The sequence below is a fragment of the Budorcas taxicolor genome, chromosome X (assembly GCF_023091745.1).
Source record: "Budorcas taxicolor isolate Tak-1 chromosome X, Takin1.1, whole genome shotgun sequence".
Lineage (NCBI taxonomy): Eukaryota > Metazoa > Chordata > Mammalia > Artiodactyla > Bovidae > Budorcas > Budorcas taxicolor.
The window spans coordinates 39,448,737-39,520,825 of record NC_068935.1 but is presented as its reverse complement, the minus strand read 5'-3'; the positions used below and the strand labels follow the sequence as shown (position 1 = coordinate 39,520,825).

General features: G+C 42.8%; 1 protein-coding gene across 1 annotated transcript; it reads right to left on the bottom strand.

Annotated features, from left to right (window-relative positions):
• Window positions 1–37,492: 37,492 nt before the first annotated feature.
• Window positions 37,493–68,811, bottom strand: ARHGAP36 (Rho GTPase activating protein 36). Its single transcript, XM_052663362.1, has 12 exons — window positions 68,754–68,811; window positions 45,465–45,623; window positions 44,130–44,195; window positions 43,349–43,587; window positions 42,920–43,112; window positions 42,654–42,709; window positions 42,258–42,408; window positions 41,658–41,806; window positions 41,303–41,479; window positions 40,963–41,060; window positions 40,720–40,826; window positions 37,493–38,632 (listed from the first exon to the last, which is right to left on the bottom strand). Exons 1-12 carry the CDS (start codon window positions 68,809–68,811, stop codon window positions 38,475–38,477), a joined length of 1,611 nt encoding a protein of 536 aa, XP_052519322.1. The 3' UTR covers window positions 37,493–38,474.
• Window positions 68,812–72,089: the final 3,278 nt, after the last annotated feature.

Below are 72,089 nucleotides of genomic sequence, written 5' to 3'. Positions count from 1 at the left end.
GCAGCACTTTCACAGCATCATCTTTGAGGATTTGAAACAGCTCAACTGGAATGCCATCACCTCCACTAGCTTTGTTCGTAGTGATGCTTTCTAAGGCCCACTTGACTTCATATTCCAGGATGTCTGGCTCTAGATGAGTGATCAAACCATCGTGATTATCTGGGTCGTGAAGATCTTTTTTGTACAGTTCTTCTGTGTATTCTTGCCACTTCTTATTAATATCTTGTGCTTCTGTTAGATCCATACCATTTCTGGCCTTTATTGAGCCCATCTTTCATGAAATGTTCCCTTGGTATCTCTAATTTTCTTGAAGAGATCTCTAGTCTTTCCCATTCTGTTCTTTTCCTCTATTTCTTTGCATTGATCGCTGAGGCAGGCTTTCTTATCTCTCCTTGCTATTCTTTGGAACTCTGCATTCAGGTGCTCATATCTTTCCTTTTCCCCTTTGCTTTTCACTTCTCTTCTTTTCACAGCTATTTGGAAGGCCTCCCCAGACAGCCATTTTGCTTTTTTGCATTTCTTTTCCATGGGGATGGTCTTGATCCCTGTCTCCTGTACAATGTCACAAACTTCCGTCCATAGTTCATCAGGCACTCTATCTATCAGATCTAGTCCCTTAAATCTATTTCTCACTTCCACTGTATAATCATAAAGGATTTGATTTAGGTCATACATGAATGTTCTAGTGGTTTTCCCTACTTCCTTCAATTTAAGTCTGAATTTGGCAATAAAGAGTTCATGATCTGAGCCACAGTCAGCTCCCAGTCTTGTTTTTGCTGACTGTATAGAACTTCTCCATCTTTGGCTGCAAAGAATATAATCAATCTGATTTCAGTGTTGACCATTTGGTGATGTCCATGTGTAGAGTCTTCTCTTGTGTTGTTGGAGGAGGGTGTTTGCTATGACCAGTGCAATCTCTTGGCAAAACTCTATTAGCCTTTGCCCTGCTTCATTCTGTATTCCAAGGCCAAATTTGCCTGTTACTCCAGGTGTTTCTTGACTTCCTACTTTTGCATTCCAGTCCCCTAGAATGAAAAGGACATCTTTTTTGGGTGTTAGTTCTAAAAGGTCTTGTAGGTCTTCATAGAACCATTCAACTTCAGCTTCTTCAGTGTTACTGGTTGGGGCATACACTTGGATTACTGTGATATTGAATGGTTTGCCTTGGAAACGAACAGAGATCATTCTGTCGTTTTTGAGATTGCATCCAAGTACTGCATTTTGGACTCTTTTGTTGACCATGATGGCTACTCCATTTCTTCTAAGGGACTCCTGCCCACAGTAGTAGATGTAATGGTCATCAGAGTTAAAGTCACCCATTCCAGTCCATTTTAGTTCACTGATTCCTAGAATGTCGACATTCACTTTTGCCATCACCTGTTTGATCACTTCCAATTTGCCTTGATTCATGGACCTGCCATTCCAGGTTCCTATGCAATATTGCTCTTTACAGCATCGTACCTTGCTTCTATCACCAGTCACATCCACAGCTGGGTATTGTTTTTGCTTTGGCTCCATCTCTTCATTCTTTCTGGAGTTATTTCTCCATTGATCTCCAGTAGCATATTGGGCATCTACCAACCTGGGGATTTCTTCTTTCAGTATCCTATCATTTTGCCTTTTCATACTGTTCATGGGGTTCTCAAAGCAAGAATACTGAAGTGGTGCCATTCCCTTCTGAAGTAAGGAGGCACAAAGTCATCTGGCTTCCAAGTCGGGGGCACTGATGACGAGAGACCAATAACAAGGTTTGATCTCTGGAGCAGAGGAAGGTAGTGGTTCCAGTAGGCATGAGAGGCTGGCAGCTAGCCCCCATCTGCTAAGTAAACTTGGTAAGAGCTCAAGGAAAGTGGTAGGGTAGGTGAGGAAAGCAGGAAAGAGATTTCACGTTCTCATTTTTTCACTGACAGCATTAGATATTGTGAGATAGGTCATTAACTTATAGATTTGCCTCCTTTCCTTTTTTTCCCCCTTTTAAATGTGTGTGTGTGTGTGTGTACTTGTGGATAGGAGGAAGTTAGGTGTCGCTGTTTGAGTCTAACTGAGTATGAAATGTATTTATGGACTGTGGTGGTGGTTTAGTCACTAAGTTGTGTCCAACTCTTGTGACCCCATGGACTGTAGCCCACCAGGCTCCTCTGTCCATGGGATTTCCCAGGCAAGAATACTGGAGTAGGTTGCCATTTCCTTCTCCAAAGAATCTTCCCCACCCAGAGATGGAACCTGCGTCTCCTGCATTGCAGGCATATTCTTTACCACTAGCCACCAGGGAAACGCTTATGGACTGTGGATGGCATTATTTTGTGTGTGTGTTGGCTACAAACTGCCTCTTCTCATTCTGCACTTCCCGAGCACCCTGCTCACTAAAGCCACAAGTGTGAAAAATGTTAGTCATACAGTTGTGTCCAACTCTGGAATTCCATGGACTGTAGCTTGCCAGGCTCCTCTGTCCATGGAATTCTCCAGGCAAGAATACAGGAGTGAGTACCAATTTCCTTCTCCTGGGTATTTTCCCAACCCAGGGATTGAACCCAGGTCTCCCGCATTGCAGGTAGATTCTTTACATCTGAGCCACCAGGGAAGCAAAGCCACAAGGAGCCTCCCAAAGAGAACATCTCCAGATCGTCCTTCCCCAGAATGTGTCAGGGTTTCAAGAAAAAAAAAAAGGCCATAAATCCTAGATCTTGGCAAGGATTCATAAGAAAATGCCACCACTGACATCTGATTTGAGTCTGAGAATATCTTGGAGGAGTCATTCATCATAGTACCCTGGGATGGAACAACAGAACTGATTCCAAATAGGGAAAGGAGTACGTCAAGGCTGTATATTGTCACCTTGCTTATTTAACTTATATGCAGAGTACATCATGTGAAATGCCAGGCTGGATGAAGCACAAGCAGGAATCAAGATTACCAGGAGAAATATCAATAACGTCAGATATGCAGTTGACATCACCCTTATGGCAGAGAGTGAAGAACTAAAGAGCCTCTTGGTGAAAGTGAAAGAGGAGAGTGAAAAAGTTGGGTTAAAGCTCAACATTCAGAAAACTAAGATCATGGCATCCGATCCCATCACTTCATGGTAATAGATGAGGAAACAATGAAAACAGTGACAGAGTTCATTTTTGGGTCTCCAAAATCAGTGCAGATGGTGATTGCAACCATGAAATTAAAACACACTTGCTCTCTGGAAGAAAAGCTATGACCAACCTAGACAGCATATTAAAAAGCAGAGTCATTACTTTGCCAACAAAGGTCTGTCTAGTCAAAGCTTTGACTTTTCAGTAATCGTGTGTGGATGTGTGGTTTGGACTATAAAGAAAGCTGAGCACTGAAGAATTGATGCTTTTGAAATGTGGCGTTGGAGAAGACTCTTGAGAGTCCCTTGGACTGCAAGGAGATCCAACCAGTCCATCCTAAAGGAAATCAGTCCTGAATGTTCATTCGAAGGACTGATGCTGAAGGTGAAACTCCAATACTTTGGCCACCTGATGCAAAGAAATGACTATTTTGAAAAGACCATGATGCTGGGAAAGATTGAAGGCAAGAGGGGAAGGGGACGACAGAAGATGAGATGGTTGGATGGCATCACCAACTCAATGGACATGAGTTTGAGCAAGCTTCAGGAGTTGGTAATGGGCAGGGAAGCCTGGCATGCTGCAGTCCATGGGGTCGCAAAGAGTCAAACACAACTGAGCGACTGAACTGAACTGAACTGAACTGAACTCTAAGAAGAAGCTTTAAGACAGAAGAGAAATAATGGAAGGACTGGGTCCACTGATGTTAAAAACTTATAGAATAAAATCCCTTTCACAGGTGGTAAAGAATCCACCTGCAATGAAGGAGACCCCAGTTCAATTCCTGGGTGGCGAAGATCTGCTGGAGAAGGGATGGGCTACCCACTCCAGTATTCTTAAGCTTCCCTTATGGCTCAGCTGGTAAAGAATCTGTGTGCAATGTGGGAGACCTAGGTTCAATCCCTGGATTAGGAAGATCCCCTGGAGAAGGGAAAGGCTACCCACTTCAGTATTCTGGCTTGGAGAATTCCATGGACTGTATAGTCCATGGGATCACAAAGAGTAGGACACGACTGAGTGACTTTCACTTTCACTTTCACTTTCTATAGGAAGAAGCAGCTTCTTATCAGAATCCTTTAGTTGAGAAGCAGAATATAAGCTGGGGATCGGCACCTTTATGACCTCCTGGGCCACGCACTCTTACGCAGAGAACAGCCTATACAGTTTTGTAATGGACTCGATTCCCACAAAGCCTCACTTACATTGCACAGAATTCAGCCATATTTCTGATTATGATGTCCTTGCATACTCTGTTATCTCAGCCAAGAATGACCTTTTTCCTCTCCTCAACCTTAAGCTCTGATTTGTCAATCAAGCCTTGGCTCAGAGAACTCAGTATGGAGCTGTGTGAGGACCTAGAGGGCTGGGATGGTGGGTGAGGCAGGTGGGAAGCTCAAAAGGAAGGGGAGATATGTATACTTATAGCTGATTCACATTGTTTTATAGCAGAAACCAACATAACACAGTAAAGCAATTAAAAATGCAATGTTTAACTTGTTTTAAACCAATTTAAAATAAATTTTTAAAAAATCCAACCTTTGTTCAAAGGTACTCTCCTTTGTGATGCCATCTCCAGGCAGCTGAACAGCTTCTTATTCCTTTGGAGTCCCATGATACTGTTTGGACTTCTGCCCTAGCACGTTTACACTGCTTTTAATCAAAGTTCTGTTTGCCTTGCTGGATCTCAAGCTCCTCAAAGAAAGGTGCCATAGCTAACTCAACATTGTGTCTTGTCTTGGCCCTCAATCTCACTTCCCCAATCCCACAACTACTTTAACCACACAGAGCCTGGCACACTGCAGGTACTCAGCAAATAAGGAACATTGAACAAATATGAAACAATGTGAGGAATAGCAAGTGCCAAGTAATAGAATACAAAAAAAGGAAAACTCGGCTATATCAAGCTGATACCTCCTCTGGTTGATGAAGTCAAATTCTCACAAGCTCCAGAAGAGGCCATTTCAGTCAGAACTGAACAATTTCTTCAATTTGACTTTTGACCAAGCTCTGTACACTATTTCTTGACATTCAAAGCCCGATTGCCATATTCCCTCTTGGCCCATAGTTAACGAGCACATTTCCTCCCCTGAAAGTGGAGCCAATCTGCAGGCCTTGTAATGGTTGGGGATTTTTTTTAAATTTATTTATTGCAATTGGAGGATAATTATAATATTGTGATGGTTTCTACCATACAGTAACATGAATCAGCCATAGGCATACATAGGTCCCCTCCTTCCTGAACCCCCCTCCCACCTCCCTCTACAGTGGTGCTTTCTGTAGATGCTTTCTGGAGGTCACCTTGGGAATAACCTCCATTCCTGCAACATTCTAAGCTTATTGCTGTGTAGGTAGAATCAGTCCTGAGGACCTCAGGATCTCTGGGAGGCTGGACATAGCAGGAAAATGACTGACCTCTCTGTGCTCCAGCCCCTTCTTTTCAGGTCCATTGTCCATTCACAGTCAACAAATGGATGTCGGAGTAACAATTTTACCTACTCATGATGGCCAAGTTACCTTTTCCAGTATATTAATCTCTTTCTTTGCCTGCTGTTCTATTGGAATGAGAACCCCCAAATTACCAGGTGGCAGCTGTATCTTTAGGCTTATTAGGAATGATACAGTGTCCCCTGGGAGATGCATCTACCTTCCAGAAACCAGGCCATCTAGAATGACAGAACTTAAAGTTTCCAAGTGAGTCATTAGGAATGATGGTGAGTGGGGCCATTCCTTCCACTGTTTCCCACATATCTACGTAGTCTACCTGTTGGACAGAAAGCAGCATATAATGATTCAAGACATAGACTGCTTCATTAAAGAACAGAGTACCCAAATCATAGGCATCATATTTAAGATGTTACTTTCTCTGATCCTTCAAGTGACTATGGCAGCACTCTTTTAGGCTGGCAGCTTCTGGGTAATGTGGCACATGATAGAACTAGTGGATTACATAGTGACACACCCATTGTCATTCCCTTGTTACGATGAGTGAATTCATTAATACAGGGTACTATTATTCAGGACCTCGTGTTGGTAAATCAGACTTCTTTGGAAACTCAGATGGTAGAGTTGGCTGATGCACTGCAGGCAGGAAAGGAAACTCCTTACTCAGAGTACAAGTAAGTCATAGGTAAAATAAATCATTGCTCCTTACAGGGCAGGAAGTAATCAACTTGCCACCAAATGCCTGGTTTGTCTTTTCAAGTTAAAGTACCAAACTGAGGTTTTATCATTGGCCTCTGGTACTGAAAGATCAAAAAGATACTCCAGATGCCAAATGGTTGTAGCTAATAAGTCTTGGCAAGGGAGCACCCATGTTGTTGATCCAATATATAGTTTCTATATCTGATATCATGATTACTCCATTCATAGGTGCATTGTGCAAGTGCTGGTATGCCAAACAGAGAGGCTGGCTGATATCTACTGAACAAGTCATCCTGTTGACTTGCTTAGTGTTTCTTCTTTTTCAGTGGATGTCCTCTTGTGGGCATTGCTGTGAGACAAAGATCCTCACACTGTGTGCACACCTTAAGTTCCATCCTCATGCCTCCCTTTTTGCCTTGACCTTCCAGTCCTGCTTCTTCCAACAACTTGGCCAACCAGTCAAACTATTGGCCACTGCTCAGAAGTCCATACATATGCTTACTTATGTCTTCACCCAAAGAGGATGATTGATCAGCTCTGTGGACCAGAAGCACGTGTCCTTACTACTGTATTTCAGAGTTGCCTGTGAGTGGGGCTGTAGTACAGCTGCCATTCATTTTTGGTTCACATCAACACAGGAACCAAACCCACGCATTTTCTTCCTCTGTCAACCAGGTATAGAGAATGCCTCATGAGGCCATAAATGTGATCCAAAAGAGAGGCCTTATTACAACAATAAGGACTGAGGCACTGGTTCTGTGACTTACTCATGCTCCCTGGCCATAGATGTAATTCCGAATACATTACTTCTACCGTACTATGGATTGCTCCTGTGATGGCCCAGTCTTATGGCCTGGTAAGTCTGACAGAACCCAGTTCATGAGGGCTGCATAGTCGATTAATGTCCCATGGACAAACACTCATTCATTCTCTATCAGAATGGAATGGCATGTATGCAGCTTCTTTCTGAATAGTCTGTGGCAGACAGAGTGGACTTACTTCAGGATCCTAGGGATTTGTGCTTCACCTTCACTGTTCAGGTTCACCAAAGATTCTACCTAGCATCTTAATCTACCACAAACATCTCTGACACCATGGGATCTGCTGGGTGGATTATCCCAAAAGACAGTGCCCCCCTTACTACAGGCAGAACTTCCTCAATGCCTCTTCTTGCCTTTAGCACCACTTAACATGTCAAAGTCATCACTTGGATGGGTCAGGCCAGTATTCCCAATTACAGTACATGTAATCTCCAAAATCCAAAAAGACCTACCAAGTGCTGTAGTACTTTCTCAGTAGTAAGAGATGCAAGGTACAATAGCATGTCCTTTTCAAGGAAGATGCATGCCTATGTGGCCCAGATAACTTGATCCTTTAAAAATTCACCAATGTGTCCCTGTGAATTCAACAAGTCCCTGTGTCCTTATGAGATTTATCTACCACCCTCTGGAGTCATGAATCCAGAACATTTGCCACTTCCTTTTTATCAGAGCCAAGGAAATGGATTATCAATATTAGTGGACTAGCATGAGATCCTATAGACATTCCAGACTATCAAACTCTCTTGAGAATATTCTTACAAAGAGCTGAAGAGTTCAAATAGACCTTAATGAAGACTATTATTAATATAGGCTGCTGTCTATCCAGGTGAATGAGAATAACTTCTCATCCTTCTTTCTGATGAATATTGAAACAAATCCTTTAGTTTTATTAAAAAAAAAAGTCACATACGAAATATCAGAGGATATATTCAAAATGATTCATTAGAGTAAGAATACCATATCTGGTAGAGAAGCATGAGTAAGGGTTATTTCTTGTTAATTTTATATTAGCTTATCCTCATCTGGCAAGATGCATATGATTTTTGCCAGGTAAATTAAATGGAATCATAAAATAGATTACCATTCCTACATGTTTTTGTGTGGACATAGCTTTTCAAACCAGGGCTTCTTGAAGAAATGGCTGCTCCTAACCTTGGCACAAGAATTATACAAGATTTGTTTTGAAGTATCTTGCAATGCCAGAAATTTTTTTTTAAATGCTAAAAAAAATAAAATAAAATGAGATAGTGTGGAAATCATATAGGAGCTAACTGAAATACCTCTCAATAATCTAAGCTAGAACAATGCAAGCAGCAAAATAGTATAAGCTTGTAATCTAAAAGCATAAAACTTTTGATATAAATAAATACTGACATAAATTACTAAATAAACAAGAATAATAGGCAAATCTCAGGTGCAGAAGATTTCCAAATAACTTACACAGACGCTTCACCCTTAAGGAGGTAAAGCCCGACTTCACAGTCCTTAAGTGTGGGCTGTGCCTAGTGACTTTGTTCCAAAAGAGACAGTATGGAAAGAGAGGGGAAAGGGGTAACTTTGCAGAGGAGAACTTGGCAAACATTACTTCAAACCAGATAATCAAGGTTCACGTATATTGATTACCTTTGATAGGATGTGGTGAGAACGGCACTTTATCTCTGAGGTATTCCATCCAAATATGTCACTCTAGTCTAGTTATGAAAAAAATAAGAAAATTATGAAATCCATCACACAAAATGCCTGACCAGTAGTCGTTAAAATTGTCATCAAAAACAAGGGAAGTCTGAAAAGTTATCACAAGCCAGAGGAGCCAGCCCTGGTTTGAAAAGCTATGTCCACACAAAAACATGTAGGAATGGTAATCTATTTTATGATTCCATTTAATTTACCTGGCAAAAATCATATGGGGGCCCATCAAGTCTGGCCCCAAAATAAGCAGGGTTGGGACTCAGATAAGCTGAGTGAAGATATTTCCTGGGTGAAATATCACGGAACAGAAAGGAGACATCAGCGAAAAACAGAGGAAATATGAACAAAGTAGGAACTTTAATAATTATGTATCAAAATTGGATCACTAATTGTGAAAAATGTGCCATACTATTGTAAGATGTTAATAATAGGAGAAACTGGCTGTTCAGTAGACAAAATCTCTGTGCTACCTTTGCAATGACTCTGTGAATCTAAACTGTCCTAACACAAAAACATTTATTTAAATAGGTATATAGTCGAAGAGAGATACTCAATGTAAATATCTTACAATGTGATAAAGCTACAACCGAATTATATTCTTGAAGCTTTGTGTGAGCACAAAAGGAGGGAGAGATTGAATTTGCAGAGGGACAGAAGTGTCACAGAGGATTCCATGGATGAAGTGGCTTTTGAAGTGGATTCATTTTATCCTTCTTTTCCTAATTGCTGGAAATACAACAGTGAGCAACATAGACATGATGCCTGCTCTCTCGGGGCTTCTACTCTAGTAAGGTGTGACTCAAACATAACTAAAACATTTTAAAGTTGCCTTTAATTATAAGAGAGGAGGGGATGGTGAAAACAAAGCAAACGCTGCAAAGGCACAGAGATGTAAAGTCGCATTGTGTGTTTGGGGGCTTAGAGCCCATCAAGTGTGGCTCCAAGATAAGCAGGGTTGGGACTCAGATAAGCTGAGTGAAGTACCCAGGATACAAAAATTTAAAGAGGCATTCACTCTTACGTTCCTATCTTAGACACCTCACTCTAGTCCCAGCTTTGAGCACAGGGTTTGTAGTGAGGAGTTGGAGGAAGTTAGATCAAGACACCAGACTAGAGCCATATTGTGAAGGGTCTTGTATGCTTTACTAAGAAATTGGAGCTTCAGCGTGTAGGTAGTGGGGAATCATATCTGTGCTTTAGAAAGGTCATTTTACAAACTGTGGGGAAAGGAGTAGGGGCAGTGTGTGACAGGAATCAGATGGCCATTGAAAGGACAATTGCTTTTCTCTATATGTGAAACTCACGGCTGGTTTGGAGGGCTGCGAGGAAGGAAAGAGACAGTGCATTCAAGAACGGAAATGAGTGAGCTTCATGAGGGGAGGAATAGTTACTCTTTTATTCTCAGTTGCAAATCCTAGTACCTTGGACAGTGACTGGAGCATAGGAATAGTTTAACAACTATTTATGAATAAATACATAAGTAGGTGGAAAATATAGCAGCAAGATCCCTCAGGATCTTGGAGAGAAGAGATTTTCAGAGTAGGAATTTGTCTTATAAAGGAGAGGGACACCCTTTCTTGGGAGGAGAGACTAACACAAAGGTGATAATTCTCTGCCAGGAGACTTCCACTGTAATGACAGATGTGATGCCAATTGTCTTCTTAGCAGATGTGGGAATAATGAAATTGAGGATTGGAAGACAGTGAGACAAGATATGCATGGCCTTGGGTCAGTGGTAGGGTGACATGAGTGACAAAGTCTCCAAGGGCTTTCCATGGGCCAGGGAAGCTCCCAAGCTATTGAATAGTTCTGATTTTCACAGACACTATAGAAGAGGTATATAAAAATGAATATCTCCACCTTTCTGTCTCTTTTTCTTTCTTTCTCTCTCTCTCTCTTTCTGTTTCACACACAAAAATGCCCACACAAGAGAACCAGAGTCCTCTTATGATGATTGGGAATGTTTTCCCCTAAAAATTATTTATGCCAACTTTGAAGGAAAGCAGCTGAGTAGTGCAACTCAAAAAATTTCTCATTCTGGGAGAAAATAATAGCGAATGAAACAATTGACAAAGAATTAACCTCCAGAATATACAAGCAGCTCATGCAGCTCAATACCAGAAAAATAAATGACCCAATCAAAAAGTAGGCCAAAGAACTAAACAGACATTTCTCCAAAGAAGACATACAGATGGCTAACAAACACATGAAAAGATGCTCAACATCACTCATTATCAGAGAAATGCAAATCAAACAACAATGAGGTACCATTTCACACCAGTCAGAATGGCTGTGATCCAAAAGTCTACAAGCAATAAATGCTGGAGAGGGTGTGGAGAAAAGGGAACCCTCTTACACTGTTGGTGGGAATGCAAATGAGTACAGCCACTATGGAGAACAGTGTGGAGATTCCTTAAAAAACTGGAGATAGAACTGCCATATGACCCAGCAATCCCACCACTGGGCATATACACTGAGGAAACCAGAATTGAAAGAGACACGTGTACCCCAATGTTCATTGCAGCACTGTTTATAATAGCCAGGGCGTGGAAGCAACCTAGATGTTCATCAGCAGACAAATGGATAAGGAAGTTGTGGTACATATACACAATGGAATATTACTCAGCTATTAAAAAGAATGCATTTGAGTCATTTCGAATGAGGTGGATGAAAATGGAGCTTATTATACAGAGCAAAGTAAGTCAGAAAGAGAAACACCAATACAGTATCTTAATGCATATATATGGAATTTAGAAAGACAGTAACATTGACCCTATATGCAAGATAGCAAAAGAGACACAGATGTAAAGAACAGACTTTTGGACTATGTGGGAGAAAGTGAGGGTGGGATGATTTGAGAGAATAGCATTGAAACATGTATATTACCATATGTAAAACAGATGACCAGTGCAAGTCCAATGCATGAAGCAAGGGACTCAAAGCTGGTGCTCTGAGACAACCCAGAGGAATGGAGCAAGGAGGGAGGTGAAAGGGGGGTTCAGGATGGGGGGACACATGTACACCCGTGGCTGATTCATGTTGATGTGTGGCAAAACCCACCACAATATTGTAAAGTAATTAGCCTTCAATTAAAATTTTAAAATTAATTTAATAAAAATAAATAAATAAAGTTTCTCATTCTACCCAGGGAAAAATAATCAAACAGAACTAATGAGCTACAGTGGGACTGACAATTTAAAAACAAAAACAAAAACGTTTTTATGGGAAGAAGAAACAGGATGGATCACCTGGTATTCCCAACAGAAGCATTGTTGTGTAAAGTCAGCTGCTGCTGCTGCTAAGTCACTTCAGTTGTGTCGGACTCTGTGCGACCTCATGGACAGCAGCCCGCCAGGTGGGTACTCAAATAATCAGGGATGAAACAACACTGGAGAGACCACAAGTTAGACCAAGGAGTTGATCCTTGGATGCCATAGTGTGTTAAGAAGTTGTTGAGGTCATTTGGAAGACACCCTCAGCTTTCAAGAGAATTTCAGGGCTAACCCAAGCCCTGCTTGCTCTTTATAACTGTCCTACATTGGACAGAGTTCAGTTGATCATTTATGAGTCATTTTATACACTGTGCCCAAAAAACACCATTCAGCAAGACTTTAAAGGATATGCCGTGAACAATAAGTTCTCTGGTCCAGTAAGTGTGGGAAATACTGGGCTATATACAATTAATATGTATGCTTTACTGCCGTATGTTTCAAAATCTTTAATATAGTAAACGGATACTATATACAACAAGAAGATAAAGTTTGCAGCTTCCCCAGTTATTTAACCCAGAATACCTGACTAGCGTTTTACATACTATCTCTTGGGAAACCTTGTCCTGAAGCATCATTCCTGGAAGGCTATTGTTAAAATGCAAATAGAACACTTTGGGGTAGTAGTAGTGTTAGTCACTCAGTGGTGTCCGACTCTTTGCGATCCCAAGAATACTGGAATGGACTGCTATTCCCTTCTCCAGAACTTTCGAGTAAGTAATACACTATTAGCACCCACTTTCATATTTGAGGACAATGTGTTTGTAGAGGAATAGAGTATCAGAAATATACACTGTTCTCAGGAAGTTTACAGCCTATTGATGACAGAGAAGAATGAAGTATACAAGAAATATTATGGTAAGGAATTACATGGGCTTTCCCTGTGGCATTAGTGGTAAAGAACCCACCTAATGCAGGACACGTAAGAAATGTGGGTTTGATCCCTGGGTCAGGAAGATCCCCTGGAGGAGGGCATGGCAACCCACTCCAGTATTTGTGCCTGGAGAATCCCATGGACAGAGGAGCATGGTGGGTTATGGTCCATAGGGAACTTAGCATGCATGCACAAGGAATTACACATGCTGTAAGATGGTGGTGTCTTGGATGAGGGTGATGGCAGTGAAAAGGGGAGGAAATTGACAGATGTGGGAACTATTTTAGAGGTAAGATCCATAGGACTTAGTAATGGATTGAAGAATGTAGGGTGAAACAAAGGAGTAAGTGAAAAACTGACCATAACAGGTGTGATTTTGCAACCATGTGAATGATGATTCTACTCACTGTGATGGAGAGTGGAAAAGGAGAGAGGGTTGTGGGGAGATGATGAGTTTAACCTGTGGGAATTCTAAAGGCAGTTATTCTCAGGATCACCTACATGACTGTTATTACTCTCTCTGCTCTGCTACATGGTAAAATGAACCCATTCTCATGAGAGATGTCACATTAAAGATTCTGTCTAAGTCATTTATCCTCTTGTTATTTCTATGGTAGCTTAACTGATTAACTGAAATACCAGACATAGCCTACAGCAGTTAGGGCTTCACAGACAAAACAGAGCTATTCACAGAATAACATTGTTTCTGATCAAATATAGAAGATAATCAGATTAATGGATTAAAATGAACACAAACTTTTTCACATTAAATCGGTGAAAATACAGCAAATCACATACAGTTCTTTACATTTCTATTTACTCAATTAACTGATATTTACTGTGTGTCCAGTAACTGTCAAGTTCAGTACTGACTTACACAAATATAAACCAGTCAAAATTCTTGCTATTGAGTTGTTCAGAGTCTTGGGGTAGATGGGTGTCACAGATTTGTAAAATTAAATGAGATGAAGTTTTAGAAGTTTTGTGATAGAAGGCTAGACTGGACTTAGTAATGGAACAGTGGTGGAAATATGCCATCCCAGTTGAGGATGGGCAAAGAAATTGACAAACTCATTCTTGCAAAATAGAAAAGCTGTTTTCCAAGTGGACAAAATCATGAGATGGAATACAATAATGATGCTCTGGGAAAAAAGAACATTATCACAAAGACTTAGATGTCTAAATTGTACCTTGCAGGTAATAAGCTATTTAAGGATTTTAAGTAGAGAAGTAATAAATCAGATTTATGATTTATAAGGATAACCTTGGCAATTATATGGAGAGCAAATAAGAGAAAATAAGACTCTTCCTAAGGGCAAGAAAGCCAACTAAAATGTTCTGAAAGAGTTCAAACAGGAGATAATGGAGGAGTATCTGTGGATATGGAGAGGAGATAGATCAGAGAGATGTCAAAAATGTAGAACTTATTGACTTTCTGCATGTGCTATGGACATCAAGAATGGAGTTTAAAGTTAATGCTCTTATTTTTTTCTACCTGAAAAATTTAACTGATAATACTTCTTTCAGTAAGATGGGAAGATTGATAGGGTGAAGTTTGAGGTGGAAGATGATTTCAATTTTAACATGAATGTGAAGTATCAGAGAGATGTAAAGATACTCATTACACATTTAGATATGTTAACTTGGATTCAGATGAAAAGTCTAGCTGGAAATATATTTAAGAGTTGACAGTGTGTATGTGGTGTCTGATAAAAAAGAATGAAGGGACTTCTACTTCCTAGTGGGATAGACAAGCAGTCTTGACAAAAACACTACATAAAAAATGGATGAAACATTAACACACATACCCGGGTGGCCCAGTGGTAAAGAATCCACTTGCCAATGTAGGAGACACAAGAGATGTGGGTTCAATCCCTAGGTCAGGAAGATCCCCTGGAGTAGGAAATGGCAACCCACTCCAGTATTCTTGCCTGGAAAATTCCAAGGACAGTGGAGTCTGATGGGTTACCGTTCATGGGGTTGCAAAGAATCGGACACGACTGAATAATTGAGCACACACACGCACAAATGAGTAAAGACAAAGAAAGTGTGATCAACATAATGAAACGTGACCTTTTTGTTATACATAGAACAACTCCAACCAAAAATGGCAGAATTTATTTTCTTTTAATGGGTATAGGGAGCATTTAATAAAATTTCACAACATAGAAAACCTCAACACGTTTATAAAGATGGAAATCATTTGAAGCATCTTCTTGACATCAGTGGAAATAGCTTAGAAACCAACAACAAAACAATAAGTAGAATATATTATATAATGCCTTATTAAATAATCAATGGATCAAAGGTGAAATCATAAGTAAAAGTATAAAATATTTCAAGATGAAATAGAATAAATACAATGAATATGTAAAAATTTTTGGTATATAGCTTTAATAGAAATTAGTGGAATATGTGTGTATATACATATATATGTATTCTCATATTAGAATCAAGGAAACACTGAAAATCATATTTTAAACTTACAAGAAGTTAGAAAAATAACAGTAAAGTTTAACCTTAGAATATTACAAGGAAGAAAATAAAGATCAGGTTATAAATAATTGAGCTTTAAAAATATAAATAGAAAAACAAAAGAAGCAAAATTGTGTTCTTTGAAAAGCTGAAGAAAACTGATAAATGTCTAAGAAGATTGGTTAAGGAAAAAAGGAAACAGAAATTACTAATATAAGGAAAAGAGGCGTATTGCAAGAGATACTAAAGATATTTAAAAACTAATGAGGTTATTATGAACAAATATATACAATTAAATTTAAAATTTAGAGAGAAAAAGAAATTGCTTGAAAACGTAATTTACCAAAGCAGAAAAAATAATGCATAGACAATTTTAATAGTCCAATATCTATAAAGAAACTTACTTCATTACTTAAAACTTTCCCATAACAAAAATCCCAGATCCAGCATTTAAGAAAGAAATAGCATTAACTTTATGAAATTTATGTGCATACCCACATAAGAATAAAGACATCCCAACTCTTTTCAGGAAACCAGCAAAACTTTGATTCCAAAATCTGACCAGAACTTTGAAAGAGAGAAAAATTACAGATGAATCTCTATCATGAATATAGATGTTAAAAAAAAACCCTTACTAAACATTTAACATTTCAAATCTAGCAATAAATAAAATAATAGAATGTATCACAATCAGGCGATCTTCATTCTGGGTATCCAAGGGTGGTTTATCACTCAAAAATCATCCAATGTAATTCATCACAGTATCAAAGTTAAAAAGAGAAAAATCAGGACCATATTAATAGAAGCAGAAAAGCAGAATTGTTATTTGAGAAACTTAAAACCTGTTCATAATAAACATTTATAGCAAAATAGGAATAAAAGGCAACTTGCTCATTCTAAGAAAATACATTCAAAAAAGATTTCAGCAAACATTACATTCAGTGGTAAAAATAAAATATTTTACCATGACTAGTAGAAACAAAACACCCAGGATGACTTCTATTATCACTTTTAATCAAATTTGAACTGCAGGTCCAAATGAGTACAATAAAACAAGAAAAGGAAATTAAAGGCATAAGGATTAGAAAGGTTGAAATAAAATTTTCATTACTTACACACAAGATTGGATACTTAATGAACTCAAGGAATTTATGAACAAACTTAGAATTAAGTGAATTTAGCAAGCCAGGATATGAAAATCCATTTTTTTAATTTCAGCAACAGATATTTAAATTGTAAAGGAAATTTTTATCATCTGAACAACGTGGACTCTCCATCCGAGCCATCTTCCTGTGCCATTCCTTTACCGCACACAGGTGCCCCCACAACATCTGCTACCTGGGAGGGGTGCATCTTGGCCATCCTATTCCATCCTATTTTCATGCCACTCACCACCATTTTTCTTCTAAACTTACTCCCCCCACCTCAAGTTCATTAGACAGATGTATTTACCCATCTCCTGCTTTAATTTTCTTCATGGCGTTTATTACTATCTGATTTGCTTGTTTATAATGTCTCCACCATTAAAAATAAAGCTTCCATTACAATATAAATTTAAAAGTATATACATATAACATAAAATAAGTATATAAATATATTGCATATGAGTATATTATGTTGCAAATAATATAAATGTATTATCAATAAATATTAAATACAATATAAAAATGGAAAAGGAAATTTAATGACACTGTGATATAGTTCTGTGTCCACTTCGCTAGGTTCTAGTCTCCAGGTATTCAGATACAAATATATACGCTGCTCTGAATGTATTTTGTAGATATGATAATTACTTGACTTGAAGTAAAAGATTGTCCTAAACACAGGTAGTCCTGATTGAGTTTGTTGAAAGAACCTAAGAGCAGAGCTGAGATTTATCTGAATATAATCTGCCTGTGGTTGCAACTTTAGCTGATGCTGAAGAGTTCCAGTCTGCCTGTTCAGCCTTCCCAGTAGATTTCAGACTTGTCCCCACATTCTCTCTCTTTAAATACATATGTATATATACATATATATATTTAAACTGGTTCTATTTCTCTGATGAAACCTTGACTGAAAAAGACATTGCTTAAAATTATATAAGAAATCAAATGCCTAGATATAGCTATGAAAGTGTAAAAGGATTTTATATTGAATATTAAAATCATATTTTGAGAAAACATTGAAAGACATAAGTAAATGGATACATTACGGCTCAGAAGACTATTGTTAGGATATAAATTCTCCTTAATTAATATATGGATTCAACACAATCCCAATGAATATCCCAGTATGTTTTTGGAAAATTTACAAGGTGATCCTGAAATTCATAAGGAAATGTGAAGGACCAAAAATAACTAAGGTTTTGTGAAAGATAGGAGAAAATAGTTAGCAGAGAAGAATACCTATGATAAAAAGACAGTAATCAAGAGCCTGTAGTATTGCCAAAAGGTTAGACAAACTAATTCTTGGAACAAAATATAAAATCCAGAATCAGACACATACATATATGATGATCTGATCTATGAGAAGAAGAAACTGCTGTACTCTGAAGAAAAGATGGTGTGTTTAATAAATAGTTCTGAGTGAAGTGAATACCCATATGGAAAAAAAAATCACCTTTGGGTAGACTTCCAGAATGGTAGTTTGAGAGCACAGTAGCTCCTGTCCTCATTTACCTACAGAAAGCTATTGTACAAAAATATTTAAAGCTTCTGGAAATGTCCTAAGGGCCCAAAGCAAATGGAGGAACATCTAAGAAAGAAAATAATTTAAACCTTGGCAAGAAAAGTGAGAGTCTGTGGCACGGCAGCCTTGATATGTGTATATCCCCACTACTACCAGCTTGGTGTGATAAAAATTCTACTCCAAGCATCTGCAATCAAATAGATGGGCTTCCTGTCCACTTAGCTCCCAGCCTAGGACCACAGTTTTATACTGGGAGGAGTTGGCTACGAGTATCACTTATAATCCTAAGCTTCATATTGCAGAGATAATATCCTGGACAATCACAGTGGATCAGTCTTCCTTTCCCCACCCAGTCCCTACTCATAGGATGGGAACTCTCATAAGCTTAGCAGGCAGAGAGTGTTGTACCCTGAGCACACCTGATCCGACTCTCTAAAATAGCAGAGGTTATAGACTTTTAAAAGAGTTAAGCTTCATGCCCAGAGCTCTGCTCCAACAGCTAGGAAAAGCATGCTTCTATCTCTACCCCTTGCTCCTTTGCATTGGCATATAAGTTCTTCCCAGGAAAATAGCGGACATGAGAACAAAAAGCTCCACAGATAAGACTAAAGGGACTAATTTTATTTTTAAAAAAGCATGAGCAAGTTCAAGTCCAAAGGCATTATTGAAAACAACTTCAATTTTACTGGTGGCCAATTAGGAGAAAACTGGTAGCTTCATTATACATTAACAATAGACTAAAAGGTAGACCAACTAGAAGTTTATCACAGAGAACTAGGGAAAATACGTATCTATGAAAAGTCCTTAGGTCCTACGGCAACCTTGGATTTTAATAGAGCCCTTTGTCATATTGAGGAGCTTTCCTTCTATTAATGATTTGTTGAGTGTTTTCCTTATGAACAGGTGTTGAATTTTGTCAAATACTTTTTCAAGGATTATTGACATAGATAATCATGTGGTTTTATCCATTATTCAGTCACTATGCTGGATTTGATTAATTTTCATATGTTAAACAAACCTAGAATTTCTGGAATAAATGCCACTAGGTCATGATGTATAATCCTCCTTACATGTTACTGGATTCAGTATGACAGTATTTTGACCCATATTTATATTGGTCTGAGGCTTTATTTTCTTACATTTTCTTTCTCTAATTTTGGTATCAAATGCTTTTTTGTCTATTGAGATATCTAGGGTTTTTGTCTTTTATTCTATAAATATGTTATATTACATTTATTTACTTTTGGAATCTGAACTAAATTCACATTTTTAGTATACATTCAACTTAGTCATGTTGCATACTCTTTTCTTTATATGTTTCTGAATTCACTTTGCTGATGTTTTCTTAAGAATCTGGTATTAGTGCATATATCATAAATTATATTGGCCTGTAGTCTCTTATGTTGTGTTTTTATGATTTTAATATCAGAGTAATGTTGATCTCATAGTAGTAATTGGAAAGAGTGATTATATTCTATTTTTAAGAAGAATTTGACAAGGATTGGTGCGAATTCTTTAAAAATACTTTTTTTATTCTAAAGAAGCTTTATGGTAGTTGCCAATGAAGCCATTCAGTCTTGGGCTTTTATTTATGACAAATTATTGATGACTAATTCAAACTCTCTACTTTTCTACATATGTTTTCTATTTCTTCTTCAGTCATTTTTTAATAGTTTGTGTCTTTCTAGGCATTTGTTCCTTTTATCTTCTTTACTTAATTTGTCATTCATCATATTCCTTTATAATCCTTTCTATTTCTATGAAGTTGGTAGATATAGTCCCTCTCTCGTTCTTCACTTTAGTAATTTGAGTCTTCTTTCTTTTTTTTTTTTTCTTGATCATCCTAGCTAAGTAGTTCAACATATGAAAAACAGTCAATGTAATGCAACACATTAATAGAATGAAGGAAGAAAAACATACCATCTCAACTGATGGAGAAAAGCGATTGACAAAATCTGACATTCTTTGAGGACAGGACACTCAGCAGATCCTACTTTTTGGATTAGAATGTAGAAAATCACAAAAGATCATCACCCTCATTCTATGAACAAGAACAAGCCAGATAACATGCAAAAGTATAGTGTTTTTTGTAATACCATCAGAGATTTGAGGCTAAAATGTTGAAAAAAAAAGAAAACTATTTTTCCAGAAATGATAAGCCATTCTTGAGAGACTCATGATAATTTTATCCCTAGAAGAATACCATGGATAATGGTAGAGAGAGATATGCCAAACTTCTTAAAGAAGCATTAAATGTCCCATGTTGACTGGGATGACATTTTAGATTCCCAAAGAATCTCATTCAATTAGCTAATTTTTACTCACCCCCTAACTACTTCCCAAAGCCTTCACTAAATGCATGGGAGTAATACACTAAAATCTGGTGATCCAATTAAAGCTGACAGAGATATCCCTCATCAAGTTGTGTTGTGCATAAAAACTGAGAAAAACTATTATGAATCACTGCAGGTCTTCTGTAAGTATAAATCAGAGACTGATAAAAGCCAACAGTGGGTCAGGGTAGTTGACAGACATCTCTCCACAAAAATCTAAATCTTCAACTAATACAAAGCAGAAGCTAAAGCAGTCCTTTGAAGACTGAGGGAGGGTGAGAGGCACAGTGGGTGGAGGCAGGGCATCAGTATAAAGTGGCATCTCCTGAAGCACAGAAAACCAGAGGGGAGGCAGGATTGGAGACCTAAGAGAACTAATCAGAGAATCAAACAACTGTCATTCAAGCTCTGAAACAGAGAGAAATCCTCCATGGTTCTTAAAGTGAGCAGCAGGCCGTGGAGCACAAATCAATCTCCACAGTCATATCTGCGCTTAGATTCTAAACTCTGATATAGGGGACCCTCAAATGCACATTACTAAGTGAAAGAAGCTAATCTTAAAAGGCTACATACGCACTGTACGATTCCAACTATGTACATGACATTTGGAAAGGCAAAACTATGGAAGCAGTAAAAAGATCAGTGCTTGATAGGAATTCTGGGGGAGAGAGGAAGAGATAAGTAATCAGAGCATTTAACAAGATATTTGGGGCAATAAAACCATTATTTTGTACGATACTATAAAGAGGAATGTACATCATTATGCATTTGTCAAAATGCTTATAATGTACAACACAAAGAGTTAACCATGAACTTTAATGATAATGTATTAATGTTGGCTCATTGATGGTAACAAATATAGCACTGTAATGCAAGATATTAAATAAAGGGGAAGTTGGGGACATTGAAGAGTATATGGAGTTTATGTACTTTTCACTTTTTCTTATAAACTTAAACTGCAAAAAAAAAGCACACAAAGTCTGTTGATTAAGCAAAAACATAAAAATGCAGTGAAAGCAGTACTTAGCAGGAAGTTGAGAACTGTATAATATACAATATAAAAGATGAAAAATCTCAAATAAACACTCTTGCCTTCAACCTTCAGACACTGGGAAAAGAAAGTTAAAATAAATCCAAAGTAAATAGAAGGAAGGGATAAATAAGGATTAGAGCAGAAATTTTAAATAGAAAAACAATGGAGAAAACTAAAACCACCCAAAGTTGGTTCTTTGTAAAGATCAACAAAAGCAACAAACAGCTAAAATGACCAAGAAAAAAAAAGAAGACTCAAATTACTAACGTAAAGAATGAGAGAGGGAATATGTCTACCAACCTTATAGAAATAAAAAGTATTATAAAAGAATACTATGAACGACAGAAACAAAGATAATAAGCATAGAATATTCTCTTTAATGAATGCTGTTCAGATAACCAAATATCTACATGCAAAAGAATGAAGTTAGACCTCTACCTCACATCTTCCAGAAATATTAACTCAAAACATATCATATACATAAACATAAGAGTTAAAACTATAAAACTCTTAGAAGAAAAAATTTAGGAATAAATCTTCATGATTTTGTTAGCATATGGCTTCTTTAGTATGAAACTAAAGCACAAATGACAAAAGATAAAACATAAATTAGAGTTCAACAAAATTTAAAACTTTTGTACTGTGAAGTATATAATCAAAGAAATGAAAAGACAGCTCACAGGATGGGAGAAAATACTTAAAATTATATTTTTGACAGAAGACAATTCCAGTATTTATAAACAGTACTTAAATCCCAACATTTAAAACATAAAATAATATTTAAAAACTTTAAATATATATTTCTTTAAAGAAAATACACAAATGGTAATTAAACACACAAAAAGATACTCAGTATCATCAATCATTAAGGAAGTGTAAGTCAAAAGCACAGTGAGATATCATTTTACACCAACCAAGATGGTTATAATAAAAAAAAAAAGACCAAGAATAGCAAACATTGGCAAAGATCTAAAGAAACTGGAAACCTCATACATTGTTTATGGGATGAGAAAATGATGCAGCTACCTTGGAAAATAGTGTGATATTTCCTCAAAGTATTAATATTAAGCATAGAGTTTCTATTTGACCCCAAAATTCCTCTAAGTATCTGAAGTGAAGTGTTAGTCAGTCAGTCATGTCCATTTTTTTGCAACCCCATGGACTACAGCCCACCAGGCTCCTCTGTCCATGAGGATTCTCAAGGCAAGAATACTGGAGTGGGTAGTCATTCCCTTGGAGAAGGCAATGGCAGCCCACTCCAGTACTCTTGCCTGGAAAATCCCGTGAATGGAGGAGCCTGGTAGGCTGCAGTCCATGGGGTCGCTAGAGTCGGACAAGACTGAGCGACTTCACTTTCACTTTTCACTTTCATGCATTGGAGAAGGAAATGGCAACCCACTCCAGTGTTCTTGCCTGGAGAATCCCAGGGACGGGAAAGCCTGGTGGGCTGCCGTCTATGGGGTCGCACAGAATCAGACACGACTGAAGCGACTTAGCAGCAGCAGCAGCAGTCATTCCCTTCTCCAGGGGATCTTCCTGACCCAGGGACTGAAGCCAGGTCTCCTGCATTACAGGCAGATTCTTTACCATCTGAGCCACCAGGGAAGCCCTTCCTAAGTATCTACCCAAAAAACTTGTAGAAACATGTTCAAAGTTCACTATTCATAGCACTCAAAAGTGGAAATAATCGAAATGCCCACCAGCTAGCTAATGAAGGGATAAATAAAATTAGGTATGTCCGTAATATAGAGTGTTTCTTGCGAGTAAAAAATGAATCTAGTACTTACATATAAGACAACATGAGTCAATTTTGAAAACATTTTGTGTGAAGTAAAAGAATCTAGTGACAAAAGGCCACAGAATATTTTCTTTACAGAAAATGTCTACAATAGGTAGATTTATAAATACAGAATTTAGATTAGTGATTGCCTCTTGGGCTAGGGGCTAAGGAGAAGTGGGGGAATGACCACAAATGTGTATGGCATTTCTTTTAGAACCTAATGCTCTAAAATTAGGTAGTGGAGTTGGTCTCATAACTTTATGGAACTGGTAAACCATTAAATGCATGCACTTAATGACTTTATATGGGTATGTTTTATGGCGTCTGAAACATACCTCCATAAAGCTGTTTCTTTCAACTTTTTATTTTATTTTGGAGTATAGTCAATTAACAATGTTGTGACCACTTCAGGTGCACAGTAATGTGACTCAGACATTCATATACATTCATAAAGCTGTTTTCAAAAATTAGGAAAGGAAAGAAATCTAGAATGGATATATTAATATCAGATATGTAAACTTCAAAACAAGCAACATTAACATGAATAAAAAGTGCCATTACATAATTATGAAGGGGTCAATTCACCAAGTGAACAACAATTCTAAATGTGTATGCATCTAACAACAGAGCTTTAAAATAGAGGAAGCAAATATAGAGCTTACATAGAAATAAAGAAATCCACATTTGTAATAGGAGATTTAAACACTCCTTCTCAGTAATTAATAGATCAAGTACAGGGAAATAAATATGTATATAAATGACTTGCGTGATAATTATTAATCAACTTATCTTAGTTGATATTTCAATGCATGATACTGGATGCTTGGGGCTGGGGCACTGGGACGACCGAGAGGGATGGTACGGGGAGGGAGGAGGGAGGGGGGTTCAGGATGGGGAACACGTGTATACCTGTGGCAGATACATGTTGATGTATGGCAAAACCAATACAATATTGTAAAGTAATTAGCCTCCAATTAAAATAAATAAATTTATATTAAAAAAAAGAAAATACATCACCCAACAGTAGAACAAATATTGCGTTCATATGCACATACAATATTTTCCAAGATTTAACATAATTCTGGATCATAAAACAAACTTCAACAAATTTAAGGAAATTGAGTCAGATAAAGGATGTTCTATGACCAAGTATATTTAAATTATAAATAAGTAATGGAAAGGTGTCTAGAAACTCCCTAGTGTGAAATTAACACATAATTTTTTTGAACAAGAAGGAATAACAGAGACCAAATATACCATTCCACCTGAAAACCTTAAGAAACTGTCAAAATATATGAAAGAATCATTCCTCAAGACACTGGAAACCACACAACAAAGGACAGTGATCCCAGAAAGATGGGAAACAAATTCAAAGAGCTTGACAATTCTCCAGTTTTATGCCAATTTTATGAAAGACAAAAACCATATCGAAAAAGTGTTTATGTAGAAAAAGTGTTTGACAAAATTTAACATCCTTCATGATAAAAATTCTCAACAAATTGGATATAGAAAGAAAATATCTCAACATAATAAAAGCCATATATGACAAACCCACAGGTAATATACTCAACGGTAAAAGTTTGAAACTTTCTCGCTAAGATCAGGAAGACCAAGGTGTCCACTCTCACCATTCTTATTCAACATAGTACTGGAAGTCCCAGCTAGAGCAATCAGGAAAGATCAAGAAATAAAAGGCATCCAAACTGGAGAAAAGAGATGTAAAATTTGCAGATGATATTATCTTACAAATAAAAATTCTAAAGACTGCACCAAAAAAAAAAAACCAGTTGGACCTAATCAGCAAATTTAGTAAAGTTGTAGGATATAAAATCACCATATGGAAATCAGTTGTGTTTCTATGTGCTAACAATAAAATAATGGAAAAAGAAATTAAGAAAGCAATCTCATTCACAGCAGCATCAAAAACGATGAAATATTTAGGAATAAATTTAATCAAGGAAGTGAAAGATCTGTACTGAAAACTACAAGACTTGGATAAAAGAAATTGAAGACACAAACAAATGGAAAGGTATCCTGTGTTCATGAATTGCAAGAACTAACATTGCTAAAATGTCCATACTGCCTAAAACCATCTATAGATTCAGAGCAATTCTTATCAAAATTCCAAAGACATTTTTCACAAGAATAGAAAAAAACAATCCCCAAATTTGTGTGGAACCACAAAAGACCCCAAATAGTTGAAACAATTCTGAAAAAAAGAAAAGGAACAAAGCTGAGAACATGATATATCTTGATTTCACATTATATTACAAAGCTGTGGCAATCAAAACAGCATAGTAGTGGCATAAAAATAAATGTGTAGGTCAACAGAATAGAGAAGAGAGCCCAAAAGAAGCCCCTGCATGTATGGTCAACTAATATTTGATGAGAAAGCCAAAAATACAGTTGACTCTAGAACAATGTGGGGTTTAGAGGCATCAACCTCCATGTAGTCAAAAATCTATATATAATTAAACCAACCTCAGGTTGCACTGTAGTATGAGTTTATTGAAAATTTTCACGTGTAAGTGGACCCACAGAGTTCAAACCCATGTTGTTCAAGGGTCAAGTGTTCTCAAGGGGAAAAGGATAGTCTCTTCAATAAATAACATTGAGAAAACTGGATAAACACAAGTGAAAGAATGAAACTGGAGGCCTATCTTATGGCACTCACAAAAACTTACTGAAAATGAATTAAAGACAAATGTAAAACCCCAACCTATGAAACTACTAGAAGAAAACAACATGGGGGAAATCTCAACACTGGTTTTGGCAACACTTTTTGGATACAACAGCAAAAGTAAGCAAGTTGGACTAAATCAAACTAAAAAGCTTTTGTATAGCAATAGAGACAATCAGCAGAATGAAAAGATAAGCTAGTGAATAAGAAAAAAACATTTGTGAACCATATGTCTGATAAGGGGTTAATATTCAAAAATATGAGATTCATACAACTGAAGGTTCCCAGATAGCTTAGTTGATAAAGAATCCTCCTGCAATGCAGGAGACACAAGTTCAATTCCTGGGTAGGGAAGATCCCCTGGTGAAGGGAAAGGCTACCCATTCCAGTATTCTGGCCTGGAGAATTCCATGGACTATGTAGTCCATGGGGTCACAAAGAGTCAGACGTGAGTTTCACTTTCACAACTGAATAACCAAAACAAATAGTCCTATTTAAAAATGAGCTGAGGACTTGAAAAGACATTTTTTCCAAAGAAAAATGACCATTGACATACAAATGGTCAACACATACATTAAAAGGTGCTCAATGTCACTAATCATCAGGAAAATGCAAATCAAAACCACAATGAGGTATTACCTCATATAACTTTTAGAATGGCTGTTATCAAAAAGATAAATGATAACAAATGAAGGCAAAGATGTGGACAATAAGGAACATTGCACGTTCCTGGAAGAAATATAAGTTGGTAGAGCCACTATGGAAAACAGAATGGAGATTTCTCATAAAATTAAAATTACCATATGACCCAGAAATCCACTTGGGTACATATCCGAAGGAAATGAAAACAGGGTATTAAAAAATATCTGCACTCCCATGTTTATTACAGCATTATTCATAATAGCCAATACATGGATACAACTTAAGTGTCCATCAGTGGATAAATCAATAAAGAAAATGTGAGATCTGTATCTTTATCTGTATCTACACCTATATCTATCTGTTTAGGTAGACAAGTAGATACAGGCATAGATATATAATTAAGCTATAAAAAAAAGGAACTTCTGTCATTTGCAACAACAAATGATGCACCTTCAAGGCATCATGCTAAATGAAATAGGTCAGACAGAGAAATACACACTGTATAACTTCACTTTATAAGTAGACTGTAGAAACATCAAACTCATAGAAAGAGTAGAATGGTGGCTGGGTTGCCTGAGAGGTGGGAAATAGGGAGGTATTGGTCAAAGGGTACAAACTTTCAGTTGTAAGATGAATAATTTCCAGAAATATAAGTGCAGCGTGGTAACTGAAGTTTAAGTTGCTAAGAGAGGAAAGAACTCTAATGTTCTCACCATCATCACCATTACAACAAAAAGGTAATTATATGAGGAAAACTATGTGTTAACTAGCCTTGTTCTGGTAAACATTTCGAGAAATAGGCATGTATCAAATCATCATGTTATATACCTTAAAGTTACACAATGGTATATTCAAATATACCTCAGTAAACTGGGGGTCTGACAGAATGTGGTCCACTGGAGAAGGCAATGGCAAACCACTTCAGAATTATTGCTTTGAGAACCCCATGAACAGTATGAAAAGGCAAAACGATAGGATACTGAAAGAAGAAATCCCCATGTTGGTATGCACCCAGTATGCTACTGGAGATCAGTGGAGAAATAACTCCAGAAAGAATGAAGGGATGGAGCCAAAGCAAAAACAATACCCAGTTGTGGATGTGACTGGTGATAGAAGCAAGATCAGATGCTGTAAAGAGCAGTATTGCATAGGAACCTGGAATGGCAGGTCCATGAATCAAGGCAAACTGGAAGTGGTCAAACAGGAGATGGCAAGAGTGAACGTCGACATTCTAGGAATCAGCGAACTAGAATGGACTGGAATGGGTGAATTTAACTCAGATGACCATTATATCTACTACTGTGGGCAGGAATCCCTTAGAAGAAATGGAGTAGCCATCATGGTCAACAAAAGAGTCCGAAATGCAGTACTTGGATGCAGTCTCAAAAACGACAGAATGATCTCTGTTCGTTTCCAAGGCAAACCATTCAATATCGCAGTAATCCAAGTGTATGCCCCAACCAGTAACACTGAAGAAGCTGAAGTTGAACGGTTCTATGAAGACCTGCAAGACCTTTTAGAACTAACACCCAAAAAAGATGTCCTTTTCATTCTAGGGGAATGGAATGCAAAAGTAGGAAGTCAAGAAACACCTGGAGTAACAGGCAAATTTGGCCTTGGAGTATGGAATGAAGCAGGGCAAAGGCTAATAGAGTTTTGCCAAGGGAATGCACTGGTCATAGCAAACACCCTCTTCCAACAACACGAGAAGACTCTACACATGGACATCACCGACGGTCAACACCAAAATCAGATTGAATATGCTTTGCAGCCAAAGATGGAGAAGCTCTATACAGTCAGCAAAAACAAGACTGGGAGCTGATTGTGGATCAGATCATGAACTTCTTATTGCCAAATTCAGACTTAAATTGAAGAAAGTAGAGAAAACCACTAGACCATTCAGGTATGACCTAAATCAAATCCCTTATGATTATACAGTGGAAGTGAGAAACAGATTTAAGGGACTAGATCTGATAGATAGAGTGCCTGATGAACTATGGACAGAGGTTCATGACATTGTACAGGAGACAGGGATCATGACCATCCTCATGGAAAAGAAATGCAAAAAAGCAAAATGGCTGTCTGGGGAGGTCTTACAAATAGCTGTGAAAAGAAGAGAAAGTGAAAAGCAAAGGGGAAAAGGAAAGATATAAGCATTTGAATGCAGAGTTCCAAAGAATAGCAAGGAGAGATAAGAAAGCCTTCCTCAGGGATCAATGCAAAGAAATAGAGGAAAACAATAGAATGGGAAAGACTAGAGATCACCTCCAGAAAATTAGAGATACCAAGGGACCATTTCATGCAAAGATGGGGTCAATAAAGGACAGAAATGGTATGGATTTAACAGAGGCAGAAGATATTAAGAAGAGGTGGCAAGAATACACAGAAGAACTGTACAAAAAAGATCTTCATGACCCAGATAATCACGATGCTGTGATTACTCACCTAGAGCCAGACATCCTGGAATGTGAAGTCAAGTGGGCCTTAGAAAGCATCGCTATGAACAAAGCTAGTGGAGGTGATGGACTTCCAGTTGAGCTATTTCAAATCCTCAAAGATGATGCTGTGAAAGTGCTCCACTCAATATGCCAGCAAATTTGGAAAACTCAGCAGTGGCCACAGGACTGGAAAAGGTCAGTTTTCATTCCAATCCCAGAGAAAGGCAATGCCAAAGAATGCTCAAACTACCGCACAATTGCATTCATCTCACAAGCTAGTAAAGTAATGCTCAAAATTCTCCAAGCCAGGCTTCAGCAGTACGTGAACCGTGAACTTCCAGACGTACAAACTGGTTTTAGAAAAGGCAGAGGAACCAGAGATCAAATTGCCAACATCCACTGGATCATGGAAAAAGCAAGAGAGTTCCAGAAAACATCTATTTCTGCTTTATTGACTATGCCAAAGCCTTTGACTGTGTGGATCACAACAAACTGGAAAATTCTGAAAGAGATGGGAATACCAGACCACTTGACCTGCCTCTTGAGAGAAACCTATATGCAGGTCAGGAAGCAACAGTTAGAACTGGACATGGAACAACAGACTGGTTCCAAATAGGAAAAGGAGTACATCAAGGCTGTATATTTTCACCCTGCTTATTTAACTTATATGTTGAGTACATCATGAGAAATGCTGGACTGGAAGAAACACAAGCTGGAATCAAGATTGCCAGGAGAAATATCAATAACCTCAGATAAGTAGATGACACCACCACTTATGGCAGAAAGTGAAGAGGAGCTAAAAAGCCTCTTGATGAAAGCGAACGAGGAGAGTGAAAAGTTAGCTTAAAGCTCAACATTCAGAAAACGAAGATCATGGCATCTGGTCCCATCACTCCATGGGAAATAGATGGGGAAACAGTGTAAACAGTGTCAGACTTTATTTTGGGGGGCTCCAAAATCACTGCAGATGGTGATTCAGCCATGAAATTAAAAGACGCTTACTCCTTGGAAGAAAAGTTATGACCAACCTAGATAACATATTGAAAAGCAGAGACATTACTTTGCCAACAAAGGTCCATCTAGTCAAGGCTATGGTTTTTCCAGTGGTCATGTATGGATGTGAGAGTTGGACTGTGAAGAAAGCTGAGCACCGAAGAATTGATGCTTTTGAAGTGTGGTGTTGGAGAAGACTCTTGAGAGTCCCTTGGACTGCAAGGAGATCCAACCAGTCCATTCTGAAGGAAATCAGTCCTGGGTGTTTGGAAGGACTGATGCTAATGCTGAAACTCCAGTACTTTGGCCACCTGATGCGAAGAGTTGACTCATTGGAAAAGACTCTGATGCTGGGAGGGATGCACACTCGATGGACGTGAGTCTGAGTGAACTCCGGGAGTTGGTGATGGACAGGGAGGCCTGGCGTGCTGCAATTCATGGGGTCGCCAAGAGTCAGACACGACTGAGCGACTGAACTGAACTGAAACTGGGGGAAAAATAGTCAGCTGGCATGGCCCAATTTAAAGATTTATTATAAATCTAGAGTAATCAAGAAACACAATACTTACATAAAAATAGAAAAATAGATCCATCAAATGGAGATAAAATGCAGAAATATACACAAAATGAATGGATGATCAACCAATTGTTGATAAAGTTATAAAGGCAATTAAAAGGATAAATTACAGTCTGTTCAATAAATGGTACTAGAAATGTGCATATATGTGTAGAAGAAAAAAATGAACTTCAATCCATGCCTCACACTATATATAAATTCAACTCCAAAAGATTTGTAGACACAAATGAAAAAACAATTTTTTTTAAGTTTTAGTTTCTTAATATGGTATATTACATTGATTGGCATTGCTAGTCTTCAGAGAGTGCACATCAAAACCACAGTGAAAAAGCATTCACACCACTAGAAGGACTGCAATAATAAAGATAATAAAAATTGTTGACAAAAATGTAAAGCAATTGGAAATCTCATGCATTGCTGGTAGGAACACAAAATGATACAGTCACTTAAAATAATTGATAGTTTCCAAAAATGTTTAAAAATAAAATCATCATATCACCCAGCAATTCCACTCCTACATACGTATCTGAGAGAAATGAAAACATATCTCCACATAAAAACTTGTACATGAATTTCAAAACAATTCTTTTGGCTCTCAGCCAAAAGATAAATAAAACCACAAAACTTCTAGGAAAAAACATAGCAGACAACAGGACCAGAAGTAAAGTGAGGCAAATGAGGGACTTGGGTACAAAACTCAAGGTGTCCTCACTCTCAGGGATTTGCACAACTTTGAGAGACACTCCTTAAATTTTATGCCCTAGACCAATTATCTCCTCTGTTTGATGCAGACTTTGAGAGAATGCTTAGTGAGTGTGGAGTAGGCAATGATTTCTTAGAAATGGCACCAAAAATAAGATCCTAAACTTTTTTAACATAGTAAACTGAGCTTCATTAAAATTACAAAGTTCTGCTCTTGAGAAGATTCCATTAAGAGAATGAAAAACAAGTCACAGACTGGGAAAAAAAATTATCCAGAATATAGAGAAAAACTTTCAACACTCAATCAAAAACCTCAGATAAAAATCGGCAGAAGGGGAAATATGAAAAAAGTTCCAGGCTCCTCTATCCATGGAACTTTCCAGGCAAGAATACTGGAGTGGGTTGCCATTACCTACTCCAGGGGATTGATGCTTTCAAACTGTGGTACTGGAGAAGACTCTTGAGAGTCCCTTGGAAAGCAAGGAATTCAAACCAGTCAATACTAAAGGAAACCTACCCTGAATACACATTGAAAGGACTGATACTGAAGCTGAAATGCCAATACTTTGACCACCTGAGGCAAAGAGTTGGCTCCTTGGAAAAGACCCTGATGCTGGAAAAGATTGAGGGCAGGAGGAGAAGGGGGCGACAGAGGACGAGATGGTTGGATGGCATCACTGACTCTCTGGACCTGAGTTTGAGCAAACTCCGGGAGACAGTGAAGGACAGGGAAGCTGGCATGCTACAGTTCATGCGGTTGCAAAGAGTCGGACATGACTTAGTGACTGAACAACTCTAGGGGATCTTCCCGATTCAGGGATCAAATCTGCATCTCTGGCATCCCCTGCATTAGTGGGCAGATTCTTTACCACTGGACCACGTGGGAAGCTCCAACATTATTGTTTTAGGTAACTATGAATCAAATATGGCACATTCATAATAATAATAATGGAATATTATTTGACATTTAAAAAGAATGAAGTTCTGAAACATGCTGTGACATGGCTGAATCTTGAAAATATTATGAAAGAAGTCAGTCACAAAAGGTTACATACTGTGTGATTCCATTTATATGAAATGTTCAGAATAGTCAAGCCTGTAAAGATAGAAAGTAGTTTGGTGGCTGCCTATACTTGGGGGATAGGGAAGATAGAGCGTGACTGCTAATTAGTATGTGGTTACTTTGGGGGTGATAAAAATATTATTAAATTAGATTACAACAATGGTTGCACAACTCTGTGAATACACTAACAATATTGTACACTCTAAAATATAGATCGGAAACTCTGAATAAATTGGAAATATCTGAATAAAGTTTTTAAGAATAATCAGACTTCTGCTCAGAGCAAGATCACATAGCCCCCTTTCTCCCAAACTCCTCCCTACCAAGTACAACTATAAGCTCTGGAAATATCTTCAGAGAAAACCAAAGGAGAATCTAAAACATAGAAGAGGAAGGTTTAGGACCCTAGGACAAGAGAAACAGCACAGTACAAAGAAATCTTATTAACTAGTGTGTGTGTGTGTGTGTGTGTGTGTGCACTCGCTCAGTTGTGTCAGACTCTTTGTGACCCCATGAACTGGAGCCTGCCAGGCTCCTCTGTCCATGGGATTCTCCAGGCAAGAATACTGGAGTGGGTTGCCATTCCCTTCTCCAGGGGATCTTCCTGACCCAGGGCAGGCAGATTCTTTACACTGAGCCACCTGGGAAGCCCTTATTAACTCCTATGCAACAGAAAAAGGTGACCTAGGTCTGCCATTTCCTGAACACAAGCTTAGTTATAGAAAGAGAAGGTGGCCTAAATATGCTCATCCTTTTTCTGGATGAAATGAAAGGCCCACCCATAACAGTGAGCCAGGCAGCACTACAAATCAATAACAAAAAGATGACAGGAAAACTCGAAACAAAAAGTAAATTAACCTTTAGGAAATTTTAACAATATATTGAACTAAATGAAAATACAACACCTCAAAACTTGTGATACACTGTTAAAGCAGTGAATATTTACATTAGAAAAGAGAATCAATCATCTAAGTTCCTACCTAAAGACTAGAAAAAGAAGAGGAAAATAAATAATCATAAAGCAGAAGAGAAGATGTATTTGGAATGAGTTAAGTTGAAAGAGACTGCTGTTTAAGGGGAATGATGTAGAAAATGGAATATGAACGGGAGGAGAATTAGAGACGGACATAACCTGGGGTGTGCAAGAGGATTGCTGAGTGGCCTGAGGGCCCAGTTGGGGTTGGAAATTCTATCAGATGAACCGATATTTGGAGGGTTACTACCTTTCTCTCACGGTGGTCATTATGAAATTGGAGAAATCAGATGCTTAAAGGGACCCAAGACTGAGAGTAAATAGTGCAGATGTGGTATTTCCAAGACAAGGGGATGAAGATACAGTCAGTCCTGAATTAATAATATGCCCTGAGATCCTGCCTGGATAAGGAAAGAAGGGAAGAGAAAAGAAAATGCTTGGGTTACTGGGCATCTCAACAGGACCAAACAGCAGATGATGTGGGATCCAGCTATTGTTATGAGATTTGAGTCATAATGGGATACTAGAGTTGAGTCTTTTGGAAGTGAAATCATGCCCAGTGATGCCAAGTGGCTGCAGGCAGGTGAAATGCTAAGAAATTAAAGGGTGAAAGGCCACATTGTGTGGGATGGGCCTTCCGTGTAAATATTGAGGTCACCTAGAATGAGGACAGGACTTGAAGCGTCAAGGAAGCCTGTTGAGTTGGCCCTTCAAGTATGGGGAAGAGTGAGAATAATACCCATATCTACTCACCACTCTCAGTCCCAACTCCTGGGTTGGTAGTCAGCACTAGGGAGGACTATAGGGGAAGCAATTAGATCAGGAAAAAAACCTGGTGTCAGGGAAGGCCAGGAAGTGAAGGGAAGGTTTTGAATCAATCTACTCAACTGCTTTAGTGGCTCAGACGGTAAAGAGTCTGCCTATAATGCGGGAGACCCGGGTTCAATCTCTTGGCCGGGAAGATCCTCTGGAGAAGGCAATGGCAGCCCACTGCAGTACTCTTGCCTGGACAATCCCATGGAGGGAGGAGCCTGGTGGGCTGCAGTCCATGGGGTCACACAGAGTCGGACACGACTGAGCGACTTCCCTTTACTCAGCTGCTCACTCTCCGGTTCATTTGTTGATCTTCAAGCTGAGTGGGAAAAACACAGGTGAACTCTTCCCAGGACACGTGGTACTATTTTGGCCCCGTGAAGTCGTGGAATGGATGAGCTCTGTATTTTCTGCTGGCTTTAATATCTGTGAGTCCTTGATATAACTGCTAGAGTCTGCCTGAGATGTCACAGTTCTTGGCCAACGGCTTGTCTGAATAAAGGATCTATAAGGAACCTGAAGCTTGCTTCTCAAAAGTGCAAAAATACAAACCAAACAACCTGAGTGCAGACATCTCAGTGCATCTTTGTGCCAGAGGAAGAATCCTAAAATTTTAGAATAAGCCAGTCTAGTCAAGCTATGGTGTTTCCAGTAGTCATGTATGGATATGAGAGTTGGACTATAAAGAAAGCTGAGCCCCAAAGAATTGATGCTTTTGAAGTGTGCTATTGAAGAAGACTCTTGAGAGTCCCTTGGACTGCAAGGAGATCCAGCCAGTCCATCCTAAAGGAAATCAGTCCTGAATATTCATTGGAAGGACTGATGCTGAAGCGGAAACTCCAATACTTTGGCCACCTGATGCGAAGAACTGACTCATTTGAAAAGACCCTGATGCTGGGAAAGATTGAAGGCAGGAGGAGAAGGGGACGACAGAGGATGAGATGGTTGGATGACGTCACCAACTCAATGGACATGAGTGTGAATAAGTTCTGGGAGTTGGTGATGGACAGGGAAGCCTGGCATGCTGCAATCCATGGGGTCACAAAGAGTCGGGCATGACTGAGTGACTGAACTGAACTGAACTGAACTGAACTGAATATAATCCAGTGGTTAAATTTTGAAGACCAGTTGTTTTCCACTAACCAGATGTGTAGTTTGGGCGGGTTCTTTGACCTCTCTGTATCTCATTTTCCTCAAGAAGAAAAATGAGAGTAACAGTAACATGTATCTAATAGAGTTGCTGGGAATATTTTTTTAAATGATGCATGTAAAGCTTTAAATATATTTCAAAGAACTCAATATGTGTGAACTTTCACTATGTTATTATAAAATAATCATTATTATAGGAAAGACCCTATATTATTCCTATATTATTATAGGAAGGACTACATTTCTGCTGTCAGTAAAACTCTACAGAAGGAAATATCCTAAAGCAAAGTGTTCAAAAATAAATAATACACACCATTCCTCTTTCTGGAAGCTTGTCCCTGACATGGGAAGTTTCCAAGCATGTCATGAACTCTTAGGATTTCAAGAAAGTTTGGCCGTTCCATCAGTCAAACAGAAGCATGTTCTCTTGCCCTTGGAAATCCTATGTCTCCAAGTGTTTCCAGGTTTGCATTTTTGACAATCCAGGGGGAATTTCTTAGTTGAGAACACTGAGTGATCTCTCCCTTTATTCCCCTCTTTTCCCCACCTTTTAGAGGGCCTCCTCTTAAGTTTTATTCTTTCCCCATACTTCTCCTTTATCCCTTCTTCCATTTTAGTCTCCTTCATCACACACCACACCCCTTTATTCTTTCTCACACCTTATTCCACTTCTCTGCATCACTTCTATTCTTCACCACCCCTCTTCTTCATTCTTCATCACCCTACTTTATTCCACCTTACTTCTTTATTCCACTTCTCTCCATGCCCTTATTTCATATCACCCCTCCCCCTTTATTCCCCAACACTTTCCTTTATCTCACCTCTCCCTTGTTTAGTCCACTTTGCCCCTTTTGTTCAATTTCTCTCCATCCTTTTATCCTATATGACCACTTCCTCTCCATTCCTCACCTGCTCTCCTTTATCCCACATCACCTCCCTGTATCCCACTTGCCTCTTTATTCCACCTCACCACTTTTATTCTACTTTACCCCCTTTATTCAACCTCACCCTCTTTATTCAGTTTCTCTCCATCCCTTTATCCCATGTCACCCCCTGCCCTCTATTCCTTATCACCTGCTCTCCTTTATCCCACCTCACCCCTCTGTACCCCACCTCACCCCTTTATTCCACCTCACCCCTTCTATTGCACCTCACCCCCTTTATTCTTCTCTCCATCCCTTTATCCCATGTCACCACTTCCTCTCATCACCTGCTCTCCTTTATCCCACATCACCTCCCTGTATCCCACTTGCCTCTTTATTCCACCTCACCACTTTTATTCTACTTTACCCCCTTTATTCCCCTTTACTCAGTTTCTCTCCATCCTTTTATCCCTTGTCACCCCCTCCCTCTATTCCTTACCACCTGCTCTCCTTTATCTTACATCACCCCTCTGTACCCCACCTCACCCCTTTATTCCACCTCCCCCATTTTATTCCATCTCACCCCCTCTATTGCACCTCATCCCCTTTATTCAATTTCTCTCCATCCCTTTATCCCATGTCGCCTCTCCCCTACTCATCACCTGCTCTCCTTTATGCCATATCACCCCTGTATCCCATCTCCCCCCTTTATTGCACCTCACCCCCTTTATTCAATTTCTCTCCATCCCTTTATCCCATGCCACCCCTCTCCCCTACTCATCACCTGCTCTCCTTTATGCCATATCACCCCCTGTAACCCACCTCCCCCTTTTATTCCTTCAACCTCCATTATTGCACCTCACCCCCTTTATTCAATTTCTCCTTCCCTTTATCCCATGTCACCCCCTCCCCTTTACTTACCACCTGCTCTCCTTTATGCCATATCCCCGGCCCCCCGAATCCCACCTCCTCCCTTTATTCCATATCACTCCCTTTTATTGCACCTCATTCCCTTTATTCAATTCCTCTTGGTCTCATTATCCCATCTCACCCCCTCCCCTCTACTCCTCATCACCCACTCTTCTTATCCCACCCCCCCTTATGCCACCTCATCCCCCCTTTATTATACCTCAACCCCTTTATTCCATTTTTCTCCATCCCCTTATTCCACATCACCCCTTCCCCTTTATTCCACTGACTTCATCCCTTTATACCATGTCACCCCTCCCCTTTATTTCACATCACTCTCTTCTCTTTTGTTCCTCTTCCCCACCTCGGCTTTCCCCTTCAGCTCCAGCCAGAGCTTCCCAACTCACCAAGAAAATTTCACAAAAAGACAAAAAACAAACCAGTAAGCCATGAATATGCTGCTGCTACAATACAGATTTTTATTAAGGATTAAACGCCAGAGAAGTTTTAACTATCACAAATCTTCGAGCTCTGAGGTTGTTACCCATTGTGTGATCAATTTCTATCCCTCAATACAGTACATTCTTCATTCTATGGACCTTGGCTGTTGTTACCCCTCAATAACAGCTATAATTTTGGATGTCATACGTAACCCATATCTGTGTGTTACCGGAGCATGTCCTGCAAATTTGTACCGTCCCGCATAGAGGAACTACAGAGACGATAATTTAGAACTTTTGTAATCAAGTGAGTTTTACTGCTTGGAACTATGTGTTCATACCTAACGAGCTGTTTTGCTGATAACAGGATATGCCTGCCAGCTCTCTGTAAAATGGATCTAGGAAATAAAGTCAAATTTTTCCTCTAACTTTTGACTTCAGAAAAGCATGTTGGGTTTCTCAGTATTTGGGGGAGTGACTGTTTGAAGAACCACTGGCCTAAATGATTTGGAAAATTTATCCAATCACAGTGGAGTGACTGTGGGGACACGTCTATGAGTTGGTGTGACACAATCTAGCATTAATTGTTAGTCAGCTGTCAGGAGGCTGACCTAACATCCTAGCATGCCTCTTGAGGGCCTTTCCAATTGAGCTCTTAGGAGGAGGGTAGGAAAGTCAGGAAAAGCATGCAATCCCCTTTGGGGGAGGGAAAGCACCTCGAGATTTGTGAGCTTCTCTGGGACAGGTATTTTACCACAAATGTCACATCAATTAAAGGGACGGCTGCAGTAAGGGGAAAGCCAGGATCAGGGGTAAAAGAGAGAGGCAAGGTAGCACCAGGGTGCCTGAGCATGACACAGAAACATCTCTGCTTTTACCAGCATAAGGAACCAAACATCCCCCAGGAAAGGGGCTGGCAATGTGTTTGGAATTCTCACCCTGACCCGAGCATCAGGTAGAACTCCTTCTTACCCTCAGATCTTTACCTTCAAGACTCCTTAATGTTTCCTGTGACATCCCAGGTCTACCCCCACCCTTTCCCCCTGTCCGGCACCATAGAGAAGGAAAAACATCTAAGGAAAGAAGTAGCCGATGCCAGTTTTGGCCTCCTTCTCCCGGGGCACACGGAGCAATGGGCGGTCTTGCTCCAGAATGAGGGGGTTACCCGCTCCTTCCTCATCGTCATGGGAACGGGCAGTGCCGGGAGGCACAGCTGGCTCCTCAGAGGAACCTGGAAAATAGTAACAATGTTAACTCATGATTCTAGACTTCATACTTTGCACAGCACCCAAGAGACTAAGACCTAATTTTGAGTTTCAAATACAGTACGAAGCAAGAAGTTAGGGCAGATATTATTATCCCCATTTAACATGTAAGAAAACTGAAGCTTAACAGTAGAAGATATATCTCTATATCTAGGCCCACTGTGGAAGCTGGCTGTGGGGGACGGAGGGTAAGAGGGCAAGGCCGTGTTAGAGAAGAGAAGAGTCAGACAGATACCCCATGCTCAGAGCAAATGGGAAATACCACCAGGGAAGCAGGGAAGCGGGTGGCCTCCTAACAGCCACCACCACCCTACAGCCAGCCTGACTAATTTTACTAAGCAAATGAGTAACAAAGCCGGAGCCGGAAGCTTACAGAACTTCATGGAGAGGCGAAAGCAGGCGTTGTTCTTCAGTGACTCCAAGAAGGACATGTAGTCCATGACTTGGCCAGGCTGAGACTGGTTCTTAAAGAAGGTGATATCTACAAGAAATGTAACATCTGCATCTTCTTGGCGGAACCAGACGGTCTTTGGATTCTGAACTTCTTTTGAGTCAACAGTATTAGGCACTGGGACTGTTTCCATATTCATGATTTCTTTAAGATTGACAGCTAGGTCTGGCTGAGGGTCTGGAATTGTACTGAGAATGGAGACATCTTCAAGCTCTGCAGTCACATTAACTTCATCTTCTTCAAAAGTGTTGCCTAAGTCTTTCTGAGAAACTGGAATTTCGTTGCAAATTTGAGTGTCTTTGGGCTCTGGAACCACACTGAGAACTGAGTCTTCTTCAAGATCAGGATTTTCTTCAGAGTCTTGGATTTCATGGACATCAGCGGCTTCTTCGCGCCCAGAGATTTCTTCAACATCTGAGGTTTCTTCATTGTTCACTACTCCACTTTCATCTGAGGATTCTTCCTGGCTTTGAATTTCATCAGCATCAGAGACATCTTCGGGGCTTGTTACCACGTGGAGAGTGGGGACCTCTTCAGGACTGGAGTATTCTTCAGATCCTGCAATTCCACTAATTTCTGGAATTTCTTCAGTAGCTGAGGTTTCTTCCTCATTTGGGACTCCATCAAGAGCTGGAACTTCTTCAAGACTGGGGTCTTCTTCAGAGTCTGAGAGTCCATTGATCTCGGGGGCTTCTTCATGATTTGGGATTTCATGCCCACCAGGGGCTTCTTCAGGGCTTGGGACATGACCACCAGAGGCTGCTTCAGGGCTTGGGACCATATGAATACCTGGGACTTCATCATAATCAAAGTCTTCATCAGAGTCTGAAATCCCATTGATTTCTGGGGCTTCTTGGTGGTCTGGAACTTCTTCAGCATTTGAGGCTTCATCATTTGGGATTTCATCCAGGGCTAGAACATCTTCAAGACTGGGGTCTTCTCCAAAATCTGGGTCTTCATCATTATCAGCGTCATTGGCATGGTCTGGAATTTCATCAGCATCTGAAGCTTCTTCAATGTTCGGGACAACATCAAGATCCGGAACTTCTGCGAGGTTGGGGTTTTGGTAGTCTTCAAAATCTTGTCCTTCATCAAGGTCGTGGTCTGGGTTTTCTCCAGGGTTTGGGTTTTCTCCAAGGTTTGGGACTTCTTGCACATCTGGAACTACATGAGGGTCCGGAAAAAAATTAAAATATGGTATTTCATCAAAGTCTGCAATTCCAATGAGGTCAGGAATTTCATCATCCGCATCTAGAATGTCCTCAAGGAGAGGAAGACCATCAAAATTCAGGGCATCATCATCATCATCATCATCATCTTCTTCATCAAGCTCTGGAATGCCTTCGAGATGCGGGCCTTGAAACTCAAGGTCATTTGGAATCTCAAGACCTTGAAGTTCACCAAAGACTAATCCTTGATTGAGATATTCAAATACTAGTTCTTCATTGACTGACATATCGTCCTCAGAGGACTCATCTTCTTCAAGGGGCTCGACTTCAGCAAGGACCTGGCCTTCAGGAAGGGCCTGACCTTCACCAAGGGACTCACCTGCAGCAAAGGCCTGACCTTCAGCAAGGGTCTGACCGCCAGCAGGGAACTGACCTTCATCAAAGGGCTTGCTTTGACCAAGGATAGCAGCCCGGGCTTCAGCAGAGGTTTCCACTGGGTCAGAAAGTAAAGCATCCTCTTCCATTTTTATCCGTGCACTCCTGAAGGAGAATTAATTTAAAAAAGCAAGTCAGTTGATATACTTGGGTTGACTAACATAAGGGCGACCTGGAGTCAGAAGCCCCCATAGGAGACCCTCCTTCAGGCTAAGCATGAATAAACCCAGAAAACACTCACTGGATCTTCCTCAAATTCCTGCGTCTGATAAAATCAAGGGCTTCAGGGCTGGATTTCCACACACGCTTAGCAACCTGCTTCTGAATATGGGGAGGCACCTGAGAGCAAAATTAGCAAGGTTAGCTGTTATTACACAACATTTAAAAAGTCTATACTCCTCTGTATCAGGTACCCAGAACTGAAGGCACCATGCACAGCTCATGTAGGAAGGACTTTTAAACTGGGAGATTTGTGGCTGCCTGCTTCAGCTATCCCTCAGGGATGCACATAGAACTCTTCCTTGTCTTGGGAAAAGGAGAGAGAGAGCTGTGAAATGTGTGTGTCCAAAGCTTCCACCCACCTGGAAGAGGACATCCCAGTTATCAATCATGGCACGGACCACACTGACAGAGGCAACATAGTGGTCAATCCCCAGTCTGGTTTTCCTGGACTCCCTCTTGGCAGATGCCCCCTTCTTCAGGAGAGCAGATCCAAACACCAAAGCCAAATTGGTGGACGTCATACGATTGCCTGAAACCTAGGTAAAAGGAAAGCAGGAAGTGATCAACTCAAAAGCAGTAATGGAAATTACACAAATAGGAAGGTCACTTTTGTTCTTGTTATCCCCTCCCTCTGTCTTTCTCTCTCTCTTTCTCATATATTCCCATACATGTCCCCGGCTATGAACCTCACTACCCTTTCCCAGAGCTTTTTACCAACTGTCCATCAATGCCAATGGAGTCCTCGCAGTTCTCAGTGATCTTATGCAGGACCTTCAGCAGACGCTCTAGGGTGTCACTGTGGCAAGGTGGCATCAGGTAAACCAGCAATTGCAGGGCAGAAAGCTGATCCTGTGGCTTCAGCGCTAGAGGGAGGAAATCAGGGGCTGGTTTAGGGGGCGCGCCTTGGAAGCAGCCTGACACAAAGAAAGGTGTGATTATGGTTGCAAATTGCTGAAGGCTATGGGGAAGGTACCCAGGCATCTTTTCTTTGCTCATTCCCCTGGCATTTGCACTCAGGATCCCTAGAACCCAGAAGTGCTCCCATCAAAATAAGACATCCCCCAAAAAAGAGACCCCAACCTCTACAGAATCTAGGTTTTACTTTGCCCTGAGAGGGTACACACAGCCTCAAGAAGCTCTAGAGAGATTTCCAAAGATCAGACTTGTAGTGGAATCTGGAGAGGTATTTTCCTCTTCTGCTATTCATTTTGCCTTAGTGCCTTGGGGTCTTGCAGCCTGAGCTCTGTCCCCAGAGCCCCACATCCCCTGTGCTATTTCCTTTTCCTGCCCAGCAAGGGCGAGCGGAAGGCTCACTGGCTGTCTGGAGGAAGGACATGTACAGGTCATCCGGCAGCAACGAGTCCTTCATGTCCTGGAAAAACTCCTTGAGGAGCGCGGCCACATCGTGTACATTCTGAGAGTCATCCAGCACCACATCCAGGCCTTGGTCAAATTCTTCACGGAGCTAGAAACAGAGAATACTGCCAGTGAAGGCTCTGCCCACCGCAGCCTTCCTCCTGGCCACTCCTTCAATAAAGCTCAGCCCTCAGTAGAGGGAGTTGGCTATATGGTGTGCCTGAGGGGCTAGAAAGAAGACCATGCTCCCCTCACCAGGCATGACAGTCTCTTCAGGTCTATGGGGGAGCCCCACCCCATGGGCTTTCTCTCACTGAAGGAACAAAAGTGTGAACATAGTTGGTTTATTATTACCTTACGCACTCTCTTCTCAGAATATTCCAGGGTGAAAATCCCCACTGTGCTTAAGCCTGAAAGAAAAGACCAAGGGAAGCTCAGTATCTCTGCTCACCCCTCCCCCAGCACTACCCTTTTCCTCCTCCACCGCATTCCAACCCCAACTGGTGGCAGGGGAATGTTGCAAGCCCTTCCTCCTTTGACCTGTTACCCTTCCCCATCTCTAGAACGGCTCTCTTTAATTGCCTTCCACCTTGATTTCACCGCCATTCTTGGCCCCTTACCATGTTTCTCTATGAAGCTGCAGCAAGCCTCAACAACATGGGGGATTTGCTTAGCAATCGGATTGAGGCTCATTTTCCTTTTGGATCCCAGAAGTCGCTGGCCAATTGGAAAGGAAATCCTGGAAAGTTGCAGGGTCTGCAGTAGCAGAGCCCCATCCTCCAGTTCAGCCAGGCTGTCCACAGAGACTGCGCCCTGTGGAGAAACCCAGACTGTGAAAATGGGGAAGCTGGGGCGGGGGGGCGGGGTGTCACTTCGAACCTTCCTAAAGATTGCGTCACGTTTGCAACGGGAGACAAGTTCTTACGCCCCTCCAACGCGTTCTGTTCAGCATCCCCTTCCTTCTGAGGACACAGGCCTTGACCCTCCCGCCCCACATCCCGGACACTTCACGAAGGGCCCCTGCCTGAAACCTGGAAGGTTGAACTCACTCTACGCCCACGGCGAGTAAACTCCCGGGGCAGGAAGGGCTCATCCCGTCGGCGACTGAAAAAGCGCCGGATGCGGCCAAACATCCTTTGCACCGCGTTTCCCCGACGACGACCGCTAGTAGCGGGACCGGCGGCTTCTTCAATCTGCATCGTGGCTCTCAGTTCAACTTGCTTGCGGCGGGTAAGCTCGTTCACCAGGACCTCTTCCAGACGAATGCCAAAGGTCTTGAGAGATACGGCTTGGGAGCCAGGGAGAGAAGGAATGAGAAACGTCAGCGCTCCACAGCGCTTAAATCGGGAGGAACTGCAGGGGCTGTAGCCCCCCTCTAAGCAACCACCCCCAGCCACCCCCACCCCGCCAGACCGGCAGCGCCCCTCCCCTGGGAGGGAGCCAAAGAGACCCTACGGTGAGTTGGCTGAACGACTCAGCTCCACTCCACTACCCCGACGGGGTCCCTGCCTTAAGACCTGCCAGGGGGTGACCACCTTGAAGCAATGAGGGCAGTTTCTTCTGGGCGATCTGTCTGGGGTAGTAGATTCATCGGGGATCAGATCTGATGGGACTGTTCAGCGCTCCAGGAACTAGTGCGCCATTTCCTGAAACCATACCCTGCGGGGTTTCTGGAAGCCGGAGGGGGGGGGAGGGTAGGGGGAAGGGAGGGGACGGGGGACCCAGGGGCAGTGGGCACCACCCTGTCTCCAGTAGCCAGGCTGTCGAATGCAGGAGGGGTGCAGCATTCTGTTTCTTTACTAAGGAAAGTACAGTAAGAGAGACCCTCACCCCTCTCTTGTCCTCTCAGAATCAGAAACCACTTCTCCAAGGTGTTTGGACGGTCAGTAGGCAGAGCTATGGGAAGAGAAAAAACGAAAATACACGCACTCTCATACAAAAAGGATTTGATAAGTGACTAAAACATCGCAGTGCACGGATCCACAGGGACGGAGGGGGAAGGGAGGGGCAAACAGCTTTGTCTTGTCCTCCCGAAGTGTTTTGCTTTCACTCAGCCTCAGTTTCCCCATGTGAAAACGGGACCAATTCTGTTTACCTCCCGAGACTCCAAGGATGTCACCACACCAGATCCTGTACGGCGCCGCGTGCGCAGCGCGCATCTCGTTACGCACCAGCAGTAGCGCAACACGACGCTTCAACCTGAGATTCCAGGGCTGCGAGGCCGCGGGACAGCGCAACAGGCGAGGGGAGGGGCTCTGCCTGCGGCGCCCGGGCGAGTAGGGGTCGCTAAGTTACTGCGGGCGCGCTCGTTCCCCGGAGGCCAGCGGCTCCCAGAGCTGCTGCGGCGGGAGAAGCGGCGACACCCGCTGGCCCCGCACTGCCAACCCCCGCAGCGGCGGCTGCCCACGGGGTCTCATCGCCCTTCGCTGGGCTCCTATTTTCGGCTGCGCCCGCCGCGCGCGCGCGCCTGGCGAGCCCACTGCCCCCTGCACTTCTCATCGCTGCGGCGGCTCCCCTTGGGCTCGCGCGACCCTCCCCCCCACTCACCTCCCCTCAGCCGCCCAATCTGCGCCCGCGGGGGACACCCCGGTGCTTTTCGACCCCCGTCCTGCGCTGGGTCCCGCTCGCTCCCCGGCAGCCAGCCGAGGTGGGCAGCGCTCCCACCGCACCTCCCGCCGCCGCTCCCCGCACCCGCATCCGCCCTCCCGCTACTCGCCGGGATTGGCGCGTCTCTCTCTCTGTCTCGCTATCTCCCTCCAACTCTTGGTCTCTCAACCGCGCTGTCTCTGTCTGTCCCAGTCCTCTCGGAGTATCTCTCTGCGCCTCCATCTCGTCCCGACTCGTTCTGGCACCGCACTTGGTCCGTCTGTCTCTTCACCTGTCCTCTGTCCACTTGTCTGTCTCTGATACCTGCCTGTCTCACTGCCCCCCAAGCCCCAAGCTTCGACCCAACTCAACTCATCTTTACCTCTTCCCAGTTGACCAAACACCCCTCAAGTCCCACTCCCTCGGTTATCCAGGAGCCGGGAGAACCGGCCAGGTCCGAGACCAGAGGAGAGTCCCTCCCACCACCCCTCGACCCCCAAACCCCCAATTCGTTCCGCCCGGCCCGGAGGGTCCACTCGGCCCGAAGGCGAGGATGCCACATACCGGGGTACTGCTCACCTCTTTCAGGTTTGAATTCAGAGAGGAACTGCCTGGCCACGAGTTCGTGGTAAGCAGCCTCTTGCAGCTTCAGACGCTCCAGCTCGGAGAGGCTATGTATTGAGATCATCTTGGCCCTGCGGTTCGGGTTGTGTCCTGGGGCTCCTCCCAGGACGTTCACTAAAAAAATCAAGGCAGACAACAACAGCAAAGGGGGCATGATTCTGGGGTACCGCGTCCTTGCTGTCTTCAGAAAAGGAATGCAGCCACCCATTCTGCAATCATCGGATGATTATGAGGACTGCATCATCCAATTGTCTCTGGACCTGGTGGAGAGAACTCTGGGGGGGTGGGGAGGGTGATAAAGAGGGAGGGAAAACTGGGAGGCGGCTTAACCCTCAAGCAGAGCTGCCTCTGGCTGCTTATTTAAAAAAAAAAAAAACAAAAAAACTCCAACTTAAAAAAAAAAAAAACCCAGCCCTGAACCGACAGTCCAGAAAAGAAAAAACCTAATTGGGCAAAAAAGAAGAAGAAAAAAAAGATTAAAAAAACCCCCAACCACCAACCTTACTTAAAATTTTTCAATGAAAATTAAGATAAGAATAAGGTAATATTCTTCCATTAATTATTTAGAACACTGATGAAGTTTATTTTTATTTTTTAATGATAATGCTTGATGCTGTTCAGTTTGGGTGAAATGGGTACATTCATCTAGGTTAGGAGCCCTGTAAATTTTGTACAGCTCTTCCAGAATGCAAACTGGACACATGAATCTGAAGCCAAAAGTCATCCCCAGGCCCTTTGACCCAGTGATTTCCCTTCTAGGAATCTATCCTAATGAAATCTTCCTATAGAAAGGAAAAACCATGTGTACATGAACCATAGCAGTAAAAGAACTGTAACAGTAAAAGAAAAAAAAAAACTAGCCCAGCAACAAGACTAGTTATATACATTAGGGAATAGCCATTGTATGGAAAATTATGTAGTCATTAAAGTGATGCTTATAAGGAACTTTTAAACAACAAATATAAAATACAGAATTGTATCAATTATGATTACAACTATGTGAAAGAAAACATGCATAAAAATAAAAGACTAAAATAAATGCACCCAATTACTCATGGTATCTGTATTAAGTGGTGGGATTCTGTTGCCTTTTGCCTTTTGTCTATTTACCAAAAATTGTGCAACTTGATTGTTATTTTTTCCTGAGAAAAAAAAAAAAGTTTGTACCAAAACAAACAATTTCCAGTCCGCTTCTAATGAGACCTTCTATACAGGATTGGTATAGTGAAGTTTCTTTGTGTGTTGGCAAACCTGCTTTAGATGCCCCTTCTCCATCGTGCCCGCTATCTCATACTGCTCCCAGAATGCACAGGACCCCCCCAGTGGGGATCTCCCTGAACCCCACACAGCATCTTAACTGCACATCTTCACCTCTATTATTAATTTGTTTTTTCATGCATGCATTTAAAAAAATAAAAAGGTTTATTAATTGCCCACTTTGTGCCAGGCACTAAAGATTCAAATATGAGTGAAATAATAATATTCTTTTCATTAAGGGTTTAACAGTGCAGTGATGGAAATACGCAGGTTAGCAACAATTTACAAAACCCTGTGATAAGTCAATCGCCCAAGATATAAACAAACTACTGTGAGAACAGAAAGGAGGAATCCTCTAAGTCTGCCTGGAGATAAGGAGGGGGGAGCATCCGGAAAGAGAGAACAGCTTGTGCAAAGGCAAGGACATGGGAGAGAGGTTGTTATATTCTTAAAGCTGTATAAAGGGGATGGACGGAGATAAATCTGGGTAGGCAGGAATGAGATCATGAATGACCCTATATGCCATGTTATGGAGCTGGACTTTCTCTTGAAGGCAATAGAGAACTACTGCAGGTTTTTAAGTGGGAAGTGACAGAGAGCTGCAGCTTGGAAAAATCACAGAGCAGTGAAAAGCCTGGTTTGGGTAGAAAGCCTGAAGTAGATAGATGAGCCAAGAGGCAGGAGACGATGACAGAAGTCAGTGTCATTGGGACTGGATTTCATGGGTAGAACTGACAGGACTTAGAGAAATCTTTTATTGTAAGGGGAAGGATAGCTCCGAAGTTTATGGTCTGGGTGAGTGTGTGATGCTTATTCCCAACAGAGAAGATAATTTGGGACATGGGAAACTAAACCTTTTGACAGGAAGGTAAGTGGTCACATGCAACTTTTCTGAGCTCCCCTTGCCCATGGAATTTCATGATAATAGTCTATATATTATTGGGAGGGGGAGTGCTTTAAACTCCAAAGATCAGGTAATGTAGCATTGACAGAGAAAGGATAGGTAGAAGTTTATCATCCAATAATCTATATAAAAGAGCTCTATCCAAAAACAAAAACAAAAAATCCCTCACTTCTTTTGTTTCCAAAATTCTCTTTTGCCCACTTTCCTTAAATGGCCACAGTCACACATGTCAGAAATAAACACTTGCCTCATAATTAAGTTCAGTACCAGATAGGATGAGGAGTATTTTTTATGCCTTTTGAACTGAGCTATAAAGCAAAATCTTAGCATACATCTTTATAAAAGTTCCTTCAAATGCAAAGCAATATCTGTTGGCCCCAAAGTGAACACCTAAGCCCAGCCACCAAACTGCATCCACAAAATGACCATCTTAACCAAAGGCACATGCAGAGAACCTAACCACAGTACCCAATTAAGAGCCAGTAATTCCTGATTCACAAAGACAGGTCCAAAATCAATTAGCCAAAGGTCTCATTCTGACATACACAGCCTAGCTCTGGTTTAATTTTTTTACATGACTCCTTTTTTTCCCCTTACCCAATTCAAACCTTTTGGTACCTGTTTTGGAGTTGCAGCTATTTCTTCTTGCCAAGGGTTACAAGATCTGGTCATCCAAAGAGTATAGCTGGTTCTTTTACCCAAAAATCAGGATGAAAATCAATCCTTCTTCTTCTCCCCAAATAAGATGAGAACAAATAAGAGAACCTCAAAACAATGTCAGCCAAGAGAGAGAGAGAGAGAGAAGCCTTTGAGAGATGAGTCAGCCTAGATGCTTACAATTCCAAAGAAAATCAAAGGCCTTAGAATAAACCGTTTGTCATTGCCTCCTGCTCAAAGATACAGGGCTAAACTTAAGAGTAATCTTATGCTGCAATTCTGCCAGCAAAATTGACACTGTCTTGCATGCCTTCAACTCTCTCAGGGGACCAGTAGATATTAGACAGAAGCAGAATTAAGAAGGTCAGTGTGCCCAGACAAGAAGCAGATGGGCAGGTTGGGGAGGAGGGACCAGTAACTAGGCTTCAACACTATGAGAGGCACATAACAGATTCTTGAGATTTGAATATCTGTCCTAGGGCATGACTTTCCAAGATGATCACAAAAGGAGGCTCCTCACAGAGAGCCAGGTGCCAAGAGACCTCTCTTGCTCCAAAGTGTCTTCCCCTTCCCATTCAGCATGCTCTGGCACTGGCCAGAAGTGACCATAACATCAAAAAGGAAGAAGGAAGATGAAAGCAAGCCCTCTAAATTTCAGCCTAAAATTCAACACATTTGCAAAAACAATATCCTTAGAAAAATATCTGTAAAGGCCCCTGGGGTCAGAGCTAAGTAGAACTGAGTTCAAAGCCAGGCTTTATTACTTCTTAGCTGTGTGGCCTTAGGAAACTTTGTTGAATTCTCTGACCCTCAGTGGCTTCCTCTATAAAATGGGGAAACCGTGAAGTATCCATTTCAGCAATTGTATAAGAATTGAATAATATATATGTGATATTTAGCATTGGTTTTTAATAAACACATTGATATTCAAGGTTCTTTACTGAGGGTCTGACTTTATCAGAAAGTACCAGGTTTCAAAAGTAATTGCATAAAATTAGAATGTGTATCAATGCATCCATCCGACAGTTCAATCTTTACAAAATTTGAATTAAATTAAAACAGGCAAAAAAGATCTTGGGAGATTGTTGCAAATAGATCTTCCTTCTTCAATCTCCAATGACATCAGGGTCAAGTATTTAAAAAATTATAAAATTTAGAAAAACTAATTGCATAGGTCAAATTTTCAAATGCTACTATTCAGATTAGTAAAATGCTTGTAAGTCTCAAAATTTATCTATCTTTTAAACCATCTAATTTCACACTGTCACCAGCAAAAGAACATATAATTTCATTTCTATCAGTAAAGGGCCTAGGATATTAGCAGATTCTGAGAGACAAAATTTGAACAAAGAGCAGAGATACAACCCAATCAACTCTCCAGTAATAATGAAGAGAGGAAACACACGAGTGGCATCAAGCTTGTTCCTCACATCCTCCTGAAATGCACGGCACAGATGGAGAAACAAATTAACGTCAGAAAGGTCACCCTGCTTCGACATTGTGAGGACAGAAATGTTTCAGCTAAGCATAAATCCACAGCCTTCACAATTTGGAGGACTAATTTACTCCATTGTCCCCATCAAATAGTTAGGGGTGGTACAGTGCTCACTAGTAAACACCTCAGGAAAAAAAAAAAAAAGACTGCACTCATGCTGTTAGAATCCTAATAAATTAGGCATTCTATGGCACCATCAGAATTTTGCTTCTAGCCACTAAGAGATCTTTGAAGTTTGAGAAACTGACAGTGTGCAAGGCTGAGTACCCAGAAGATATTGCATCTACGGTATTCAAATATCTACAGGCAGTAACAATGAATAAAAACATCCCCATTAATATATCACAACATGGGAGAGAGATTACAGGTCTCTAGATGAAAACATTCGGGCACCAATTTGGTCTGCTGGCACATTACCTCATTCGTCCCTGAGCATTAATGAGTTAGCCTTTAAGTTGTTATTCCATAACCTCCATTTCAGCAAAGGCTGCAGTCGTGATGAACAAAATGGCTCATTTTACCCTATGCGGTGTACTGCCCCAAGATAATTAATTCGGGGGCAGCATTCAATACGTGAGTCAGCCCATCACTCCAGAGCAGACACTCATAAACTGAAGGTAGTACTGTTAAAATACATTCAGAAAAGCTCTGGCATCAAAAAATGTTTCCAGAACTTATTAGAATATTAGAATGGATCAGAGGTAGAAGGGACCCTAGCCATCACCTAGTCCAAAGCTTTCATACTACAGTTCAAAAAACTGAGGGTCAGAGACAGGAGTTTGCCCAAGGCCATACAGCAATCTGACACAAAATCTAGGCAAGAACCCAGTTCTTCTCAGACCTAGGGCTCTTTCCACTGTCTCATCCACCTTTGTTCTTAATAGCTACAAAATAATTAGCTAAATAATGAAATCAAAAGAATAGATACATAATCAAAGCCTGATTCGATAAAATAAGGGAGGTCACATCCAAAGGCAGAGAGCCACCACAAATTACAACCTCTTTGTAAAATAAGGACAGTTGTCATTGTATAGAATGTGGGATGCCCTTTTAAAATTTTATTGACTAAAGAACTCACGCTCAGGATGGTGAAAGGCAATCTTCGTGCTATAAACATCCCAAACCATAGTGTAGATGAGGTGATGTGACATTAAATACAAGAAGACATAGTGGTATTAGGTATATTCTCCCTGTTATCTGCAGTATGTGTCCGAGTACATAATACTGCTAGTATCACAAGCTGTATCACCCTTTATCTTTTTTTCCCTTTTGGTTGCTGCTTCTATTATGTTGTGGTAGAAAAAGTAAAAAAAGAAAATATGATGTTCCATCAACAGGAGGTAATTTTTTCTAATGTCTAATTTTTCTTGTGCTTTTCACATTCTCAAAAGCTTTCCATGAGTCTGTTATTTTCAGACCCTAGCACACAGTAGGTGTTCAATGTGTTTGTTGGGTGAATCACAGGATTATAAATTCTGACAGTTTTGAGAGAACATAAAGGCCTTGTAATTAAAACTGCTATTTGTGACTCATGGATAAATGAATCATGCCATTTTATTCTCACAACCCCTGGGAAGGAGGTAGGTTTGGTATTATGCTTCCCATTTTACAGATAACAACAAACTAGGACTTTGGAGAGGTTGTAACTTACCTGAAGTTGCACTAACATACCATGGAGGGATATGATCTGGGAACTAGCCTATCTCCAGACCTGGTCTTGCCCTCCCCACCAAAACATGGCATTTCTTGGTTTACAACACCAACATTTGCTGCCTGGAACTGGAATGACCTGAATCAAGATTTCCTTTCCTAAAGAGATGGCTAGATTTTGAGGGCTTTCTTTATAAACACTATTCTTGGGAAATGGTAATGAAAGGAGGTGATTGATAGACAGGATAAATAGATAGAGATAAATGATGATAGAGATATATGGTTTTGAAAAACACTGTTATGAAAGATAGAGAAAAAGAATGAATAGAGAGAAAGGCACCAAAAGTGCTCTGTACTCCACCCATCACATCTCTTGCCTCAGCCCACTCCCCAAACTGTCAGCATGGAATCCTGAAAAGGTCCTGAGGTATGGGCTAGAATTCGGGCTCAAATTCCAGCCTTACCACACGTAAGTTCGCACATTCACCAACCAAGTGACCCGGAGCTAATTTTCAAACTTTTATGAGCCTCAGTTCAAAATCATGGTACCTATTAGGTGTGCCTGTGGTAAAGATTAAATAAAAGACAGGATGGAATGAAAGAATCCTCCAAAGGGTCAGTGCTGAACCAACGTAAGGAACAGCACCCCCCACAAATACCTGTGAGTCAAATTTGAAAGGAAGACTGAACAGAAGTGCTGCTATATGGGATAAAGCAGACAGTGTCCCCCCTGAAGAATGCCCTTGTACCATCCACTGAGGGGTGAAAGTGGGTACCATACCCTGTCAGCAGATAGCTCACTTTCACAGGGGAGGAGTTCAACTGTTTCTTCACTGGGTCTTGCGTGATAAGAAATGCAAGGTAGCTAACTGTGGGGGTTAGGGATCAGTCTAGGCTCTGAAACATAGAAAAAAAGTTAAGTGGCTCACAAAAGGGATTCAGTCCATACCTTTTGTTCCATCAGCACAGTGTGTAAGCCATCCATGCTAGAGATGGTGGAGGAAAGATGGGAGCCATCTGGACTGGAAAGTCTCAGTTCTTGCCTTTGGGATCTTACAGCCTAGCTGCAGGTCACATACCATCAAGAGTCTGCAGGACTATCAAGCAAAGCTCGTGGGTCTAACACCATCCTTCCCTGCCCTACTGAAATACATTTCCTCCCCTTTATTCCTTTAAGGAGTATTAAGAATTGACTATTTCTTCAGGTCCACCAGCAGTGGCCAGACTCTTTCAGCTGTAGGTTGTTAGTGTGCATTCAGTAAACTCTGATTCATTTTTCCCATCTTCTCAACTCTCTTGGCCCCAAGCCCCCTTCTTTAAGACATATTCCCTTTCAGACACACACACTCCCTCTCACAAACATCCACACATCCTCAGGTATTCTCACATATGCATACACACACACACACACACACACACACACACACAGAGGATAGACTTCCCCAGTGTATTTGCTACAACAGAAGGAAGGAGGGAAATGAGATTCTGAATTAAAGAGAGAACCATCCAACATTTGCCCCTCTAGGCCACAGCTGGGGCTCCCACCAGTGGACATGAGAGAGGAAAGAACATGGGGACAATTCCTCAAGCCATCTGGAAGAGAGAGCTGTCAAGGAAACCTTATAATAAAGTTGTGCTCCAAACAGTTGCTGAGAACTCTCTCTCTTCCACCTCTGTTCCCCAGCCCCACCTGCTTCCCTCCTCCTTTGTATCTCCCCCAAGAAGCATTCAATTTTCTGCAGTTTTCTTTTTCAAAATCCTGAGTGGCTGTCATAGGGAATTGGGGCTGTGGGAGATGTTTTTCTGATAGTTTTCATGACAGGAATGGTATTTTAAAATTACACTTAAATAATCATATTTAAAAAAATATCTATGTCTGTCTAACTGCCTGTATCTATCCTCCTTTAAAAATTAGACCACTGTCTTGGCCTATGACGCAGTGAGAAAAACCCTTAGACCAGCCGTCAGGCGGTCTGCCTAGTTACCAAAGCAGCTGAGTGGCCTTGGGCAAGTCTGTGAGCATCCCCAAGCCCCAACATTTATTTATTATTATCTGGCTTATCAGAGAACACGGTGGATACACAGTCCTCACGTCTGCCGTGTCCTTGATTCTTCTACAGGACTCAACCGCCTCCAGGACAGATAGTCACGCTGGCGTTGTCCATAGCTGGAGAGAGAACCCTTGCCCCTCTGCAGGTTTCTTTGCACCAGAGTAGGGAGGGGATAGAAGCGGATCTCCTTTTCCCTCCCTAATGGAGTCGCAGTCCTGCAATCAGCCCCTGACCCAGAGCTAGGTGACCGCGGATGGGGGGTGGGGTGGGGTGGAGACCGGGTGACGGGGAGAGGGACAGGAACCGGCCGGCCATGACTTTGCGCCCTCCCCTCGAAGGGATGTCCCGGGCTACAGGTTGTCGCTGCAGCGCGAGGTCAGGCGGGATTGCGCCCCGCGCGTCTCGCCCCTAAGTGGCTCAAGAGCGCGCAGAACCTGCAAAGTTAAACAAAGCCCCGTCGCGCGCAAAAATCACTCTTGCTGCTTGCCGCTGCCCAGAATTTGAAAAATGCAATCTTCCTTGCGTGCTCCACGTTTGAGCCACTGAACGCGAAACGCTGGGCATCTTGCTCAGCACCCGCAGGCTTCCTCTCCCTCCCGCACGTCCGGCGCTCCGCTTGGAGAGTCCTCACCTCCCACTTAGCCCCTCGAGTGGGCTGCACTCAGGCCCCTGGAGCCCTGCCCCTGCACTACCTCTTGGCGACTCTCCTGGTCCGGCCACGGAATAAATGGCTGCGTGACCCGCTGGTCAGTCCTGCGGCGCGACTACGACCCGTCCTGGGACAAGCTGCAGGCTCGGCGCAGAGCTTAGCTCTATGGCTCAGATTCCCCGGCGCTCTCTCTGAAGCTCTCGCGGTGGGGCAGGGGCTGATTCATAGCAATTTTCTACGCAGCAGCCAACTCAGTGCCTTACGCATACCTGTTTGCTACATTCTCTGGGCTACTCCCACTCTTTCTCACCATACCCTTCAATCATCTCTCACTTTATTCAAAGCTGATTTCCCTGTCAAGATTCAGCCTGAGTCCCTTCCTCTGAGGGCTCCCTTTCTCTTCCCCTGGCCGTGGCACACTGTCTCACATTATAAGGGACACTGAGGCAGAAGTGGAGGTTGAGACGGCTAAGAAACTTACCAAAGGTCATTGAGCTATTTAGTGGCCAAGCTAAGAGGAAGGCCCAGAATTCCTGGAACCCAGCTCAGAACGTGTGTTATTACCCCTCATCACTTCCACGTCCCCTCTGCCCTGACTTCTGTGGCATTGAAGGGCAGGTGGTATCCCTTTGGACACAAGGACTGCACAAGGAACAACCCCCAGAGCCTCCTTGCCTCACTCTTCTGACGCCTTGTTTGCCATCTCGTCCAGAGCCTCTGCTTTTCCAAACTCAGAGACAAAAAAGATCATTTTGTTCAGAGTTCAATAAACAGCAAGAAAAAGAAAGAAAGAAAGAAAGAAACAACAAGAGCAAGCAGAATTCTTCCACCTCTCTGGATGAGAATGGTTTCAATAATCCCCTTCTTAACACACACAGAGTCTTCGTCTTTCTGTCTTCTTGGCATCTGGAGCAGTCAGAAGGCCATTCACACCTGCCCAAACCATCTTACCTTCTAATATTACTTCCAAAAATGCCTTGTTCTAATCTGCAGTCCAACAAACATATATTCAAATCACTATTCAGCCAAGCAAAAATGTATTATTCACAAGCACTAAATATTCTCATCTGACACAACAAGGGCAATATGGGGTTATAAAGGCAAGATCTCAACTGGGGAGAATCTCAAATACACAGTTACACCCCCTCCCAGCTGAATTTTCTCCTCTCCTGGATGAAGCAAATGGATGGAGAGTGCTGTTGACAGAGGGAGTGGATGGAAAAGAAAGAGGAGAAGAAAATCAAGAATGCCAGAGACTGGATGAGCCCAGCAAGAGGGAAGGAGGCAGAACAGAGTCTAGGCAAAGGAGAGGAGGAAGGAAGGGGAGGAGAGAGGATACACATCCGTAGGTGCTGGGGCAGCTCTGGAAGACATGAACTTATTCCCCAAAGGCTTGGAGTTGTGGCTTTTGGATTTGGATTGGAAATGAGATCCAGAAGCCCAGTGGCAAGTCTCTTTTAAGCCCTAGCAAAGCAAGAGAGCTTCTGGCTCTCGAATCAGCCTTGGTGGCACTCTTTTCACTTCAAGTACCACCTCAGCACCAGCAATACCAAAAAGGCGCCCTCTTCCCCTGCTCCTCTTTCCTACCCCTTCCTCCTCAGGAATTAAATCAATCTTACCCAACACAGCAGTGTAATTTGACTGCTCAGGGTGGTTTTCCCTTCCCTGGAAGGAGAGGATCTCTCTCTCTCCTGCTGAAAATGGGCTGGGTGCTGCCCCTTTATACATTCTAGAGCACCAGATGAGGAGAGGGGGAGAAAGGGAGGGAGCGGCAGTTTGGAGCTGGTCCAATTTGTCCTTGGCATCCTCTTTCTCCTCTTGGTCTTTTTCTGCAGCCCCTCCTTCTGTCCCTGGCAGCTCTGCTCCCCTTCCTCACTACAGCATCCTGCAGCCAGATCCCCCACTCTCAGGATAAGGGATGGATACTGGGGTGCAACTTGCAGGTGATGCTTGCTTTCTCTCGTGGGATCTTATGCTGATACGCCAGGGAAAGATCTGAGTTGGGGGTAGGTGGGTGTCATAGGAGATGAAAAGAGAAACCCACCCAGGTAACCAACTGCCTGTAAAGCAACACACGTTGGCATCAGGGGCAGCTGGGAGACATAATCTGAACCTGAGTGCATAAGAAGCCAATTTAGGCAGAGGGCTGACAGATAACTGGCTTGAGTTACCGTGATTGCCTTGGTAACATAAATACATAGAGATGGCATGATATATTAGAAAGCAGATGATTGCGTGTCACTCAGCCTCAGTTTTCTCAACTGCAAAATGGGATAAATGCTCACCATATAGCACTATGGAGAAAAGAGTGTGTGGAAATAACATCAGCAAAATACTTGGCACAGGGCCTCAAGCAGAGCCCCTTTCCCCCTTAACTTCCTTCTGGTGTTGAGAACAGGAAGGAAAAGGACTTGCTCAAGGTCATGCAGCAAGTAACCAAGTCAGAATTGGAAACCAGGTCTCCCAAACATCCCCCAGAAAGGATGCTTTCCACTCCACTTCCTCCTCTAAGAAGCTGCCTGACTCGGGGGAGGGGGAGGGAAGTGTGGAGCTTAGGAGCTGGACTTCCCTTGTGGCTCAGATGGTAAAGCGTCTGCCTACAATGCAGGAGACCCAAGTTTGATCCCTGGGTCAGGAAGATCCTCTGGAGAAGGAAATGGCAATCCACTCCAGTACTCTTGCCTGGACAATCCCATGGATGGAGGAGCCTGGTAGGCTACAGTCCATGGGGTCGCAAAGAGTTGGACACGACTGAGCGACTTCACTTGGACTTGGACGCTTAATGTACAGACATTCTACCACTGAGTCCCAGCTTCAAGGGCTCACCTTTCTGCTTTACCCTCCTGATCATCACTCAGGTAACATCCCCTTTCCATCTTAGACTAATTCATCACCACTTTAGCGCCACCTCTGCTGCCCAACTCTGAGACAGTGACTCACCTTTTAGCTGGCCAGGGCCTCTGACCTCCAGGAAAGAAGCTTTCTTCTTAATGGACTGCAGGAGCCTCAGCCACAGTGAGCCAACCCCTCTTCCAGAGAATTTGAGGGCTGGAGGGCTTTGAGGAGGAGTGGAATAGCACTCTATTTAAAAGCCACTGCTCTCCATCCCCCACAGTGCCTGGGGTGCTGCTATTGGAATCCTCTCTCTAGACCCTTAAGGATAACCCCTCTGTACCCTTAAGTCTGGGTGTTTCCAAGGGATTCCACCCAGGGCCTCATTTGCCACATGTATACAGCCTGTGCTCTAGCTGGCACTGTGCTAGGCACTGGCAAGGCGTAAGTTAAGAGAAGTTGTCCTTGGCATCCAGTGAGTGTTCACTACTGTTAAAAAAAAATAAAATAAGGTGGCAACTTGGAAAGGGGGAGAAGAATTCAGGGTGGGAGTGGGAATGAATCAGGAAGTTCCTTTGAGAGGTGAGGTGATGGGCAGGGTGGTGGTGAATTGCAATGTCTTGTGGCAAGTGTATGACACCACTAAAATCACTGCTGTGGGTGTTTCCCTTCAACAAAGCACGTTGCTTAAGTACTTGAATGCTAATTGAACCCCTGTCCAGCCTCTGACTTAGAGGCACTACCTGGTGGCCATATCTCCAGCCTCTGATCCGCTTCTTCCCTAATCTCCCAAACCTTTATCTCTAGTGAGGATGAAAGAGAGGGAATGGCCATCCTTGGGATCTTAACTGGAATAAGCATTTTGCATGTATTTCCTCCTTTAAACTTCACAATCAGCCTGCAGCTTAAGCCAGGTAATCAACTGCAAAGTGGCAGAGTGGGGGTTCGAACCTATACAGACTCTGAAGCTTGTGCACTTTGCACCGCCAGGCGCTTTACACAATGCGCCGCCTCAGGCGGAAGTCCTCTTCCTCCTCCTCGCCGACACCCGCGGTCCATCTCTACAGAGAGGAGGCAGGCGGAGGATAGGAGCCAGATGGTTATCTGGCCGCGGAACATTCTGGAGTGACCTTTGTAGTTCGCTACAGTGGGAGGGGACCTCAGAGTTTCCCGCGATGGTTATGCTGCCCAAAGGGCAAAGCACCCTCGGTGACTCTACCGCCCCCTGCCGCCGGTAGCTCCCGGGCCGAGGCGGCTGTCCTTGGGAGGGCTTGTGTGCCAGAAAAAAAGCTCACCGCCTGCCCAAGAGGGGTCGACGCTGGTGCTGGGCTGCAGACAGCCCTGCCAAATTTGGTGACAAAAGGCGCCCTACTATGTGTCCAACGCGGTGTCGGTGATTCCTAATAGCCATCGCCTTTTATGTGAAAATTAGTGGCTTTGCAAAATAGTGAGGTCTCTATTAAAAGACGTCTTCAAACTAGATTAGAAGGAATTTCGCAAAAAGCTTGTCTGCAGGTTCAAACTCCTTACTTCTTGAAACCAATAAAGCTTTCCACCCCCAACAGTTGCTCACTCTCCCTGGAGGGAGAGGAAGCAGCACCTCCCCCCTTCCTCGCCCCCATCCCCACCCCCACCTCCACCCCCAGTCGCAGGGAGCTGGGGTCTAAGCAGCGATGGGATCTGGGAGTGGGGCTGCTGCGGGGAGGAGCCTCCGGCAGGGTCGACCAACGCAGAATCAGGGTCTCCGCGGAGCTCACGTGCCCTCCGCCAGCCGGCGGATTCCCCGGGCCTTCCAGTTTTCCCGGGTTCCGATTGGACCCCATCTGGACCCAACTCACTCACTCCCTTTGCTTGGGGATGGGGAACAGGCGGGTTAATGGGGACAACACTCAGGTCAAAGGGAAAAGAGCGTCTGTGCCCGCAGCGCCTCGCCCGCCCATCCCCCCTCCTTCCTTCCCCTCCTCCCATCCTCGCCCCCTTCTCTTCCGCCCGGAGGGAAGGAGGGGGCGGGCTGTATGTGTATGTATGTATGCATGTACGCGTGTGTGTGCGCGCGCAAGTGCGGCTCGCCTGTGTGTGAGTTCCGTGTGTGACTGGGTGTGGGATGTGTGCTGCATGCTTTAGTTCGAGTGCTGAGTGTGAAGTGGATTTGGTTTGAGCTCGGATGTGGAGCGTGTGTTTGTGCAGTGTTCGTGTGTGCACGTTTGTAGGTTGTACGTTTCTGCCTGGTTGTAGTGTGACTGTGTGGGTGCGGTCTGGATGTGGGTGTGTTCGATGTATGCTTCTGCCGGGGTCCGTGGTCGTGCTGTAGTGTATATGTGTATGCAGTGTGTGTATGTTTGTGTGCCCATAGAAGCTCGTGTGCATATGTTGGTTTGGTGTGTGTTTACCCTTAGCTGTGTTAGGTCAAGATGGATTTACGGGCGGTGATTGTTGTGGTGTGTAGTGTGTGTTCGTGAGCAAGGTGTCTTTATATGTGAGCTTACTTAAGGCGTGTGTATTCAAAGGTTTGTGTCAGGGTGCACTGTGTGTGTGTGTGTGTTTGAGTGTGATGTGCTCTTGTGTGTGGTGGGGACGCATGCAGCCAAGGTCTGTGCTAGGGTGGAGGGCTGAAAACCCGGTGTGTGCGTCTTGGAGGGAGGTCGCCGTGTGGTTTTACAGGTGTAGTGTGTGAGAGCATGGGGTTGTCTAAAGAGCCCAAGTGACTGTGTGCTTGGTGTTTTTTTTTTTTTTTAAATTGGGGGTGGAGGGGGACTTTGCTCCAGGACTGGGACGAAGAAGGAGCTAGGGGCCCGCGACTTCGGCAGAGTCGCCTCGTGCCCGGAATTGCCGGGTCTGGGTCCGACGACCCCCACGCTGTGCGCACCAGGCCCCCGGGGGGCTGGGTGTGAGCTTACCTGACTGCCTAGAGGAAAGAAGAGGAGGTCGTCGCCCGTGGTTGGCCAGGTAGGGCGCCTAAGGCGCTGTGCAGGGGCTGGTGGGAATAAACTGGAAAGGTTCTTGGTCACTGATCCCCTCCCCCTTCCCCCAGGAGATCCCACTTCCTGCCCAGCAAAGCCCAGCTATTTGCACAAGGCCTGGCTGTTTCACAGTTCTTTGGCTTTGTGTGGGCACATACGGTTGCCTGGAATCCCTTTCCCCCTGGGCCTCGTGACAAACTCCTACTTATTTTTTAAGAACTCACTTAGGAGTCACAAAACTTTCTCTGCTTTTCTGTAGCCCTCCCTCCCAGTTGAGGGCTCTCTCCTTGGAGCCCTCATAGTTGCTCTCTTCATACTTCTCATGATACCATCAAACATAACTGCAATTATTTGTCTCTCCTTTTAAACTTTGAGCTCCTGTAGTAAATGCCTGGTATATGGCACAAATAATAATAGTCACCATGATCATTATGTTACCATTTATTAAGTACTTATTGTATACCAGGCATTGTGCTAGTGCATTGTCTGGAGTCTTCATAATGACCTCATGAGGTAATTAGAGCTGTGACTTATCACTGTTTTGCACATCACACATCAAACTCAGAGTAGTTAAGTAACTTCTCCAGGGTCACACAGCCAGTGGGAGGTAGAGATAGTATTTGAATCCAGGTTTGCCAAGCTCCCTAAACCTTTCTTCTTTTCCAAGCAGCCTCACCAAGAATCCCTCATTTCTGCTAGGCATTGAGGTTTCTATGAAACAGTATCACTTCCGAACAAATCTTTCTTTTGAGCTTACTGACAGCACCAAGAGTGCTCAGCATGATTATTTTCTTTGTCTCTGAGACAGCTGATAGCTTCTCCACCATACCTGCTTTGTTGACACCTCAAAATCTTTAATTACTCTAGGCTCATAAGCACCTCACAGGCTCCAGTTCTGGGAGCTCTCCTTAGGCTGGTGCTGAAAGAAAGAGCAGAGAAGGAGCACTTTCTAGCCATAGGGTCAGGGGAATTGAGCATGGATGGGAATGGAGGTGAGGGGTCAGGATGGAGTATAAATGATTTCACAGCTCCTCCTGATCCATTTTTATGGCACTACCACCAGAAATTGATATGTAGTAAATTTCAAGCAGACCAGTCATCTCCATATCAAACTACACACAGAAAAATAAGCAGAGCCCCCCAGTAGATTTTTGAATGGGCCCCCTTTTGTATTATTCATGTTTGGGGGGAGCACTGTGCCTACCTAGTGGGGTTTCTGCTGCTCTGATGCCTTCCAAGCAGCCTCATCTGAGAATTTCAAATTAAAACAATACATCGCATTTTTTTTTGGAACACATTTATTGGGGGGAGAGGGGGGTTGGCGCCATCACAGCTAAAGGGCCGCTGAAAGAACTGATTTCCAGCTCAGCCCCCCAGGGAACCAGCCTAGACTGCCGCAGAGAGGTCAGGGGGTGGATAGAGAGGGACAATTCAACAGTGGTGAGTCACTTTGCCACTTTTCAGGGGGGGAAGCAGAAAGCAAGAAGCACGATTTAAATTGCCACTGTTATTATTGTGCCCTTTCAACTGGCACAAATGAGCCTGGTGTGCAGACGAGAAGCAGCTGTAACATCCATAAAGCTTCCCCGCCAGCTGGGCCTGGGTCAGCACCTCATCCTGGGTGGGCAAGAAAAGCATTGCCTAAACTACTACGTAGCCAGAAAGTGTTGTGTTTTGTTTTTGTTTTTAAGTGCAGTGGGGAAGGTGGTTCTAGAGAAGTCAAAGACTAGCTGAAGCCCCTTGCTGAAGTCTGTCCAAGAAGTTCATGCAAACTTTGGTGTCTTCCAGCATCTGGTCTCAGGCAGGTGACTTTCCTGCTGCTGCGGGGGCCAGTCTGATACCTCCTCACCCTCCTCTGAATATAGCAAGTCCACTTCCACTTCCTCACTGCCATCCTGCAAGGCTTCTGCCTCCCACCCCTACACACAGACCACTCAACCACGGAACCGCCTATGTAAATTCTGTGGTCTGAGTCCCACCTGAATCCGTGAAGACTGTCTGATTCACTCCAGTCCAGTACTCTTACCTGCGAAATGGGGGACAAACTTCACCTTTGAAGAAGCCGAAAGCTCCAAGGCTCTAACTCCAAAGGTGCACTTCTAGGCTGCATAACCCACATAAGCGGTGGGTTAGGAGGGGCTACCCGGACCCTTGTCAACATTGCCACCACCGTGGGGTAGATACACACACACACACGCACACATGCACACACTCTTCCCTTGGAGCTTAAAATCCCCACTATAAGTCTCTCTCTCTCTCTCTCGAGTTCATAACAGGAGGATTATACGGGGAATTGTAAAGGTGGAAAAAATGCTTTAACAACCTCCATTACTGCCAAATGTAAACAGAAATTTGCTTGTTTTCACCCTAAAAACAAGAACCCATATGGGCAAGGCACCAAAACGGGAATTTTATCAAAGAGAAAGATCTTGGTTTTCCCAAGAAAATGTGAGTAAAGCCCTTAAAGATAAGGACCTTCAGACAGCTTTGAGTTTGTGTCCCAGCTCCATCACTTACTTGCTGTGTGATCTTGGGAGGGTTACTTCATCTCTCTGAACCTCAGTTTTCTCATCTGTAGTTTGGAGATGTTAACACCTGCCTTAGACATGCTCAGATGACCGAAGGAGGTAAAATATGGACAGTGTCAGCCGGATGTCTAGCACATCTGGTAAATGTTCAAGAAAAGGATAATTCCCTCTCGCTTAAGTCGCCCCCCACCCACATAGCCCGAAGTGTCCTAACGGGTGTTCAGGGACTGAAGCTGACTGACTAGGCTGCCAATTTTCCTCATTACTGGTGTGTCTGACACTCTTGAAATAGCCCCTCTTCTTTTAGGGTGATGTTGTGATCAGCCTAATGCAGCCCGGAAGAACTGGACCCTAAGTCCAATTCTCACTCTGCAGTTTCTCCTGGCAGTGTTAATGAGACCAAGGTTTCAGATGTGATATTCCATATAGGAAAGTTTCCAACTACCTGCTCAGCATCTGGACTTCCTCCCATCCCAGCTATGGACTGTGCTCCCCAGCCCTCACATCAGAGCCAGTCCTGACCCGTCAAATGTGTGCCATTGTACCCCAAAGAAAGACAGGGTGAATATTCCTTGGCTAAACTTCCCCCACGACTTCCGTTATGGTTTTTCTTTTGTTTTCTGAACTCTAACCTAGAAATTAGGAGAGGCTCCCAAGGCCGCCCTTTTTCTAGCAGCCACCAACGTTGCGGGGTGTGGGGGCGGGGAGTAGATGAGGGGAGAGATGATGTTTCTCTGAAATATACTTTGCAACACCTAAAATACTGTTCCAATTAGTTGTTATCTAACTGTTCGCAGTTAAAGTAAAGTAAAACCTACCCTTTGGTAAAGTACAAGAGAAGAAGACCCCAATCGGTGCCCTTTCCTCTCTGATGCTATTGCCTCCCTCTAGAGACAAAAACAAGTCACTACAAGCTGAAGCTGCGTTTGGGCAGAGTCGGGGTGGAGGTAGGAGTGCAGGTTAAGAAGTTGAGGGGAGGGGGTGGATATAATCCCATGGAGGGATAAAGAGGCTACAGACTATTGACATTTATGGCAGAAAAGCTCTGAGTGGCCAGGCTCCAGGTGCTCTCAGTCTCTGGAAGATGCCTTCAATTCCTCCTTCCTTACCTCTCGTATTCATCCTGCATGCTACCCCTCCCAGACCCTAGACTCCACCATGTGAGAGAATCTATTAGTGAGTCCCTCTGAGGATTTAGGAATTCAAGCTTTTCTCTCGTTCCTATCCCTGTCTGCTTCTGAGGAGGTCCTATAGCCCCTGCTTTGAAGAGGAAAGTGGGAGGGGTAACAGGGGTCAGCTACACCACACAAGAATTGCTGGATTAGGGGTTCGAGAGAGGCCCTGGCCATTTAATAAGTATCACTGAGTGCAGGGACCTCCCCGTTACTGGGTAGCAGGTGCCTGTCCCGAGGAAGCTGTGTGGTTTTTCAAGAACTGTATCTGAGACATGACAGTAGCTGCCAAGGCTCATCAAACATGCCATCTACCTACTTCTGCTGATACATGTGAGAACAAATGATACTGCCAGAAGGAAACAGAAATCGTTTCCTAGTGACTCAGAGCCCCAGCAATAAGAACACAGGTGGTGTTTGCATTGCATCTTTCCAGTTGAAATGTGCACCTTTTCATAGAAAGGAATCTATAAGTAATCAAGCAGATCAAAGACCAGATTTTGGACTCTGGGCAAGGAAACATCATCATGGTATTGACCACCTAGTAAATGTCTGCTTCTGTACCAGCATAGTAATGGAAGCTTTGCAAATGTTATTTCTTTTAATCTCATGCAGGCTTTGAAATCAGACCAAAAGGGGTTGTGGTCTTTGCTCAGCTATTGTGTGAGAGTGAGCAAGTTACTAAACCTCCCAGTTTTTGTTTTACAGTGAAGATGATAATACCTCAAAGAGTTGTTACGAAAGTTAAATGGGATCATTTGTGTAAAATGACTAGTATCACAGCAAATATTTGGAGAAGGAATAAAACACATCTTTCGATACCTGAACCATAGAAGGCACTTAATGATATCACCAATAACAATAATACAACTACTATTAAATAGTTGTTAAAAATAATAATATTATTAATAACTTGAAAATGTAGGCATTATTACATTATTTTAAGAGAGGTTAAGACACTTGCTCATTGCAAGACTGTGAAAGCAGGTCTGGAATTCAAGCCCATTCCACCTTTTCCCACCCAGTATTAGGGGACATTTCATGATCGTTGGGAAGATCACATTTGGCTGACCTGATTTAGTCATTACATTTACTAGAATTTGAAGGAAAAATATCCCTTAAACTATGTATAGTGGGATTCTAGATAATTATAATTATTATATGGACTATTGTATGGACTATATTATATGGACTATTGTATGGACTATTTGCATTCAACTAGCATTTTAAGAATCTCTTTAGTCCAGGTTCGATGCATGATACAGGATGCTCAGGGCTGGTGCACTGGGATGAGGGATGGTATGGGGAGGGAGGTGGGAGGGGGGTTCAGGATGGGGAACACGTGTATACCTGTGGCGGATTCATGTTGATGTATGGCAAAACCAATACAATATTGTAAAGTAAAAAAAATTAATAAAGAAGTTATGCTCCTCAAAAAAATAAAAGAATCTCTTTAAAATATAAGAGTAATTTAAGCACAAACTCGATAAAAATTTTGGGAAACAGAAAAAATAACTATTATTCTATCAACCTAATAGGGTCTCTTACTTGACCTTGTTGCTGAATTTTCTTCCAGTCTTTTAAAAAATGCATATTTGACACATAAATCATACCATTTTCCATGTTGCTACATCTTTGTCATAAACAGCATTTTTATGGATGCAGACTAGTCTAACAAGTGGCGATGTCATATATTTTATTTAATCATTCCCCTACAGTTGGACATTTAGGCTGTTTTGGTTGATAAGTTGAAAAAAGGAATGACGTTGCTTTCACTGTTGCCATCATCACCCTCAGGGACCTGATATCCTGCTCCATCAATGCCCAATATGCTTTCTGTCATTTGATATTTAAGCTTGATGAATGTCAGCTCTACTGCTGGAGCCTGAGATACACTTGCAAGAGTATCATTTTCTGCCAGTTTTCATCACACAGATGCTGCATTTTATACTATGATAGGTAAAGTGTGGCCTAACCTAGGAACCTAAGCTCTGGAGTGTCACATTTTTTTTTCCTTTGGAGAAATGTCTTTTGAGGTGCAAACAAATGATTTTCAAAGGCACTTCAGGAAGTCTTGCCATTGGTGGATGGGGGTGCTAGTCCAATGCCATGATCAGGGAAGCAGGATATCTCATCAAACTTGCCCCAGCTCTGGGAAGTAATCCTGTGCAGTGCAACCAGGCCTGGTCTCAGCGCAATGATTGGGTCCCATCCCCAAGAAAAGATCAAATTTGTATGTAAAGTGGGCCCTAGGGTCCCTTTAGCTGTAGAGTTTTGGCTGCTTTACAGAAGTCCAATTGTCTGAGGCTAAATCCAATGCCAGGAGTGAACTGGGGACAGAATTTCAAGTGGGTCAATTGTGCTGTCCTTTTCCCTGGGAAAGAAGCCCTTTCTGGGTCCCCATTCTTTCCATACCTAATTGATGCTTCTCCCAGATGTCTTCATATGGTCATCGATTGCCCGTTGCCACCCTCAAACGATTGCTCTGACATACCAACACTGTCCCAAGCAAGAGGTGGTTAGGTGGGTAAAGGAACATTGAGAATGCTTCCCCTAGTCTTCCCAATCATCAGTCAGCTGCTCCCTCCCTCTGACTCCTGAGGATTTCTGGAAGGCATTTGAGAGGAGGCACCAAGGGCAGCTGGAGCCCTACAGAATATCAGTAGTTACCACAAAGTTACATTGAAGTGAATGAGTTCTTACCTGGTCAAAACACTGTACCCCCAAACCAATTACTTATTTCAAAATGATGTTCTCTGACTTAAGTGAGACCACATATGTAAAGGACTGAGGCTGGGGCCCAACATCTGGGTAGTACTTCACATATATTAGCTGCTCTGTACAAGTAATAGAACTGGTATAGGCAATGGTATACCCCACTGGCATATGCAGGGGGACAGGTCTCACCAGATTGGAAATGCAGTAGCAAATATATGTCAAACAACTATAGAATACAGACTTTGAAAAGAACTTGAGTTTACTTTTTTCTTCAGGTGAAGAAAGTACTTCCAATATAAATTAGCGATTTGTGTGAACTCTGTGGCGTGTACAAGGGATTTGTGTGTGGCATGTGCATGTGTGATGTGGTTATGTTGTGTGTGAAAAGTATGTGATGCATGTGAAGTATGTGTGCACTGGTGACATTGTAGGTGGGAATGTGTACATATGTGTGTGTTTATGGCTACGTGTCTGTGTACCGTGAGTGCGAACCTGGTCTTCCAACAGAGGGAAAGTCAACCATCCAGGACTATATTTACAGGGACACAGCTGGAAATCCTCTTTGGACCCGGTCATTGGGCATTCACAATTTGGAGCACATTCAAAAAAGAGCAGCTAGATGTGGGTAGGAGCCTTGTAGCCATGTCATGTGTTAAACAGATAAAGGAACTGGGGAGATTTGGCCTGGATGAAAACAGGGGTGAATGGGGGTGGGGAACGGAGAGGGTTGGCACTGTTCTCTTGGAAGGATCATGAAGGTCAGCACCAGATCCAGAAAAAGAGATTTGGGTTCAGCTTAAGGAAAAACCTTCTAATTCTAATAGAAATGACTGTCTTTAGTTGGGAATGGGCTACTTGTGTGATACTGACCCTCTTCCCAATGGGGTTATTCATAAAGGAGACTTCATATCCTTGATCTCATTGGAGTCACAGCTTTCAGGCCAGGCAGGGGTGGAATGGTTCATTCCATCCCCTTTTCAAGGGTAGGGTGTTTGAGCTGAAAGGCTTTAAAAGGCATCTTATAAAACTCCTTTATAATTATTTTTGTCTTCTATATACCAGGATCACATAAACTAGAAAAAAAATATACAGAACAAAAAATGAAACTCTCTGTGTGTATGCAGATCTTTCTTTCTTTCTCAGAGAATGTGTGGCCTGCCAGAGACTGCACTTGAACTTGCTAAGCATGCTGCAGCCCCCTAGTAGTAGGCCAGAGTTCTGGGATGGTTCTCAGCAGGGTGCTCTGGCTGGCAAGGACTAAAAACAGTTTCTGCAGAATTAAACTGCCTAGGCCCCTCCTCTCCCTGCCTTCCCTCCCCTCCCTGTGAGGGGGCAGAGGAAAGAGGAGACAACCCCAGGTTTGGTCTATGGCTGGTGACCAATGACGCACTCTCACCAATATAGATTTTGGAGGTGGAGACTATGGAAAAACAGGTGGCAGTGGGGGCAGGTGGCAGCCTAGAGGGGGTGGGGCCTACCAAGGGAGAGTGAAGGACAGTGTGGGTGGGGGTCCTGGGAAATCTCAAACAGAAAATATAAGTCTCCTGAAACTTAAGGAGGAAGAAAATAAATGAGTTTCCAAAATGTACTTTATAGAAGCAGTTCCCAGGAAAGGCCACCCACATAGCACACTCGCCCTGGGATCTTTTGTACACCTATGCCCTCAACCCCACAGGGACAGGGAAAACAGCACTGATCTCAAAGTATCCATGGGAAGACCCAGACTAAAGACCCCAGGCCTCTGCCATTGGGCAGTTTGGGGCAGTGGGCAGTTGACAGAGCCTCTGCAGAAACAGATTGGCTGCCAACTCCTTGTGTGACCTTGGGCAGGCCTTTGCCATCTCTGGCCTTCAGTGTCACCATCTCTTAAATAAAGGGGCTGAATTTGATGATCCTAAGGGGCCCCTGTCGATATTCTGTAGTTGAGATTGGTACATGGGGGACAGGCTTCAAGGCAAAAGGATCCCCGCTCCCCCCCTCCATCTTCAGGGTTCCCAGGCCCGAGCTGCCGGGTCGGGGACATACATCCTGGGGCCTGTATTGCCCTTAGGTTTCCGGACTCTTGGTCCTAAGTGTCTGGCCCCGACGCTCTAGCTGTCCCCGAGGACGGCTGAGCCAGCGACTCCGCCCCCGCGCTCGACCCGCGTCCCGCCGAGCCATTAGCGCGATTGCTCGCTGTTCCCGGCAAAGCCGGTGATTTATGCGGGGCCTCGACGGGGCAGTCCTTGAGCCAGGAACAATTAGCTAAAAGCCCTCGGGAAGGGAGGCGAAGGGGCGGCGATCCAAGCCCCAGGGCGCCCGGCCGGGGCGGCAGCCGCCGGCAGCCCCCGGCCGAGGACCCCAGCCCCCCGACTCGGCGGGCCCCACTCACCACGGCGGGGGCGGGGCTCGAAGGCCGACGCGAAAAGGCAGTCCAGCATCCACGCCATGGCCCGCGCTCGGCGCCGCAGCCTCGCAGCCGGCGTCCGCGCCAGCCCCCGCGCCGGCGGCCCTAAGTAGCCCCCGGTGACCACGCCCTGAGCCGCACCCTGCACCCAGCGAAGTGTCTCAGTCACCGGACACCTCGGGCCTGTCACGAAAGGGGCAGGGCCTCAGGGGAGCCCCCCTCCCGCCGGAGGAGAGGCGGCTGATCCCACAGCCCCTTCCCCCACGCGGAGGGAGGCCGAAATCCAGCTCCTGTCCGGGAAGCCCCGACTCTGAGGGCAGGACCCTGCCCCTACCCCGGGGAGCCCCGAGTCTGAGGGGAGACGCCATCTCAGCCCTGGTGAGCCCCGAAGCTGAGAGGGAAGGGAGACCTCTGCCCCCAGAAGCCCCAATCGGGTGCGTAAAAGCGAGCCTGTCCCCCAGAAGCTGGTATTTGAGGGCGAGATAGTGCACCTGCCTCTGGGAGCTCAGATCTGAGGGTAAGATTGTATCCCAGCCCGAAAACCCCCACGTTTTAGCGGGCACATCATCGCCGCCTTCGGGAGGAGGCCCAGTCTAGGAGGGAAGTGGTGTCTGCCTTAGGACCCCTGAACAGGAGGGGGAGGCCTGGCCTCCGCCCCTGGGGACCCCCTTGTCTTAGAGGAGGCATCACCTCAGCCGTGAATAACTCCGGATCTGATTTGTGATGTCACAGCTCTGTTCTCCAGGACCAAGAATGTAGGAGCGCCCAAGTTGAGAGTACTTTTACTGTTCCTGCCCTGTGGATCCCTCGGGCAAGTGGGAGATGCTTTCCTGTCTGGGATCGCTTGTTTTGAGGGGGTTGGTCCCCCCGAGACAAAAGAACATGGCATCAAGTGTGTATGAATATGGGGTGTCCATCAGTTGCCGCTAACTTACGGATTCCACTGCCTACACTTTTGCTCAGGGCACTGACATAGGAGGGGCACCAACATTTATTTTTAGAAAGAATTTGATATTTGATATTTCAGTGGGGGGTGGTACTGTGTTAGATTTCATTGCACTTCTCTTATGGCTCTGGGTTTTAAAATTTTAAATGCATATGGGGGCACATACCATAATAGGTTCAGTGTTTGGGAGCCTCCGGTGCTAGTAAACCAGTCCTACCCCAAATCCTGGGGTAGAAGCAGCCACCAGGGATGGACCATTTGGGGCAAGAAGGGCATCTGAGAGAAATTCCCTTTTCTATACCTGTTCAGCCTTATATTAATCTCTCCCCCAATTCTCCACTGGCAGTTGTACAAACCTGCTGCCTTGTTTTTCTCTACTGGGAAAATGGGGCTCTGTCGATAAAAACGCTAGTGAGGAGGTAGAAAGGAATATGAAAAATTCCCTTCCAACAGCTCGATTGCAGGCTTGAGGAGTGGAAGCTGCAATCAAAGGTCCTTTGGGGAGAGTAGTTATTACATTTGCTTTGCTAACCACTGATATTAGTATTAATGCAGCAAAAGGGGTGCATAAAATGGAAAAATCGCCTGTACTTCACCATGCAATTCTTAGTAAAGCAGAGCTGTAGTCAGACTTTAAAGGGTTTCCACTCATTTCCCTTCCTTTCCGGGAAACATGGTACCTCTCTGCCTTTATACCAATTTCTAAATCATTTCCAATTTCTCTGTTTTCTAAAAGCAATCAGAGTCAACAAACATTCACCAGACCTGCTCTTTTACCAATTTCTGCTGTGCAAATACCCAGTCATCCAAGCCAAACAAGTCTGACATCTAGAAATGTCCAGTTTCAGGCTCTGGTTATTGAAATCTCTGCCTTACCCCTTCCCCTGAGCATATATACCACTAGCTTTTGTGATGGTCTCAATTGGTTTCTTTTTTTTCCCTGCTGAATGAGATTTTGTGTGGGGGGAGGGGGTCCCATAAAGGCTGCCTGCCCAATCCAATCCAATGGCCTTCAGTAACTGAAGTTTCTCTCCTTCTAAAATAGCTCTACCTGAAGTACAAACTCTTGACCACTGTCCCTTGTGGTGATGTAGTAAAGGAACAAAGCTAAGCATGCTCACAGGCCTAGACTGGAAGCCCGATTGTGCTATGTACTGGCTCTGTAACTTTAGGAAGATATTTTACCTCTCTGAGGCTTAGTTTTCCTCATCTGTAAAATGGGGATATTAATAGTTGTGAAAAAGCTCTTGGCAAACCAAAGCCTACTCATTTGGAAAAAAAGAAAAGGGAAAATATGGAGTTCAGAATTCTCAAAAAATTTTGTTTAACAGTCAAGTTAGCAGTTTTCCCCAACTCCTTTTCCTTTGACCCATGTCCTCTGCCGCTTAATTACTTAGTGTTGTTTCCTTTGAAAATATGCACCCTTAACTAAATGTCACATAATAGGGGAATGCATTTATCCATCAATCCATCGATTCATTCAACAAATATTTATTAAATGTCCTTTGTGTGCAAGATATTGAACTGTGGATATAATGTTGATTAACTCAATGAATTATCATGCAATTATTTTAAAGTGTATAGTTTGGAAGCCTATATGATAATTTGAAAAAAATTTATGATTATTTTAAGTGAAAAATAATCAAAATGCAAAATGTATGCACACTGTTATATAAACAGTACAAATAAGTAATAAACTTATACATTAAAAAATGTTAACAGGAAACACATCAGAGTCTTAGTAGTGACTCTTATTTAAGCAATGCAATTATGGGCAATTTTAAACTGTTTTATTATTTCCATATTTTAGTATTTTCTAAATTTTCTTTAATAAATGTATATCATTTTCTGGAGTTAGAAAATACTACTTATAGGGAAAAAAACTATAACTTTGTCTGCGGAGTAAAGAAAGAGGTTGGGAAAAAAAAAAAGAAAGAGGTTGGGTAAGGGAAAGACTGGGGCCTTTACGCTGGGGTTGTGCTCTTAGTACAGGGCTCTGGACCTGGCTGCGGGGACTCAGAAAAAGCTGAAACTTGGTCTGTGAGTAAAATACAGAACTCCCCTCCTGTGCAAGATCACAGAACCCATATGGTATCTCCTTTCCAAGAGTGCAGAGGTTCATAAGACCCCAATTGAGCAGCCAAGAACCTGCTAGCTTGGACCTGCAACCCCTCACCCCAGGGTGTTCAAGGTGTATTGGGTATAATTGCCCTCATCCTGATAGTTTAAGGCTTAAAGCTTAACAACTTGCTGCCTCTTAAGGTTGTCTCATTTCAATTCCAATTAAAAACCAAGCACCCTGCTCCTAACTTAGGTCATTGTTTGCTGTGTAGGAAAAAAACATATACTAGCTAAGAAGGCACAATGATGAAATC

Coding starts and splice junctions, on each gene's coding strand:
- ARHGAP36 (XM_052663362.1), bottom strand. CDS start 68,811: ATGGCGTGGATGCTGGACTGCCTTTTCGCGTCGGCCTTCGAGCCCCGC. Junction 44,196..45,464: donor TGAATTCAAACCTGAAAGAG/GTGAGCAGTACC, acceptor CTCTTCCCATAG/CTCTGCCTACTGACCGTCCA. Junction 41,061..41,302: donor ACTGGGATGTCCTCTTCCAG/GTGGGTGGAAGC, acceptor TTTTGCTCTCAG/GTGCCTCCCCATATTCAGAA.